General features: G+C 38.3%; 3 protein-coding genes across 3 annotated transcripts; 2 read left to right on the top strand and 1 right to left on the bottom strand.

Annotated features, from left to right (window-relative positions):
- Positions 1-31,386: 31,386 nt before the first annotated feature.
- blw (ATP synthase subunit alpha blw, mitochondrial) lies at positions 31,387-35,176 on the top strand. The gene is made up of 4 exons (XM_067774815.1): positions 31,387-31,599; positions 32,255-32,835; positions 33,480-34,281; positions 34,343-35,176. The coding sequence occupies exons 1-4, from the start codon at positions 31,534-31,536 to the stop codon at positions 34,550-34,552; spliced, it is 1,659 nt and encodes a 552-aa protein (XP_067630916.1). The 5' UTR covers positions 31,387-31,533; the 3' UTR covers positions 34,553-35,176.
- Positions 35,177-39,283: 4,107 nt separating this feature from the next.
- On the bottom strand, positions 39,284-45,505 carry CycB (Cyclin B). Its single transcript, XM_067774816.1, has 5 exons — positions 45,175-45,505; positions 42,025-42,164; positions 41,624-41,892; positions 40,589-41,454; positions 39,284-40,524 (listed from the first exon to the last, which is right to left on the bottom strand). Exons 1-5 carry the CDS (start codon positions 45,205-45,207, stop codon positions 40,234-40,236), a joined length of 1,599 nt encoding a protein of 532 aa, XP_067630917.1. The 5' UTR covers positions 45,208-45,505; the 3' UTR covers positions 39,284-40,233.
- Positions 45,506-55,730: 10,225 nt separating this feature from the next.
- Positions 55,731-58,092, top strand: imd (immune deficiency). Its single transcript, XM_067774817.1, has 2 exons — positions 55,731-56,735; positions 56,822-58,092. The coding sequence occupies exons 1-2, from the start codon at positions 55,947-55,949 to the stop codon at positions 56,984-56,986; spliced, it is 954 nt and encodes a 317-aa protein (XP_067630918.1). The 5' UTR covers positions 55,731-55,946; the 3' UTR covers positions 56,987-58,092.
- The last annotated feature ends 13,997 nt before the right edge of the window (positions 58,093-72,089 follow it).

A 72,089-nucleotide genomic window follows, 5' to 3' on the forward strand; every position in this document is an offset into this window, starting at 1 on the left:
AAAATACTCATTTACACTTTTCATTTGATACCCATATCGTACAAACAAATTCTAGAGTCACCCCTGGCCCACCTTTATGGCGATATCTCGAAAAGGCGTCGACCTATTGAACTAAGGCCCACACCCTTTTAAAATACTCATTAACACTTCATTTGATACCCATATCGTACAAACAAATTCTAAAGTCACCCCTGGCCCAGCTTTATGACGATATCTCGAAAAGGCGTCCACCTACTGATCTAAGGCCCACGCCCTTTTAAAATACTCATTAACACTTTTCATTTGATACCCATATCGTACAAACAAATTCTAGAGTCACCCCTGATCCACCATTATGGCGATATCTCGAAAAGGCGTCCACCTATAGAACTAAGGCCCACTGCCTTTTAAAATACTCATTAACACTTTTCATTTGATACCCATATCGCACAAACAAATTCTAGAGCCATCCCTGGCTCACCTTTATGGCGATATCTCGAAAAGGCGTCCACCTATAGAACTAAGGCCCACGCCCTTTTAAAATACTCATTAACACTTTTCATATGAAACCCATATCGTACACACAAATTCTAGAGTCACCCCTGATCCACCTTTATTATTATTATTATTATTAAAAAGACTTTGTCTTACAGATACAACCACTATGTCAAATAAATAAATAAATAAATCTCGAAAGGCGTTCACATATAGAACTAAGGCCCACACCCTTTTAAAATACTCATTAACACCTTTCATTTGATACCCATATCGTACAAACAAATTCTAGAGTCATCCCTGGCTCACCTTTATGGCGATATCTCGAAAAGGCGTCCACCTATAGAACTAAGGCCCACTGTCTTTTGAAATACTCATTAACGCTTTTCATTTGATACCCATATCGCACAAACAAATTCTAGAGTCATCCCTGGCTCACCTTTATAGCGATTTTTAAACAAATTCTAGAGTCACCCCTGGTCCACCTTTATGGCGATATCCCGAAAAGCGTCCACCTATAGAACTAAGGCCCACTGCCTTTTAAAATACTCATTAACACTTTTCATTTGATACCCATATCGCACAAACAAATTCTAGAGTCATCCCTGGCTCACCTTTATGGAGATATCTTGAAAAGGCGTCCACCTATAGAACTAAGGCCCACGCCCTTTTAAAATACTCATTAACACTTTTCATTCGATACCCATATAGCACAAACAAATTCTAGAGTCACCCCTATTCTACCTTTATGGCGATATCCCGAAAAGCGTCCACCTATAAAACTAAGGCCCACTGCCTTTTAAAATACTCATTAACACTTTTCATTTGATACCCATATCGCACAAACAAATTCTAGAGTCATCCCTGGCTCACCTTTATAGCGATTTTTAAACAAATTCTAGAGTCACCCCTGGTCCACCTTTATGGCGATATCCCGAAAAGCGTCCACCTATAGAACTAAGGCCCACTGCCTTTTAAAATACTCATTAACACTTTTCATTTGATACCCATATCGCACAAACAAATTCTAGAGTCATCCCTGGCTCACCTTTATGGAGATATCTTGAAAAGGCGTCCACCTATAGAACTAAGGCCCACGCCCTTTTAAAATACTCATTAACACTTTTCATTTGATACCCATATCGTACAAACAAATTCTAGAGTCACGCTGGTCCACCTTTATGGCGATATCTCGAAAAGGCGTCCACCTATAGAACTAAGGCCCACTGTCTTTTAAAATACTCATTAACACTTTTCATTTGATACCCATATCGCACAAACAAATTCTAGAGCCATCCCTGACTCACCTTTATGGCGATAACTCGAAAAATCGTCCACCTATAGAACTAAGGCCCACGCTCTTTTAAAATACTCATTAACACTTTTCATTTGATACCCATATCGCACAAACAAATTCTAGAGTCACCCCTGGCCCACCTTTATGGCGATATCCCGAAAAGCGTCCACCTATAGAACTAAGGCCCACTGCCTTTTAAAATACTCATTAACACTTTTCATTTGATACCCATATCGCACAAACAAATTCTAGAGCCCTCCCTGGCTCACCTTTATGGCGATATCTCGAAAAGGCGTCCACCTATAGAACTAAGGCCCACGCCCTTTTAAAATACTCATTAACACTTTTCATTTGATACCCATATCGCACAAACAAATTCTAGAGTCACCCCTGGTCCACCTTTATGGCGATATCCCGAAAAGCGTCCACCTATAAAATTAAGGCCCACTGCCTTTTAAAATACTCATTAACACTTTTCATTTGATACCCATATCGCACAAACAAATTCTAGAGTCATCCCTGGCTCACCTTTATGGCGATATCTCGAAAAGGCGTCCACCTATAGAACTAAGGCCCACGCCCTTTTAAAATACTCATTAACACTTTTCATTTGATACCCATATCGCACAAACAAATTCTAGAGTCACCCCTGGTCCACCTTTATGGCGATATCCCAAAAAGCGTCCACCTATAGAACTAAGCCCACTGCCTTTTAAAATACTCATTAACACTTTTCATTTGATACCCATATCGTACAAACAAATTCTAGAGTCACCCTCTGGCCCACCTTTATGGCGATATCTCGAAAAGGCGTCCACCTATAGAACTAAGGCCCACGCCCTTTTAAAATACTCATTAACACTTTTCATTTGATACCCATATCGTACAAACAAATTCTAGAGTCACGCTGGTCCACCTTTATGGCGATATCTCGAAAAGGCGTCCACCTATAGAACTAAGGCCCACTGCCTTTTAAAATACTCATTAACACTTTTCATTTGATCCCCATATCGCACAAACAAATTCTAGAGTCATCCCTGGCTCACCTTTATGGCGATATCTCGAAAAGGCGTCCACCTATAGAACTAAGGCCCACGCCCTTTTAAAATACTCATTAACACTTTTCATTTGATACCCATATCGTACAAACAAATTCTAGAGTCACCCCTGGCCCACCTTTATGGCGATATCTCGAAAAGGCGTCCACCTATAGAACTAAGGCCCACGCCCTTTTAAAATACTCATTAACACTTTTCATTTGATGCCCATATCGTACAAACAAATTCTAGAGTCACCCCTGGCTCACCTTTATGGTGATATCTCGAAAAGGTGTCCACCTATAGAACTAAGGCCCACGCCCTTTTAAAATACTCATTAACACTTTTCATTTGATACCCATATCGTACAAACAAATTCTAGAGTCACGCTGGTCCACCTTTATGGCGATATCTCGAAAAGGCGTCCACCTATAGAACTAAGGCCCACTGCCTTTTAAAATACTCTCGCTTCCCAAGTCGGTTCTATGTATCGGAGCGACTCGGGATTTTTCCCGACCAAGGACTGTCATTTCAGTGTGACCCCATTTAATTTGTTTCGTCCCTCCCACAAATTGTCATCCTCCCAGCAGCTCCTTGCAGCAGGACTGCTACATATTCTCTTACTCCGGGAAGGTATCGAACCCAATCCGGCTCCGTCTCCTGACCCCGGTCCTGAGAAATGGTTTTGCTGCATTTGCCAGAAAAGAATCTTTTTAGGACGGTCATACTCTGTTCAGTGTGTCTCGTGCAGGGGATGGTTGCATCGGACAGGTTGTTCTGGGCTTGATCCCAAAACCCGACGTCCACGTAACTTTTATAAATCTTTTGTGGCTCCTTGCTGCTCCCGCCCAAGGGCGTCCCGTAGTCTACGCCTAAGCGTATCCCCACTACCTTCCAGCAGCTTCGCTGCTCAACAAGCCACAACAAGTACCCGCTGCTGCTCGCGCCCCACGGCGCCAACAACTCAAACAGCTGATACCACTCATAACTACTACCTTCGTAGTAGAGCTGGTAGCAATGCTGAGCATCAGCCCCTGCCCCCGTCTTCTTCTCCCCCCCTCTTTTCTGGCAGCAATCGTGCAGGTCCGGGAAACAGACTCTTAGTCCCTGCCTCCGTTTGCACCGCCTGCCAGCACAGAATATATAGGTTTGCGACATCCGCTCAATGCAGCTCCTGCCTTGGGTGGTGCCACTTTCCTAGATGTTCTGGTCTCCGCGACAGCAACCCCTCTACGGGTTTCATCGCGCCATGTTGCCAGGTCGCAAACCCAAATCATCCGGGTACCCCAATGCTTGCCCAAGGGCGCCCAGTCCCAAGGCCACAACAGCAATTGCGTCCTGGCCTTCCACAACCTAGGCGTAGTCACCCCTCACTTACCCCTAGTGTGGCAGCGTCACCCCTCATGCACTTCAGAATTCTGCAGTTCAACTGTAATGGACTAACTGGGAAGATTACGGAGATAGTCGATTTCATGAAGCGGCACAACATCCGCATTGCTGCGATTCAAGAGACTAAACTCACAGCAAGATCTGCATTGCAGACCTGCTCTGGTTATAATGTCCACAGGAAAGACCGCGAGAGCGGAAATGGAGGCGGCCTCGCGTTTATTATACACCACTCTGTGCAATATCATATATTTGATCCTGGCATCGACCGCAGTGACAATGTCTTAGAACGTCAAGGCCTATCTGTCCGGTCAGGCGATGCAAATCTAGAAATCATCAAAATCTACATCCCTCCTGTCACCTGTTGCCCCAGTGGATACCGCCCTAATATCGAGGCCTTACTCACTGGCAACAATCGCATTATCTTAGGCGATTTCAATGCCCATCACGACCTATGGCATTCAAACTTGCGGGCGGACAGTAGGGGTGAGATGTTGGCGGATCAAATAGACGAAACGACGTTCTGCACAATAAACGGAGACGCCCCCACACGTATGGTAGGAAGCTGTCATAGCTCGCCAGATATCTCAATCGTGAGCGCAGAACTCGTAAACTGCGTCAACTGGCAGCCGATGGTAACATTGGCATCCGACCACCTGCCCATACTTATTTCGTTCGAGCGTACCGCCGACTTCATCGTCACCGAAAAACGCACTTTCATAAACTTCAAAAAAGGAAAGTGGGAAGAATATAAATCTGCAACAGACAGCAGCTTTGCTGCCCTCCCTATCCCGACTGATGCCCACCAAGGGGAGCGTGCCTTCCGTAAGGTCATTGAATCCGCCTCGGCACATTTCATTCCCGCCGGGAGAATTCCCGAAATCCGGCCCCACTTCCCGGCGGAGGCCGCGAGCTTAGCGAGGGAACGCGACCTTATAAGACAGCTTGATCCAGGCGACCCCCAAATAAGGGATATAAACCAACGCATCAGATTGCTTGTGGACGAACACAAGCGGTCGAAATGGGAAGAGCACCTAAGAGGTTGTAACCTCTCTACCGGTGTAGGTAAACTTTGGTCCACCGTAAAGTCCCTATCGAATCCGACTAAGCACAAAGACAAAGTTTCCATCGCCTTTGACGATAAGGTGCTATCGGATGCGAAAAAATGCGCGAGCGCTTTCTGCCGACAATATATAATGCATCCTACGGTCGACAAAGATAGACGGAGAGCCAATAGACACGCACATAAACACAAACTCAGCGCGTCACCAATTATCATCACCGCTAGAGAGGTTGAGGACGCCATTGGTCGCGCTAAACCATCCAAAGCAGTGGGCCCAGACGGCATAGCCATGCCGATGCTTAAAAACCTAGGGAAAGAGGATTTCAAATATTTAGCGCATGTCTTCAACCTGTCTCTTTCCACCTTTGTCATACCCGAGAAATGGAAAATGGCCAAGGTGGTCCCGCTACTAAAGCCTGGGAAACCAGCTAACGTAGGTGAGTCATATCGTCCGATATCTCTCCTATCGCCAGTGGCAAAGACGCTTGAAGCCATTTTGCTCCCTTATTTCCAAGCACATTTGCAGCTAGCCCCTCATCAGCATTTCAGAAAACTTCATAGCACTACCTCCGCGCTAAATGTCATTAGCACCCAGATAAATTGCGGTTTGAATCAATATCCCCACCATAGAACAGTACTCGTAGCGTTAGACCTATCAAAAGCTTTTGATACGGTCAACCATGGCTCGTTACTGCAAGATCTGGAAGGGTCTACCCTTCCCCCATGTCTTAAAAGGTGGACCGCAAATTATCTGGGTGGTCGGCAGGCATCGGTGCAATTCAGAAACGAAACATCAAAACAAAGGAGAATTAAACAAGGGGTGCCACAGGGTGGTGTCCTATCCTCGCTTTTGTTTAATTTCTACATATCTAAGCTACCTTCACCACCGGAAGGAGTCACAATCGTTTCCTACGCCGATGACTGCACAATAATGGCCACAGGCCCAGGCCCAAAGATCGATGATCTATGCAATAAAATAAACGGCTATCTCCCTGATCTCTCCAGTTTTTTCGCCTCGCGAAACCTGGCATTGTCACCGACTAAATCTTCCGCGACCTTATTTACAACATGGACGCCCCAAATGTCGACCATATTGAACATCCACGTCGATGGCACTACGCTACCGACTGTCCTACACACCAAAATCTTGGGTGTGACGTTTGATCAGGATCTACATTTTGGTGCGCACGCAACCGCAATTGTTCCAAGAATTCAGAGCCGTAATAAAATCCTCAAATCCCTTGCTGGCAGTACCTGGGGAAAAGATAAAGAAACGCTCTTGACCACATACAAAGCAATTAGCCAGCCGATTACGTGCTACGCGTCACCCATATGGTCGCCAAGCCTAAAAACCACCCACTGGAAGAAAATACAGGCCTGCCAAAATACTGCTCTCAGAATCGCCACGGGCTGTCTTCTTATGTCCCCAGAACACCATCTGCATAATGAGGCGAGAATACTCCCCATCAGGGAGAGAAATGAGATGCTGACCAAACAGTTTCTGTTGAATACCCAGAAACCTGGGCATCCCAACAGACATCTGATTGACGAACCAGCACCGCCTAGGGGCCTAAGGAGTCATCTCCGTAAGCATTTTGATGAAATACGGCACCTGAGAACCCAGCCGTATGAAGCGGAAAAACACAAGCAGGTCCTTGGTGAACTCCATAGACAGGCATCGGACCTTTATGTCGGGAATTGCCCGGTGAATCCAGTACTTGAAGAAAAATATCCAGAACTCGCAGAAGAGGAACGTATACTCCCCAGGGAAACGCGTGTCACTCTTGCTCAACTTCGTTCTGGATACTGTAACAGGTTAAACTCTTACCTATCCAGAATCAACCCCGACATACAAAATGTATGCCCTGCTTGCAATGTGTCCCCACATGACACCAACCATCTCTTTAATTGTAATGTGGAACCAACGCCTCTAACACCCCTTTCCTTATGGTCCACCCCTGTTGAAACGGCAAGTTTCCTTGGACTCCCGTCAGAGGATATTGATGACAATTTGTGATCGGTCGCGGCTATTAGGTGGGGCGAGCATTGCTACAACAACAACAACAACATACTCATTAACACTTTTCATTTGATACCCATATCGTACAAACAAATTCTAGAGTCACGCTGGTCCACCTTTATGGCGATATCTCGAAAAGGCGTTCACCTATAGAACTAAGGCCCACTGCCTTTTAAAATACTCATTAACACTTCATTTGATACCCATATCGCACAAACAAATTCTAGAGCCATCCCTGCCTCACCTTTATGGCGATATCTCGAAAAGGCGTCCACCTATAGAACTAAGGCCAACGCCCTTTTAAAATACTCATTAACACTTTTCATTTGATACCCATAACGCACAAACAAATTCTAGAGTCACGCTGGTCGACCTTTATGGCGATATCTCGAAAAGGCATCCACCTATAGAACTAAGGCCCACTGCCTTTTAAAATACTCATTAACACTTTTCATTTGATACCGATATCGCACAAACAAATTCTAGAGTCATCCCTGGCTCACCTTTATGGCGATATCTCGAAAAGGCGTCCACCTTTAGAACTAAAGCCCACGCCCTTTTAAAATAATCATTAACACTTTTCATTTGATACCCATATCGCACATACAAATTCTAGAGTCACCCCTGGCCCACCTTTATGGCGATATCCCGAAAAGCGTCCACCTATAGAACTAAGGCCCACTGCCTTTTAAAATACTCATTAACACTTTTCATTTGATACCCATATCGCACAAACAAATTCTAGAGTCATCCCTGGCTCACCTTTTTGGCGATATCTCGAAAAGGCGTCCACCTATAGGTCTAAGGCCCACGCCCTTTTAAAATACTCATTAACACTTTTCATTTGATTCCCATATCGCACAAACAAATTCTAGAGTCATCCCTGGCTCACCTTTATGGCGATATCTCGAAAAGGCGTCCACCTATAGAACTAAGGCCCACGACTTTTAAAATACTCATTAACACTTTTCATTTGATACTCATATCGCACAAACAAATTCTAGAGTCATCCCTGGCTCACCTTTATGGCGATATCTCGAAAAGGCGTCCACCTATAGAACTAAGGCCCACGACTTTTAAAATACTCATTAACACTTATCATTTGATACCCATATCGTACAAACAAATTTTAGAGTCACCCCTGATCCACCTTTATGGCGATATCCCGAAAAGGCGTCCACGACGCCCTTTTAAAATACTCATTAACACTTTTCATTTGATACCCATATCGCACAAACAAATTCTAGAGTCACCCCTGGTCCACCTTTATGGCGATATCCTGAAAAGCGTCCACCTATAGAACTAAGGCCCACTGCCTTTTAAAATACTCATTAACACTTTTCATTTGATACCCATATCGCACAAACAAATTCTAGAGTCATCCCTGGCTCACCTTTATGGCGATATCTCGAAAAGGCGTCCACCTATAGAACTAAGGCCCACGCCCTTTTAAAATACACATTAACACTTTTCATTTGATACCCATATCGTACAAACAAATTCTAGAGTCACGCTGGTCCACCTTTATGGCGATATCTCGAAAAGGCGTCCACCTATAGAACTAAGGCCCACTGCCTTTTAAAATACTCATTAACACTTTTCATTTGATCCCCATATCGCACAAACAAATTCTAGAGTCACGCTGGTCCACCTTTATGGCGATATCTCGAAAAGGCGTCCACCTATAGAACTAAGGCCCACTGCCTTTTAAAATACTCATTAACACTTTTCATTTGATCCCCATATCGCACAAACAAATTCTAGAGTCATCCCTGGCTCACCTTTATGGCGATATCTCGAAAAGGCGTCCACCTATAGAACTAAGGCCCACGACTTTTAAAATACTCATTAACACTTATCATTTGATACCCATATCGTACAAACAAATTTTAGAGTCACCCCTGATCCACCTTTATGGCGATATCCCGAAAAGGCGTCCACGACGCCCTTTTAAAATACTCATTAACACTTTTCATTTGATACCCATATCGCACAAACAAATTCTAGAGTCACCCCTGGTCCACCTTTATGGCGATATCCCGAAAAGCGTCCACCTATAGAACTAAAGCCCACTGCCTTTTAAAATACTCATTAACACTTTTCATTTGATACCCATATCGTACAAACAAATTCTAGAGTCACCCCTGGCCCACCTTTATGGCGATATCTCGAAAAGGCGTCCACCTATAGAACTAAGGCCCACGCCCTTTTAAAATACTCATTAACACTTTTCATTTGATACCCATATCGTACAAACAAATTATAGAGTCACGCTGGTCCACCTTTATGGCGATATCTCGAAAAGGCGTCCACCTATAGAACTAAGGCCCACTGCCTTTTAAAATACTCATTAACACTTTTCATTTGATCCCCATATCGCACAAACAAATTCTAGAGTCATCCCTGGCTCACCTTTATGGCGATATCTCGAAAAGGCGTCCACCTATAGAACTAAGGCCCACGCCCTTTTAAAATACTCATTAACACTTTTCATTTGATACCCATATCGTACAAACAAATTCTAGAGTCACGCTGGTCCACCTTTATGGCGATATCTCGAAAAGGCGTCCACCTATAGAACTAAGGCCCACAACCCTTTAAAATGCTCATTAACACTTTTCATTTGATACCCATATCGTACAAACAAATTCTAGAGTCACCCCTGGCTCACCTTTATGGCAATATCTCGAAAAGGCGTCCACCTATAGAACTAAGGCCCACGCCCTTTTAAAATACTCATTAACACTTTTCATTTGATACCCATATCGCACAAACAAATTCTAGAGTCATCCCTGGCTCACCTTTATGGCGATATCTCGAAAAGGCGTCCACCTATAGAAATAAGGTCCACGCCCTTTTAAAATACTCATTAACACTTTTCTTTTGATACCCATATCGTACAAACAAATTCTAGAGTCACGCTGGTCCACCTTTATGGCGATATCTCGAAAAGGCGTCCACCTATAGAACTAAGGCCCACTGCCTTTTAAAATACTCATTAACACTTTTCATTTGATACCCATATCGCACAAACAAATTCTAGAGGCATCCCTGGCTCACCTTTATGGAGATATCTCGAAAAGGCGTCCACCTATAGAACTAAGGCCCACGCCCTTTTAAAATACTCATTAACACTTTTCATTTGATACCCATATCGTACAAACAAATTCTAGAGTCACCCCTGGCTCACCTTTATGGCGATATCTCGAAAAGGCGTCCACCTATAGAACTAAGGCCCACGCCCTTTTAAAATACTCATTAACACTTTTCATTTGATACCCATATCGTACAAACAAATTCTAGAGTCACGCTGGTCCACCTTTATGGCGATATCTCGAAAAGGCGTCCACCTATAGAACTAAGGCCCACTGCCTTTTAAAATACTCATTAACACTTTTCATTTGATACCCATATCGTACAAACAAATTCTAGAGTCACGCTGGTCCACCTTTATGGCGATATCTCGAAAAGGCATCCACCTATAGAACTAAGGCCCACTGCCTTTTAAAATACTCATTAACACTTTTCGTTTGATACCCATATCGCACAAACAAATTCTAGAGTCACCCCTGGTCCACCTTTATGGCGATATCCGGAAAAGCGTCCACCTATAGAACTAAGGCCCACTGCCTTTTAAAATACTCATTAACACTTTTCATTTGATACCCATATCGCACAAACAAATTCTAGAGTCATCCCTGGCTCACCTTTATGGCGATATCTCGAAAAGGCGTCCACCTATAGGTCTAAGGCCCACGCCCTTTTAAAATACTCATTAACACTTTTCATTTGATACCCATATCGTACAAACAAATTCTAGAGTCCCCCCTGGCCCACCTTTATGGCGATATCTCGAAAAGGCGTCCACCTATAGAACTAAGGCCCACGCCCTTTTAAAATACTCATTAACACTTTTCATTTGATACCCATATCGTACAAACAAATTCTAGAGTCACCCCTGGCTCACCTTTATGGCGATATCTCGAAAAGGCGTCCACCTATAGAACTAAGGCCCACGCCCTTTTAAAATACTCATTAACACTTTTCATTTGATACCCATATCGTACAACCAAATTCTAGAGTCACGCTGGTCCACCTTTATGGCGATATCTCGAAAAGGCGTCCACCTATAGAACTAAGGCACACTGCCTTTTAAAATACTCATTAACACTTTTCATTTGATCCCCATATCGCACAAACAAATTCTAGAGTCATCCCTGGCTCACCTTTATGGCGATATCTCGAAAAGGCGTCCACCTATAGAACTAAGGCCCACGACTTTTAAAATACTCATTAACACTTTTCATTTGATACCCATATCGTACAAACAAATTTTAGAGTCACCCCTGATCCACCTTTATGGCGATATCCCGAAAAGGCGTCCACCACGCCCTCTTAAAATACTCATTAACACTTTTCATTTGATACCCATATCGCACAAACAAATTCTAGAGTCATCCCTGGCTCACCTTTATGGAGATATCTCGAAAAGGAGTCCACCTATAGAACTAAGGCCCACGCCCTTTTAAAATACTCATTAACACTTTTCATTTGATACCCATATCGTACAAACAAATTCCAGAGTCACCCCTGGCTCACCTTTATGGCGATATCTCGAAAAGGCGTCCACCTATAGAACTAAGGCCCACGCCCTTTTAAAATACTCATTAACACTTTTCATTTGATACCCATATCGTACAAACAAATTCTAGAGTCACCCCTGGCTCACCTTTATGGCGATATCTCGAAAAGGCGTCCACCTATAGAACTAAGGCCCACGACTTTTAAAATACTCATTAACACTTTTCATTTCATACTCATATCGCACAAACAAATTCTAGAGTCATCCCTGGCTCACCTTTATGGCGATATCTCGAAAAGGCGTCCTCCTATAGAACTAAGGCCCACTGCCTTTTAAAATACTCATTAACACTTTTCATTTGATACTCATATCGCACAAACAAATTCTAGAGTCATCCCTGGCTCACCTTTATGGCGATATCTCGAAAAGGCGTCCACCTATAGAACTAAGGCCCACGACTTTTAAAATACTCATTAACACTTTTCATTTGATACCCATATCGTACAAACAAATTTTAGAGTCACCCCTGATCCACCTTTATGGCGATATCCCGAAAAGGCGTCCACCACGCCCTCTTAAAATACTCATTAACACTTTTCATTTGATACCCATATCGCACAAACAAATTCTAGAGTCATCCCTGGCTCACCTTTATGGAGATATCTCGAAAAGGAGTCCACCTATAGAACTAAGGCCCACGCCCTTTTAAAATACTCATTAACACTTTTCATTTGATACCCATATCGTACAAACAAATTCCAGAGTCACCCCTGGCTCACCTTTATGGCGATATCTCGAAAAGGCGTCCACCTATAGAACTAAGGCCCACGCCCTTTTAAAATACTCATTAACACTTTTCATTTGATACTCATATCGTACAAACAAATTCTAGAGTCACGCTGGTCCACCTTTATGGCGATATCTCGAAAAGGCGTCCACCTATAGAACTAAGGCCCACGCCCTTTTAAAATACTCATTAACACTTTTCGTTTGATACCCATATCGCACAAACAAATTCTAGAGTCACCCCTGGTCCACCTTTATGGCGATATCCCGAAAAGCGTCCACCTATAGAACTAAAGCCCACTGCCTTTTAAAGTACTCATTAACACTTTTCATTTGATACCCATATCGCACAAACAAATTCTAGAGTCATCCCTGGCTCACCTTTATGGCGATATCTCGAAAAGGCGTCCACCTATAGAACTAAGGCCCACGCCCTTTTAAAATACTCATTAACACTTTTCATTCGATACCCATATCGCACAAACAAATTCTAGAGTCACCCCTGGTCCACCTTTATGGCGATATCCCGAAAAGCGTCCACCTATAGAACTAAAGCCCACTGCCTTTTAAAATACTCATTAACACTTTTCATTTGATACCCATATCGTACAAACAAATTCTAGAGTCCCCCTGGCCCACCTTTATGGCGATATCTCGAAAAGGCGTCCACCTATAGAACTAAGGCCCACGCCCTTTTAAAATACTCATTAACACTTTTCATTTGATACCCATATCGTACAAACAAATTCTAGAGTCACCCCTGGCTCACCTTTATGGCGATATCTCGAAAAGGCGTCCACCTATAGAACTAAGGCCCACGCCCTTTTAAAATACTCATTAACACTTTTCATTTGATACCCATATCGTACAACCAAATTCTAGAGTCACGCTGGTCCACCTTTATGGCGATATCTCGAAAAGGCGTCCACCTATAGAACTAAGGCACACTGCCTTTTAAAATACTCATTAACACTTTTCATTTGATCCCCATATCGCACAAACAAATTCTAGAGTCATCCCTGGCTCACCTTTATGGCGATATCTCGAAAAGGCGTCCACCTATAGAAATAAGGTCCACGCCCTTTCAAAATACTCATTAACACTTTTCTTTTGATACCCATATCGTACAAACAAATTCTAGAGTCACGCTGGTCCACCTTTATGGCGATATCTCGAAAAGGCGTCCACCTATAGAACTAAGGCCCACGCCCTTTTAAAATACTCATTAACACTTTTCATTTGATACCCATATCGCACAAACAAATTCTAGAGCCATCCCTGGCTCACCTTTATGGCGATATCTCGAAAAGGCGTCCACCTATAGAACTAAGGCCCACGCCCTTTTAAAATACTCATTAACACTTTTCATTTGATACCCATAACGCACAAACAAATTCTAGAGTCACGCTGGTCCACCTTTATGGCGATATCTCGAAAAGGCATCCACCTATAGAACTAAGGCCCACTGCCTTTTAAAATACTCATTAACACTTTTCATTTGATACCCATATCGCACAAACAAATTCTAGAGTCATCCCTGGCTCACCTTTATGGCGATATCTCGAAAAGGCGTCCACCTTTAGAACTAAAGCCCACGCCCTTTTAAAATAATCATTAACACTTTTCATTTGATACCCATATCGCACATACAAATTCTAGAGTCACCCCTGGTCCACCTTCATGGCGATATCCCGAAAAGCGTCCACCTATAGAACTAAGGCCCACTGCCTTTTAAAATACTCATTAACACTTTTCATTTCATACCCATATCGCACAAACAAATTCTAGAGTCATCCCTGGCTCACCTTTATGGCGATATCTCGAAAAGGAGTCCACCTATAGAACTAAGGCCCACGACTTTTAGAATACTCATTAACACTTTTCATTTATATAATAATAATTTATTTATTTACGGTCTTTAAGACCTAGTTCAAGGTAAAAAAAAAAAAATATATATATATATATATAAATAAATTGTATACATTACATGCTTAATGACTTACAGTATAAAAATAATTTTGCTTTAAACTTATTAATATTTTCACAGTCTTTTGTCGCATTTGGTAATTCATTGTACATTTTATAACCTATATATTCTAAAGTCTTCTTCGCGAACTCCGTTCTTACTCTAGGCAGTCTTATATTTCCGCTGCTTCTAGTTCCATAGTTATGTATTTCATGATTAAAATGTATTCTCACGTTGAGATAATTCGGTGTTATTCCTAATTTCATATGATGTATAAATTTCAATGTGAAATAATATATCGACTGTTTTACACTGAGCCAGTTTAACATATTTAGCATTGTAGTTTTTGGTGTTCTAAGCGAACATTTTAAAATTAATCGCATTGCCTTGTTTTGTTGTATCTGCAGTTTTTTTATTTGTGTGTCATTTGCTAATAGCAGGATTGTTGGACAATAGATAAAGTGCGGTTCAATAATTGATCGATACACTAATAATTTGTGTCGTTGACTAATATATTTACAAGTTCTGTACATAAAACCAATTTTTTTTGCAATTTTGTTTTCTAAATAACTTATGTGTTCTCCAAATCTAAGGTTTTTGTCGATCCAGACTCCTAGGTATTTGATCTTGTCTACTTGCTGAATTTCAACATTTCTTATCTTCAGAGTAATATTGCTAAGGTTATTGGCACCCATAATGCTTTGATTTTTGCAAAATATCATACTTTTGATTTTATCCACGTTCACTTTCAACTTTCTATGGCATAGCCATTTGTAGAGGGAGTCTAAGTCTTCTTGCATTTTCGATACCGCAAAGCCCGCACTTCTTTCACTAATGGTTATCAATGCATCATCCGCAAATAGTCGAATATTGCAATATTTCAAGCATTCTTTAATATCGTTAATATATATTGTAAACAATAGCGGTGCCAATACTGAACCTTGCGGTAGCCCAATATGTACATCAGCAACCGGTGAAACTGCACTTCCAATTATCGTCTTCTGTTTTCTATTACTCAAATAGCTTCTGAACCATTCCAAGGATTTTCCTCTTATCCCATTATTAAACATAACATTCAGCAGTTCCTCTCTATCCACAGTTTCAAAAGCACGTTTTAAGTCTAAAAAGACTGAGATCACAACTTTCTTATCAGTTATATCCTCTTTCCATTCCGCAATAACCATATTCAGTGCGGTCTCGCAAGAATGGCTTTTCCTAAACCCAGATTGTTCAGGTATAATAATTTGGTATTTATCTAGAAATGCCACTAATTGATTTTTAACCACCGTTTCCATAATTTTTTCATCTGCAGGTAGCGTATTAATTGGGCGCAGTTCCTCTGGCCTTACTGTATTTTTGACTTTTTCCGCAGGTACTATAGTTGATACTTTCCAGCAATTTGGAACAATGCTACTGTTTATTGATTCATTTATTATATCTTTGTAGAAGTGAGCAATGTAAATCATGGCATCTTTAAATACCCCCTCCGACAAAAGCTTTTTTCCACCATATTTGTTTCTAAAAGATTTAGTAATGTTCATTATATCATCTAACTCTACGTCGGTGAATTGAAAAGTTTCAATTGCATTATTTACACTTGTTTCTGCCGCAATTGGAATTATTTCAATGCTATCATTAATTTCAGCTATGCTCTGTACAAAAAATGTATTTAGGGCATTGGCTATATCGTATTCCTTCTCGAGGCATTCACCGTTAATTACTATTTTGCTAACGACCTTTCTGTCATCGGTGAGCTCAGCAAGATGTTTTAAAGACTTCCACATCCGCTTCATGTCACCTGCACTATCGAGCACTTTATCTTCCATATATTTCTTCTTTTTATACATAACAGTTTTTTTATATATTTTTTTTATGCCATTATAATCCACCCAGTTGCCAGTATTTCTAGCAGTATTATAGAATTCAAATTTTCTTTTGTGCAGTTCCTTTAGCTCACGGTCATACCACTTATTCCTCAGTTGTATTTGGATCCTATTCTCATACGTCAATGCTTGCATAGCTTCAGTTAAAATATTGTTCAGGATCTCAGTTCTACGTTCTATGCCTACATGAGACACAGAGCTAAAGTCGCACGTTCGCAGCAGATTTAAAAGATTTTCTGCGCTATAGTACTCCCAGTTGGTGACAGTAGCAACTTTTCTCATTTTGCAATATTTAGCTGTTGGTACTTTGAAATGAATTGTTTCATGATCGGAAATTTTATATCCACTTACATGTTCAGTTTTAACTTGCTCATTATTGCTGAAGAGTAAGTCTATTTTCGTAGAGGAGTGCTCAGTTATTCTTGTGTTGAAATTTATTCTTTGTACCATAGCCATTTGTGCAAATAAACTTATAAGCTGGTTTGAGTATGTTGATGATATATTCATATTAATGTTAAAATCTCCAACTATTATAATGTTGTCAGATTCCCTGAGGTGTTCATTGATGACATTGTTTAAGTATGTCATGAAGTCAGCATCACTGCTATTTGGTGAGTGATAGAGTACACCAATTTGCCATTTTAACGCATATTTTTTAAGTTTTATGACAATGCACCACACATTCCTGTCAATAGCTTTATTACACACTATGCTATATTGTAAATTTTCATGTACATACATTAGAACACCACCTGTATGTCTACTGTGGGAATCGCAGCGGATGAATTTATATGTGGAAATGCATAGCTCAGAATCCATGATTTTATCTGTTGTACATGTTTCCGCGCATAAAACAATACTGGGTTTTTTTATTTCTATAAGATGTTCCAGCTCTAGCTTATTTGCTGTAATACTATTAATATTAAGATATATACAGTCCAAGTTGAGCTCTTTGTTACGCAGGTTTGTTTTAGTTTTTGACTTGTGCTTTGTGGTTACAGATTCCCTCGTTGGTTGCTAATAGCCAATCTTCCTCTTCCTTGCTATGAGCTTTTGTTGATACACAGGACACATTCTGTCCATGGAATCGTGATTTTCGTCCAGTCCCAAATTTAATTCTTTATTTGCCCTGATGCAGTTGATGCATTTATTTATTGCTTCTTTATTGCATACCACATATTTATGCTCACCCAAGCATTTTGTGCATACTTCTTTTTCTTTGCAGTCACTGGCTTTGTGATTGAAGCCTTTGCATTTGAAACAACATAGTACTTGCACTGCATCATATACTCTGCACCGCTCCCAGCCTACATTGAGCCTTTCTCCGGCTAGTATATTCATAAAAGCTTCAACCTCCACTTCAATTACGGCATTATAGTAAATTTTCTCATTTTTTTTAACTTCATACTGCTTGACAATTTTTATATCTGTTTCGGATAGACAATTATTCTGACGTTTAATTCTCTGGGTAAGCTCATCATTATCATACTTGAAATTTATACCAGTTACAATAACGGTTGGTTTCACTTTCATAGGAATCTTCACATTGTAGTTATTCCCGAGGCTGTTCTCAATAGCATTTTTTATTTTCTCACGATCATGGTCATTTGCACTCTCTACAATCACTACACCGCTTTGTCTTGCTACTATATTTGTAATTTGTAGCTCCTTTGGATCGACATTCAAGTTTAGATCATTTTTGGTTTTTTCAGCACCTTGCTTTGTATTTGGCTTAACTATTAAGGGAACAACTTTTCTAATCTCTGGCAACGCTTTTGTTACAGCTGCATACGATGCCTTGGCTTCAACATTGCCGTTTCTCTTTATTTCTGTGCATATTTTTTTATTTTCATTACTAATTGTTTCAATCATTTTCTTATTGTCATTTTTATTGCTTTTTAACTCTTCGCATACTTGCTCACTGCTTCGCTTGAACCCTTCTGCTATTTCACGGATTTTGTTTACTTCTTTCACACTTATTTCGCAAGACTCTTGAGCTTTTTGCATTGCTTTGATTCTTTCACTAAATGCAACTTCCACTGCTTTAAGTACTTGTTTAATCTCTCGCTCATTTTTCTTTAGTGAATTATCAAACTCACTTCTATACTCTGCTAATTGTTGTCCATTCTGCTTTACCACCATTTGCATATCTTTAAGGATGTCATCAACGTTATGTACATACTGCACACAGTCAGTACACATAAACCTAAGCATCTCACATTCTTCAAGTTTGGTGACGCTGTATTGATCCAAGCCTGAGCATTTTGTTGTTAGGTGGTAATATTTACCACACACCCCTTCACACCGAATTTTTGCCGCTTCTCCTCGTATATTACTTTTGCATTTGTCACATTTTTTCTCCATTCTTCTTTACACATATACAAAATTTATTATAAAAGTAGTTTACAATGTTTTTGCATCAAATAACTGCAGAACATTTATGTCCGCTAATTGTAGTTGAATTTTAGAGTTTTTATGTATATTTTTCACAAATATTTAGTGCGTATAACTAATTTAAAAAGATTTTAGAATATATAACGTTTAACGCATTAGAACGCATTGATACTCATATCGCACAAACAAATTCTAGAGTCATCCCTGGCTCACCTTTATGGCGATATCTCGAAAAGGCGTCCACCTATAGAACTAAGGCCCACGCCCTTTTAAAATACTCATTAACACTTTTCAATTGATACCCATATCGCACAAACAAATTCTAGAGTCATCCCTGCCTCACCTTTATGGCGATATCTCGAAAAGGCGTCCACCTATAGAACTAAGGCCCACGACTTTTAAAATACTCATTAACACTTTTCATTTGATACTCATATCGCACAAACAAATTCTAGAGTCATCCCTGGCTCACCTTTATGGCGATATCTCGAAAAGGCGTCCACCTATAGAACTAAGGCCCACACCCTTTTAAAATACTCATTAACACTTTTCATTTGATACCCATATCGTACAAACAAATTTTAGAGTCATCCCTGGCTCACCTTTATGGCGATATCTCGAAAAGGCGTCCACCTATAGAACTAAGGCCCACGCCCTTTTAAAATACTCATTAACACTTTTCGTTTGATACCCATATCGCACAAACACATTCTAGAGTCACCCCTGGTCCACCTTTATGGCGATATCCCGAAAAGCGTCCACCTATAGAACTAAAGCCCACTGCCTTTTAAAATACTCATTAACACTTTTCATTTGATTCCCATATCGCACAAACAAATTCTAGAGTCACCCCTGGTCCACCTTTATGGCGATATCCTGAAAAGCGTCCACCTATAGAACTAAGGCCCACACCCTTTTAAAATACTCATTAACACTTTTCATTTGATACCCATATCGTGCAAACAAATTCTAGAGTCACCCCTGATCCACCTTTATGGCGATATCCCGAAAAGGTGTCCACCACGCCCTTTTAAAATACTCATTAACACTTTTCATTTGATACCCATATCGCACAAACAAATTCTAGAGTCACCCCTGGTCCACCTTTATGGCGATATCCTGAAAAGCGTCCACCTATAGAACTAAGGCCCACTGCCTTTTAAAATACTCATTAACACTTTTCATTTGATACCCATATCGCACAAACAAATTCTAGAGTCATCCCTGGCTCACCTTTATGGCGATATCTCGAAAAGGCGTCCACCTATAGAACTAAGGCCCACGCCCTTTTAAAATACTCATTAACACTTTTCGTTTGATACCCATATCCCACAAACAAATTCTAGAGTCACCCCTGGTCCACCTTTATGGCGATATCCTGAAAAGCGTCCACGTATAGAACTCAGGCCCACGCCCTTTTAAAGTACTCATTAACACTTTTCATTTGATTCCCATATCGCACAAACAAATTCTAGAGTCATCCCTGGCTCACCTTTATGGCGATATCTCGAAAAGGCGTCCACCTATAGAACTAAGGCCCACGACTTTTAAAATACTCATTAACACTTTTCATTTGATACTCATATCGCACAAACAAATTCTAGAGTCATCCCTGGCTCACCTTTATGGCGATATCTCGAAAAGGCGTCCACCTATAGAACTAAGGCCCACACCCTTTTAAAATACTCATTAACACTTTTCATTTGATACCCATATCGTACAAACAAATTTTAGAGTCACCCCTGATCCACCTTTATGGCGATATCCCGAAAAGGCGTCCACCACGGCCTTTTAAAATACTCATTAACACTTTTCATTTGATACCCATATCGCACAAACAAATTCTAGAGTCACCCCTGGTCCACCGTTATGGCGATATCCTGAAAAGCGTCCACTATAAAACTAAGGCCCACTGCCTTTTAAAATACTCATTAACACTTTTCATTTGATACCCATATCGCACAAACAAATTCTAGAGTCATCCCTGGCTCACCTTTATGGCGATATCTCGAAAAGGCGTCCACCTATAGAACTAACGCCCACGCCCTTTTAAAATACTCATTAACACTTTTCGTTAGATACCCATATCGCACAAACAAATTCTAGAGTCACCCCTGGTCCACCTTTATGGCGGTATCCCGAAAAGCGTCCACCTATAGAACTAAAGCCCACTGCCTTTTAAAATATTCATTAACACTTTTCATTTGATACCCATATCGCACAAACAAATTCTAGAGTCATCCCTGGCTCACCTTTATGGCGATATCTCGAAAAGGCGTCCACCTATAGAACTAAGGCCCAAGCCCTTTTAAAATACTCATTAACACTTTTCATTTGATACCCATATCGCACAAACAAATTCTAGAGTCATCCCTGGCTCACCTTTATGGCGATATCTCGAAAAGGCGTCCACCTATAGAACTAAGGCCCACGCCCTTTTAAAATATTCACTAACACTTTTCATTTGATACCCATATCGTACAAACAAATTCTAGAGTCACGCTGGTCCACCTTTATGGCGATATCTCGAAAAGGCGTCCACTTATAGAACTAAGGCCCGCTGCCTTTTAAAATACTCATTAACACTTTTCATTTGATACCCATATCGCACAAACAAATTCTAGAGTCATCCCTGGCTCACCTTTATGGCGATATCTCGAAAAGGCGTCCACCTATAGAACTAAAGCCCACGCCCTTTTAAAATAATCATTAACAGTTTTCATTTGATACCCATATCGCACAAACAAATTCTAGAGTCACCACTGGTCCACCTTTATGGCGATATCCCGAAAAGCGTCCACCTATAGAACTAAAGCCCACTGCCTTTTAAAATACTCATTAACACTTTTCATTTGATACCCATATCGCACAAACGAATTCTAGAGTCATCCCTGGCTCACCTTTATGGCGATATCTCGAAAAGGCGTCCACCTATAGAACTAAGGCCCACGCCCTTTTAAAATACTCATTAACACTTTTCATTTGATACCCATATCGTACAAACAAATTCTAGAGTCACGCTGGTCCACCTTTATTGCGATATCTCGAAAAGGCGTCCACCTATAGAACTAAGGCCCACTTCCTTTTAAAATACTCATTAACACTTTTCATTTGATACCCATATCGCACAAACAAATTCTAGAGTCATCCCTGGCTCACCTTTATGGCGATATCTCGAAAAGGCGTCCACCTATAGAACTAAGGCCCACGCCCTTTTAAAATACTCATTAACACTTTTCATTTGATACCCATATCGCACAAACAAATTCTAGAGTCACCCCTGGTCCACCTTTATGGCGATATCCCGAAAAGCGTCCACCTATAGAACTAAAGCCCACTGCCTTTTAAAATACTCATTAACACTTTTCATTTGATACCCATATCGTACAAACAAATTCTAGAGTCACCCCTGGCCCACCTTTATGGCGATATCTCGAAAAGGCGTCCACCTATAGAACTAAGACCCGCGCCCTTTTAAAATACTCATTAACACTTTTCATTTGATACCCATATCGTACAAACAAATTCTAGAGTCACGCTGGTCCACCTTTATGGCGATATCTCGAAAAGGCGTCCACCTATAGAACTAAGGCCCACTGCCTTTTAAAATACTCATTAACACTTTCCATTTGATCCCCATATCGCACAAACAAATTCTACAGTCAACCCTGGCTCACCTTTATGGCGATATCTCGAAAAGGCGTCCACCTATAGAACTAAGGCCCACGCCCTTTTAAAATACTCATTAACACTTTTCGTTTGATACCCATATCGTACAAACGAATTCTAGAGTCACCCCTGGCTCACCTTTATGGCGATATCTCGAAAAGGCGTCCACCTATAGAACTAAGGCCCACGCCCTTTTAAAATACTCATTAACACTTTTCATTTGATACCCATATCGTACAAACAAATTCTAGAGTCACACTGGTCCACCTTTATGGCGATATCTCGAAAAGGCGTCCACCTATAGAACTAAGGCCCACTACCTTTTAAAATACTCATTAACACTTTTCATTTGATCCCCATATCGCACAAACAAATTCTAGAGTCATCCCTGGCTCACCTTTATGGCGACATCTCGAAAAGGCGTCCACCTATAGAACTAAGGCCCACGCCCTTTTAAAATACTCCTTTACACCTTACTTTTGATACCCATATCGTACGACAAATTCTAAAGTCACCCCTTGCCCACCTTTATGGCGATATCTCGAAAAGTCCTATTGTACTAAGGCCCCCTCCCTTTTAAGATACTCATTAACACTTTTCATTTGATACCCATATCGTACAAACAAATTCTAGAGTCACCCCTGATCCACCTTTATTATTATTATTATTATTATTAAAAAGACTTTGTCTTACAGATACAACCACTATGTCAAATAAATAAATAAATAAATCTCGAAAAGGCGTTCACATATAGAACTAAGGCCCACACCCTTTTAAAATACTCATTAACACCTTCCATTTGATACCCATATCGTACAAAAAAATTCTAGAGTCACGCTGGTCCACCTTTATGGCGATATCTCGAAAAGGCGTCCCCCTATAGAACTAAGGCCCACACCCTTTTAAAATACTCATTTACACTTTACTTTTGATAACCATATCGTACGACAAATTCTAGAGTCACCCCTTGCCCACCTTTATGGTGATATCTCGAAAAGGCGTCCACCTATTGTACTAAGGCCCCCTCCCTTTTAAAATACTCATTAACACTTTTCATTTGATACCCATATCGTACAAACAAATTCTAGAGTCACCCCTAATCCACCTTTATTATTATTATTATTATTAAAAAGACTTTGTCTTACAGATACAACCACTATGTCAAATAAATAAATAAATAAATCTCGAAAGGCGTTCACATATAGAACTAAGGCCCACACCCTTTTAAAATACTCATTAACACCTTTCATTTGATACCCATATCGTACAAACAAATTCTAGAGTCACGCTGGTCCACCTTTATGGCGATATCTCGAAAAGGCGTCCCCCTATAGAACTAAGGCCCACACCCTTTCAAAATACTCATTTACACCTTACTTTTGATACCCATATCGTACGACAAATGCTAAAGTCACCCCTGGTCCACCTTTATGGCGATATCTCGAAAAGGCGTCCACCTATTGTACTAAGGCCCCCTCCCTTTTAAAATGCTCATTAACACTTTTCATTTGATACCCATATCGTAAAAACAAATTCTAGAGTCAACCCTGGCCCACCCTTATGGCGATATCTCGAAAAGGCGTCCACCTATAGAACTAAGGCCCACGCTCTTTTAAAATACTCATTAACACTTTTCATTTGATACCCATATCGTACAAACAAATTCTAGAGTCACGCTGGTCCACCTTTATGGCGATATCGCGAAAAGGCGTCCCCCTACAGAACTAAGGTCCACACCCTTTTAAAATACTCATTTACACCTTACTTTTAATACCCATATCGTACGACAAATTCTAGAGTCACCCCTTGCCCATCTATACGGCGATATCTCGAAAAGGCGTCAACCTATTGTACTAAGGCCCCCTCCCTTTTAAAATACTCATAAACACTTTTCATTTGATACCCATATCACACAAACAAATTCTAGAGTCACCCCTGGCCCACCTTTATGGCGATATCTCGAAAAGGCGTCCACATATTGAACTAAGGCCCACGCCCTTTTAAAATACTCATTAACACTTTTCATTTGATACCCATATCGTACAAACAAATTCTAGAGTCCCCCCTGATCCACCTTTATTATTATTATTATTATTAAAAAGACTTTGTCTTACAGATACAACCACTATGTCAAATAAATAAATAAATAAATCTCGAAAAGGCGTTCACATATAGAACTAAGGCCCCCTCCCTTTTAAAATACTCATTTACACTTTACTTTTGATAACCATATCGTACGACAAATTCTAGAGTCACCCCTTGCCCACCTTTATGGCGATATCTCGAAAAGGCGTCCACCTATTGTACTAAGGCCCCCTCCCTTTTAAAATACTCATTAACACCTTACTTTTGATACCCATATCGTACGACAAATGCTAAAGTCACCCCTGGTCCACCTTTATGGCGATATCTCGAAAAGGCGTCCACCTATTGTACTAAGGCCCCCTCCCTTTTAAAATACTCATTAACACTTTTCATTTGATACCCATATCGTAAAAACAAATTCTAGAGTCACCCCTGGCCCACCTTTATGGCGATATCTCGAAAAGGCGTCCACCTATTGAACTAAGGCCCACGCTCTTTTAAAATACTCATTAACACTTTTCATTTGATACCCATATCGTACAAACAAATTCTAGAGTCACCCCTTGCCCACCTATACGGCGATATCTCGAAAAGGCGTCCACCTATTGTACTAAGGCCCCCTCCCTTTTAAAATACTCATAAACACTTTTCATTTGATACCCATATCACACAAACAAATTCTAGAGTCACCCCTGGCCCACCTTTATGGCGATATCTCGAAAAGGCGTCCACCTATTGAACTAAGGCCCCCTCCCTTTTAAAATACTCATTAACACTTTTCATTTGATACCCATATCGTACAAACAAATTCTAGAGTCACCCCTGATCCACCTTTATTATTATTATTATTATTAAAAAGACTTTGTCTTACAGATACAACCACTATGTCAAATAAATAAATAAATAAATCTCGAAAAGGCGTTCACATATAGAACTAAGGCCCCCTCCCTTTTAAAATACTCATTTACACTTTACTTTTGATAACCATATCGTACGACAAATTCTACAGTCACCCCTTGCCCACCTTTATGGCGATATCTCGAAAAGGCGTCCACCTATTGTACTAAGGCCCCCTCCCTTTTAAAATACTCATTAACACTTTTCATTTGATACCCATATCGTAAAAACAAATTCTAGAGTCAACCCTGGCCCACCTTTATGGCGATATCTCGAAAAGGCGTCCACCTATTGAAATAAGGCCCACGCTCTTTTAAAATACTCATTAACACTTTTCATTTGATACCCATATCGTACAAACAAATTCTAGAGTCACGCTGGTCCACCTTTATGGCGATATCTCGAAAAGGCGTCCCCCTATAGAACTAAGGCCCACACCCTTTTAAAATACTCACTTACACCTTACTTTTGATACCCATATCGTACGACAAATTCTAGAGTCACCCCTGGCCCACCTTTGTGGCGATATCTCAAAAAGGCGTTCACCTATTGAACTAAGGCCCACGCCCTTTTAAAATACTCATTAACACTTTTCATTTGATACCAATATCGTACAAACAAATTCTAGAGTCACCCCTGATCCACCTTTATTATTATTAAAAAGACTTTGTCTTACAGATACAACCACTATGTCAAATAAATAAATAAATAAATCTCGAAAAGGCGTTCACATATAGAACTAAGGCCCACACCCTTTTAAAATACTCATTAACACCTTTCATTTGATACCCATATCGTACAAACAAATTTTAGAGTCACGCTGGTCCACCTTTATGGCGATATCTCGAAAAGGCGTCCCCCTATAGAACTAAGGCCCACACCCTTTTAAAATACTCATTTACACCTTACTTTTGATACCCATATCGTACGACAAATGCTAAAGTCACCCCTGGTCCACCTTTATGGCGATATCTCGAAAAGGCGTCTACCTATTGAACTAAGGCCCACTGCCTTTTAAAATACTCATTAACACTTTTCATTTGATATCCATATCGTACAAACAAATTCTAGAGTCACCCCTGATCCACCTTTATTATTATTATTATTATTTTTATTAAAAAGGCTTTGTCTTACAGATACGACCACTATGTCAAATAAATAAATTAATAAATCTCGAAAAGGCGTTCACATATAGAACTAAGGCCCACACCCTTTTAAAATACTCATTAACACCTTTCATTTGATACCCATATCGTACAAACAAATTCTAGAGTCACGCTGGTCCACCTTTATGGCGATATCTCGAAAAGGCGTCCACCTATAGAACTAAGGCCCACACCCTTTTAATATACTCATTTACACTTTTCATTTGATACCCATATCGTACAAACAAATTCTAGAGTCACGCTGGTCCACCTTTATGGCGATATCTCGAAAAGGCGTCCACCTATAGAACTAAGGCCCGCACTCTTTTAAAATACTAATTTACACTTTTCATTTGATACCCATATCGTACAAACAAATTCTAGAGTCACCCTTGGCCCACCTTTATGGCGATATCTCGAAAAGGCGTCCACCTATTGAACTAAGGCCCACACCATTTTGAAATACTCATTAACACTTTTCATTTGATACCCATATCGTACAAACAAATTCTAGAGTCACCCCTGGCCCACCTTTATGGCGATATCTCGAAAAGGCGTCTACCTATAGAACTAAGGCCCACACCCTTTTAAAATACTCATTTACACTTTTCATTTGATACCCATATCGTACAAACAAATTCTAGAGTCACCCCTGGCCCACCTTTATGGCGATATCTCGAAAAGGCGTCCACCAATAGAACTAAGGCCCACACCCTTTTAAAATACTCATTTACACTTTTCATTTGATACACATATCGTACAAACAAATTCTAGAGCCACGCTGGTCCACCTTTATGGCGATATCTCGAAAAGGCGTCCACCTATAGAACTAAGGCCCGCACTCTTTTAAAATACTAATTTACACTTTTCATTTGATACCCATATCGTACAAACAAATTCTAGAGTCACCCCTGGCCCACCTTTATGGCGATATCTCGAAAAGGCGTCCACCTATTGAACTAAGGCCCACACCCTTTTAAAATACTCATTAACACTTTTCATTTGATACCCATATCGTACAAACAAATTCTAGAGTCACCCCTGGCCCACCTTTATGGCGATATCTCGAAAAGGCGTCCACCTATAGAACTAAGGCCCACGCCCTTTTAAAATACTCATTAACACTTCATTTGATACCCATATCGCACAAACAAATTCTAGAGTCACCCCTGGCCCACCTTTATGGCGATATCTCGAAAAGGCGTCCACCTAAAGAACTAAGGCCCACTCCCTTTTAAAATACTCATTATCACTTTTCATTTGATACCCATATCGTACAAACAAATTCTAGAGTCACCCCTGGTCCACCTTTATGGCGATATCCCTAAAAGGCGTCCACCTATAGAACTTAGGCCCACTCCCTTTTAAAATACTCATTAACACTTTTCATTTGATACCCATATCGTACAAACAAGTTCTAGAGTCACCCCTGGCCCGTCTTTATGGCGATATCTCGAAAAGGCGTCCACCTATAGAACTAAGGCCACACCCTTTTAAAATACTCATTAACACTTTTCATTTGATACCCATATCGCACAAACAAATTCTAGAGTCACCCCTGGTCCACCTTTATGGTGGATATCCCGAAAAGGCGTCCACCTATAGAACTAAGGCCCACACCCTTTTAAAATACTCATTTACACCTTACTTTTGATACCCATATCGTACGACAAATTCTAGAGTCACCCCTTGCCCACCTATATGGCGATATCTCGAAAAGGCGTCCACCTATTGTACTAAGGCCCCCTGCCTTTTAAAATACTCATTAACACCTTTCATTTGATACCCATATCGTACAAACAAATTCTAGAGTCACGCTGGTCCACCTTTATGGCGATATCTCGAAAAGGCGTCCACCTATAGAACTAAGGCCCACACCCTTTTAAAATACTCATTTACACTTTTCATTTGATACCCATATCGTACAAACAAATTCTAGAGTCACGCTGGTCCACCTTTATGGCGATATCTCGAAAAGGCGTCCACCTATAGAACTAAGGCCCCCACTCTTTTAAAATACTAATTTACACTTTTCATTTGCTACCCATATCGTACAAACAAATTCTAGAGTCACCCCTGGCCCACCTTTATGGCGATATCTCGAAAAGGCGTCCACCTATTGAACTAAGGCCCACGCCCTTTTAAAATACTCATTAACACTTTTCATTTGATACCCATATCGTACAAACAAATTCTAGAGTCACCCCTGGCCCACCTTTATGGCGATATCTCGAAAAGGCGTCCACCTATAGAACTAAGGCCCACAACCTTTTAAAATACTCATTAACACTTTTCATTTGATACCCATATCGTACAAACAAATTCTAGAGTCATCCCTGGCTCACCTTTATGGCGATATCTCGAAAAGGCATCCACCTATAGAACTAAGGCCCACGCCCTTTTAAAATACTCATTAACACTTTTCATTTGATACCCATATCGTACAAACAAATTCTAGAGTCACCCCTGGCTCACCTTTATGGCGATATCTCGAAAAGGCGTCCACCTATAGAACTAAGGCCCACGCCCTTTTAAAATACTCATTAACACCTTTAATTTAATACCCATATCGTACAAACAAATTCTAGAGTCTGCCCTGGTCCACCTTTATGGCGATATCCCTAAATGGCGTCCATCTATAGAACTATGGACCACTCCCTCTTAAAATACTCTTTAATACCTTCCATTTGATATACATGTCATACAAACACATCCCAGGGTTACCCTAGGTTCATTTTCCTACATGGTGACTCTCCCTTATTTTGTCTCCATAGCTCTCAATTAAGTATGTAATGTTCGGTTACGCCCGAACTTAGCCTTCCTTACTTGTTATTACTAAAATAAGTTTTTTATTGGCGGCCAAAGCAACATCAAAATTTTAGAAATCAGGTTTTTCCATTAGAAGACAATTTTTCTAAGCGGGGTCGCCCCTCGGCAGTGTTTGGCAAACGCTCCGAGTGTATTTCTGCATGAAAAGCGCTGAGTGAAAACTCATCTGCCTTGCAGATGCCGTTGGGAGTCGGCATAAAACATGTAGGTCCCGTCCGGGCAATTTATTGGGAAAATCAAGAGGAGCACGACGCAAATTGGAAGAGAAGCTCGGCCTTAGATCTCTTCGGAGGTTAACGCGCTTTAGATTTATTTATTGTTTTTTGTTAAGTTTTTTATTACTAGTTCTCATGGCTGGGATACCCAGGTACCACTAGTAGTTCTCACGTATGAACTGCCTTGTGGTACCCGTGTACCCAGCCATGCGAACTAAGAAGAAAAATTATTCATGAACAGAACGGCTAATAGTGTTCAAAATTAATATGTGCAACCTGGTTTGAAAGCTGCTAGTATTCTTGATATTGCAAACGTTCATCCAAAAACTTAACGAAATTCCTAACACCATTGTGACGTTCCAATGAAGCGTGATCCAGATACGGTTAGAAATTTTACATGCAAATGCAACATAAAATTAGCTATCATCCGGTGGCAAAATCCTGAGCCAGATAAATAATTTTGAATGTAAATGCAACAAAAACGATTTGAGCCAGATAAATCCAGATGGAGGTCTGGTTCAATTTGTGAGCCAGATAATTTGTTAATTACTTATTTTTAGTTAGGCAACGCTGCCTTTGATAAACATACTTTTTCAAAAATAGATGTCGCTGCACATGCCTCAATCTACATTAAATCGTCAATAGAAAATTTACGTGTTTACACATGTTCCATCCCTAGAAACCTTGCGACACCAGCGACATACTCCAAAATTTGCAACTGGCAACCTCCGATTTATAGTTGGCCATTACTCGTTACCAGTGTTGCCAGGTGATGCAAAAAAAAGAAGCTAGATTGGCAAAAAAAAAGGTTAGAAAAGGCTAAATTTAGAAAAAAAGAAGCTAAAAAAAGGCCAGGAATTTTTTAGTTAATTCATTAAATTTTTTTTATATTCTTGACTTGAAGAATAACTATACTTCTTTTTTTCAAAGTAAGAAAATACATCTGGCTTAGAAATTTTCAACGAACTTTCAGCAGAAAAAGAATTAATCTTTTGTAAAGAACTCATATTATTAGGTATTAGGTGTTCACAGGAACTATTGAAATTATTTTATTTTAGAAATTTTTAAAAATACATTCGGGGTAAAAAAGGCTAGAAAAAAGTCCCGAAGCTAAACAAAAAATTTCGAAGCTAAAGGCAAAAAAGGCTAAAGGGCGAATTAATGGTGACTTATAACCATAAAGCCATAACCAGATAAATCAGCTGATCGAACCTACCTTATGGAAAGGAATGTAATCGATTAATGGTGCCATACCATAACGCTAACGCCATAGCCAATCAATTGGTTTTTGGTTTCTCGCCATATCCATAACCTAAAAATATTTGAGTTGGTGAATTTAATAACTTTTTTTAGATTTTCTTCATTGTTTTGGATACGTTATGACTAAGATACTTATTTTTTGTGGAATATGTTTGTAATTTTTTGCGTTTTCATCATTTTTATTCATTTTTATGAAATTTTCACGATTTTTAGGTTAAGGCACCATTAATCGATCACATTGAGATGGTTATGGATATGGGTATGGTTACGACTATGGCGTTAGGGTTAAGGAAGTTTAATTTGGCTTTAACTCTAGCCTCGAAAAGGCGAACCTGGCAACACTGCTCGTTACTTTGTCAAATGCTTTCATCCAAACTTAACGAAGCAATGAACGTCGGGAAATCGTGCTACTTTGCGAATAGATTGAACGTGAAATAGACAGCCGTCAACTATCCATCTTGTAAAAAATAGTAGAGGGAATTGTGGTTGGGTGCAAAAGAATTTTAATTTAACTTGGTGGAGAAATTAGAGAAAACTAAAGTAAAATGTCTATGATTTCTGCACGTTTAGCCTCATCTGTGGCGCGTGGTTTGCCAAAAGCAGCTACACAGGTAATTTGTCGGTACAAAAATAACTGAACATGCGAAAATATTTTCAGACGTATCATCCATAAGAAATAGTGCATATTGCTACATTTAATTGGCAAAGCATATGCCTTGGAATTTGTTTATTATTCATTAAGTTGAATATTTAATAAGGGAATAAAAAGTGTTCGAATTGGAAAAGTTACGCAACGTATAGGTGTCATTGTGTGTTTCTATCGGTAAAGGGACTGGAATGAAGAGTTACATAATACGTGACAGGTACTGAAGAATATCCCGGCTATCCGCAAAGGATACCTAAGTTTTTGGAAACTAAAAATATAATTTACTTCAATTACATAATGACCTTTATGGTGAACACCCCCAATCCTCCGAGTACCGCACAACCCTTCGTTGCTGGAATCTGAACGAAAGCAGAACGAGCGATTTTGAGGTTATGATTAGAGTTCATTAAATGATTTGAGAAAAAGCCTGATTAATTCAATTTTCAGAACAATTGTCAAATTTGTTGGACCAGGACCATAAACAATAAGTTAGGGCGTGTATAAACCCATAATCATCCTTTGTTGTATAGAAGTCTGATGTATTCTTTACCATTACATAAGGACCGACACATAGTATACAAAAATTAAGATTTCAATGTTTTCCGTGTTTTCATTTTCAGGTCGCCTGCAAGGCCGCATACCCAGCTGCTTCATTAGCTGCACGTAAACTTCATGTCGCGTCCACTCAACGCAGTGCTGAGATCTCTTCCATATTGGAGGAACGCATCTTGGGCGTTGCACCTAAAGCGGATTTGGAGGAAACCGGTCGCGTGTTGAGCATTGGTGATGGTATTGCTCGCGTCTATGGTTTAAACAATATTCAAGCCGATGAGATGGTGGAATTTTCTTCCGGCTTAAAGGGTATGGCCTTGAATTTGGAACCCGATAACGTCGGTGTTGTAGTATTTGGTAATGATAAGTTGATCAAGCAAGGTGATATTGTCAAGCGTACCGGCGCTATTGTAGATGTGCCAGTAGGAGATGAAATTCTAGGACGTGTTGTCGATGCTTTGGGTAATGCCATTGATGGTAAGGGACCAATCAACACAAAGGACCGCTTCCGTGTTGGTATTAAGGCCCCTGGTATCATTCCACGTGTATCTGTGCGCGAACCTATGCAGACTGGTATCAAGGCCGTAGATTCCTTGGTACCAATTGGGCGTGGTCAACGTGAATTGATCATCGGTGACAGACAGACTGGGTAAGTACAGCTAGAAACTTTAACGCAACATCTAGAAACACAGTACTGTGAATGGGTAGACTATACAGTAATCACTAATTAATTCACGGTGGGTACCTCCCTGAGAGCGTATATGCAAAATTTCAAAGGTCAAATCTGTTTGGTAAGAAAGAAATATGTAGAAAGAAACATTTTTTGTAGATAACTTCTATTATTACTTATTTAACAATATGAGTTTTTAGTGTACATCTGGAAAAACTTTACTTGATTGGTTTTTGAAGCTTTTTACATTTTTATAGTTTTCGCAGGCATATTTTTAATAAAAAAAGTTTCTTGCCTTTATTAAAGAAATTTATAGCAAAGAAATATATTGTATGAAACAAAAAACTAACTAACCTACACTTGCACTGCATTAGTCAGATTGATACCTCGAGTAAAAAATACAAAGGAGTTTTGTTCCGCGAACTATTCAGTTGTCCCTGCAACGTAGTCTTTGGAATGCAACAAAAAATAATTTTTATACATGAAGCAATAAATCGTAAAAGGATGCAATGGGTCATAAATTGTAATTATTAAAAGAATTTACAAACGTAATTTTGGAAAAAACTTACTCAATCTACCTTTTTCATCCGTTTAGTTAATTTTTTTTTTTTCAAATCTTGCAGTAAAACCGCTTTGGCCATTGACACCATCATCAACCAGAAGCGATTCAACGATGGCCAAGATGAAAGCAAGAAATTGTACTGTATCTACGTTGCTATTGGTCAGAAGAGATCAACTGTCGCTCAGATCGTGAAACGTTTAACCGATTCGGGTGCTATGGGATACTCCATCATTGTATCAGCCACTGCCTCTGATGCTGCACCTCTACAGTATTTGGCTCCCTACTCTGGCTGTGCCATGGGTGAATATTTCCGTGACAAGGGCAAGCACGCTTTAATCATCTATGATGATTTGTCAAAACAGGCTGTTGCCTACCGTCAAATGTCTCTGTTATTGCGTCGTCCACCAGGTCGTGAAGCCTACCCTGGTGATGTGTTTTACTTGCACTCGCGTCTATTGGAGCGTGCTGCTAAGATGTCGCCTGCTATGGGTGGTGGGTCGTTGACCGCCCTGCCCGTCATTGAGACACAGGCTGGTGATGTGTCTGCCTACATTCCAACCAATGTCATATCCATCACTGACGGTCAGATCTTCTTGGAGACCGAGTTGTTCTACAAGGGTATTCGTCCAGCCATTAACGTCGGTTTGTCTGTATCGCGTGTCGGTTCAGCTGCCCAGACAAAGGCTATGAAACAAGTGGCTGGTTCCATGAAATTGGAATTGGCTCAATATCGTGAGGTAGCTGCATTCGCTCAATTCGGTTCTGATTTGGATGCTGCTACTCAACAATTGTTGAATCGTGGTGTACGTTTGACTGAATTGTTAAAACAAGGTCAATATGTGCCCATGTCCATTGAAGATCAGGTAGGTTAAAAAATAGCAGACCAAGTGTTGTCCAAATATATATAATTTTCAACTTTCACAGGTTGCTGTCATCTACTGCGGTGTACGCGGTCATTTGGACAAAATGGATCCCGCTAAGATCACCAAGTTCGAAAAAGAATTCTTGCAACACGTTAAGACCAACGAACAAGCACTGCTCGACCAAATTGCGAAAGATGGTCAAATCTCTGAAGCCTCTGACGCCAAATTGAAGGATATTGTCAGCAAATTCTTGTCGACTTTCCAGGGTTAAGTTAATTTTAACGATACATGGCTAAGCTCTACACTATTCATAGCTAGAAACGCGAAAAAATATTAACTTAATAAAGAGATCGCGTCACAACTTACCATAAATTATATCCACTATTAACATAAAGATAAAGTAAACAAGAAAATGCAAAGGAAAAAATCGAAATTAAATAATTATAAAAATAGTAAAAACCTACCATTCATCTTTCCTTTCTATATAAACATGCAATCATGAACTCCTAGTATATAAATTTAATTAGAGAGACTCAATTCAAAAAGTGAAGGCGTAGAATGTCGTTCGTCTGTAGGACTCTATATACGGTGTAGCAAAATTCGAAAGCTTAGTGCTGAATATGTGCACATTTAATACATTTATCGAGAGCGCCCAAAAAAGTTGGTGTTTTATATGCTGCACAAATTCAGCGCAAGGCTGTGTTTTAATGCTTTTTTGGATTTTCGACTACTATTGAAGTAATAAATAACAAATATTGTACTAAAAATATTAAATTAGGTAATGCAGTGACTAAACACGTTATTATGAAACGAAGAAATAATAAATTAAGGTGAGATTAAAAATGTAGATTTTAATTTAAAAAAATAAATGAATAGGTGGTACTCAAAAGTACAATTTGATTCCGGCTATTTAACAACACTGATGGATGTCTGCAAGTTACCAATTATTAACAGGTACAACGTTGGTCTGTTTTGACCCAATTAATATGGAAAGTTGGATGCAATCAACCATCGAGTTGCACATCACTGTCCTTTGCGGCGCTATGCTTTATTTGTCGCCAGTGGAGACTCTGATTTAGTACCAGCCAAGGACTTACTTCACCAATCTCCAAACATCTGGCGAAAACGTTTGCAGTTTTAATAGAAAACAGACTCAACAACCTCATTGAAGATTTAATATGTTCATATAAATCGTTCCCGAGATGGTCGGGCTAGTACCTTAATGGTGCTTTGTTACCGGAACGTACCGGATGTATATCCGGCAAAGGACCATCAACATCGATAACACTCCCCTTCGCCTTCGACGAGTGTCTTTATCGTTAATACAACAACATAGACAAGAAGTCTTAACGAATTTCAGGAGGTCCAGCTCTATGCCTCCCAGACCCTAAAAGAAGAGTACGTACATCAAGATTGGAACCGACCTATAGAATACAAGCGTAGTTATTTCTGACGAGAGAATCATGCCTAGGGCAACAAATAAAAGCCATTAATTGCTTTGGCATTTCAAAGTTTTTGTGGCGCAGCGCATTTGTAAAGTTTTTGGGAGTAATGCTCTTTTGGCAGTCTCTTGCTAATACGTAGAGCTACCAGGAAGACTTGAACACCCTATACAGGTGGCTTTGTAACAATAAGCTTAAACTTAATGTTAATAAAACCCATTTTATGGTCATATCTAGAGCGATGAATAAGGAATCTTGTAATATCGAGCTAAAAATAATGAACTCAAACCAAAGAGGATAAATACAATAAGAGGCGTCACTCGTTATATTTTTGGCATTTACTCGATGTATACTGAGAGGTAGTCGCTACTTTTTTTTTGGGCGAGATGTTTATAAATGTCTTCTATACATTTTCGTGGGGTATTTGTGTTTATTTTTCAACTGTATTTAATTAATTTATTTAATTCTCTTTCGAAAAATCACAGTTGCACAAGGGGCCTACACGGCATGGATAAATGCGAGCCAATTAAAAATGTCCCTCTCAGAAAACATTCGGCATCGATTTTTTCAATTTCCAGCGAGATACTCGCCACAAAATAACGAGTGACGGCTCTTATTGTATTCATCCTCTTTGCTCAAACATTAACGAAGTTAAAACTTTCAAGTACTTAGGGGTTCAGATTGATAGTAAATTAAAATTTAATGATCATATTGAATATATAGTTGCCAAAATAGGCAAGAAAATTGGTTTTTGGAAAAGGTCATGCAAATTTATCAGTAGAAAATACAAATTGAAAGTGTATAAATCCATCATAGAGCCGCATTTCATATATTGTCCCACAATATTCTTTATGGCCAATGTAACTCAGGTAGACAAGGCACAAGTTATGCAAAATAAAGCTATGAGATTTATATTAAACATGAGGTATGATACTCCCATTAATAACATGATAGAAGCACTAAACTGGTTGAGTATAAAACAGCTCATATTCTACCACAGTATGAAATTTGTATTTAATATTAAGCACGGTAAATTACCAACATACCTCAGCGAAAAGCTTAGATATGTAAATGATGTACATTCATACTTAATCAGAGAAAACAATAATTTTAGATTACCTCTTTTCAAAACAGAAGTGGACAAGCAAAATATATTTTATAAGGGCCTGAAATATTTCAATGAACTTCCTAATCACATAAAAAGTAGTAATAACTTCAATACCTTTAAAAAAAGTTTATTGGAGCATTGTAAAACCCTTCCAATAAGATAGTTTTTTTTTCTTTTATTTTTTACATGACATACCGATACTGGAGCGCGAAAAGGGAATGGTAATACTGGTAGCAGCAAAATACAATGCACCCGGCCCTAAGGAAAAGAAAATCAGTCGCCACCTGTAACTCCAGACAGTTCCAACAACAAATTTCGCTGGAACTCGGTATTTTCAGCCTATATTTACTGTTGCTGATCGGGATCACTCGCATTCCGACAGCATTAATATAACAATAAAATTATATGATGTGTAACCAAAATAAGGTCAAACAAAAGTTGGAGCAGGGGGGATTGGAAACACGTCCTTTTCAACCTCCCAATATATTTTGAGATGTGCTGATCGGAATCTTCATGCGTTCCGACAGCGTCTTTACTAAACAAAGTTGAGGGGTGATTGCGAACACTTCAATTTCCAACATCCAAAGACATGTTTAGCTGTGTTGATCGGAGACCAATACATTCCGACAGCTTAAAATACAAATATAATTGAAAAATATAAGTTCCAAATTTTGTTGCCTTAAGCTGGGAGCCCTGGAGGATTGGAAACGCGTCCTTTCCAACCTTCCTTAAATGACTGGCTCCTAGACTCGTCCGTTTGTTACGCCAGTAAATATGCTGATCGGAATCACATGGCATTCCAACAGCATATTCAATAGAAATAAATGATATAATAATGAATTGTACTTAGTAGTTTAAGTTTTAGGCCTAAACAGCCGTAATAATAAATAAATTAAATTAAACCAGTCAGAATATAAGTAAACAAAAAGGAATTACAAAAATGTTGACTGCTTACAGCTGTTAAGGGTATGTTGCTTCATCTGCTAATGTTGTGAAACATGTTGCGATGTTTATTTGCAACGCAAAATGACACTTCCTGCAATTTGCTGTGCGCCTATTCGAAATCCGAGTTTGACGGCTTTATTTTTTTGACACTACGACCGCCAATCGAAACAGCTACCCTGCAAAAATCCCGAGTACTCCATGCATGCATGTATGGAGTACTCGCTATGGACCAACCGAGTACTCCAAAATTAACCACAATTCATACAAAAAATATGGTCCAATTAACATTGCGATGTCCTAGGACCGGACCATATACTCCAGCTCCGCATTTTTTTTTTTTTTTTTTTTTTTTTAATGGACGTTGTGGCAGCGCGCTGCCCTCAAGTGGCCCAATGAAACCAGGCTAATCCTGTTCACGCGATCGATTTATATATATATATAATAACTTTTTTTTTTTTTTTATTTTGCCGAGTCTTTGATGGGCAGCGGTTTGTCAAGCGTCACGATCTGAGACTGCTCAGCTACAGAAGAAATTTCATCAGCCAAGCGTAATACTTAAAGAGAACAGAAGCAAACGTATTATACATTAATTTAGAGAGGTGAGAACAAACTTTTTTATAGAAAAAAGGGAGTCCGAGCTATCAAATGTGTTTGAGTGAGAGTTATAATCTTGGCATAAACGCCGAAAAGGTTCATTTTTTTCGAAATTCGTTCTACATTGTTTCAGCAGAAGAGGTTTGAAGTGTCTCGATGTCCGAGAGGGAACGCAAAAGTTCACTTCATTCAGAAGGAATGGGCTCGAAATTGATCCATTTAAAAGTTTTGTCATAAATATCACACCAAGCATTTCCCTTCGACTAGCAAGAGTTGGAAGATTGATAAGCTTTAATCGATTACATCAGAGTAATCCATGCAATCGTTAAAAACGAGCATTGATCGGTTTACAATATGTTCGTGTCCAAACATGAGTTGGTCCATTGCTGCATTACAGTGGAATACTTACCATTATACACCATATTTTTTGTATGAATTGTGGTTAATTTTGGAGAACTCAGTTGGTCCATAGCGAGTACTCCATACATGCATGCATGGAATACTCGGGATTTTTGCAGGGTGGTGGTATTTGTTTTATGCGGAAGCATAACAAATGGAAGTCTTAAAGCAAACAATTTTTGTGTGCAGCATATGTATACAACAACAAAATCAACTTTTATCAGCACAACAGTAAGTCGTTTCATTCGTCGCTAAGCACAAAAGGAAAACAGTCAATGCTCAACAGCAATATAGCTGAAAAAACAATTGTCAGCTGTGCTAGGAGCTCATACATTTTTGTTAGTGGCTAATGCCATCGTAACATTACGTGTCACAATTTTGCTACTGAGCGATGAGTGCGCAAGAGGAATGGCTTATTAATGGTACGTCCACACAAACATTCAAATATGTACAGAAAATTGTCGAAATTTTCTTGGCAAATGGACAAAGGTAACTTACCATTCACGTAGATATATTTTTATTTTTATTGCTTTTTATTGTTTCGAAAAAATTAAACTGTACTGATACTAAAATGAAAAGTTAACTCTAAATATTCAAATTACTTTCTAATTTTTAGTTGATTTCTTATATATTTCGTCAGTATCCTTTTCCTAATTTTAATTAAAATCAGCTCAATTTATGCTAATATACAAATGTTTTAATTAGACATGGAAATCACCTTCACATGCTTTATTGTAAGTTAATGAGTCTTAATGTACATACATGATTTCTTGCTGCAATCATTTGTACCTGCAGATTTAATTTTAAATAAATGTAGCACAACACATTCAGTTTGAGGCATACAAACGTTGTTTAAATTTAAGTTTTAGTTACATTTTTGAATATATAAATCTGCTAAATATTAAACATAAATAAAATAATAAAGCTGGTTAGAGCTTATGCCATTTTGCTGAATAAACACGAGCGATTGTCAAAGACGTACAATACTATTAAAATAATATAACTACAAGCCCCTTCCTCCTTACTTTTCAAACAGCTATAAAACATAAGGCATTTTAAATTTATTTTTAAATGAAGTACATTCAGACACTAATATACGTTATAAAGTCGGTATTTTTCGCATTTAATCAAAAATACATGCTATGTGAAACATTTAACAAATAAACTACATGCGCATATTATCCCATAAAAGAATAATAACTTAAAAGTAAATAGCGGTGCTGCTGAACATACACCCCTATGTGCTTGCATTGTTCACCTTGCCGTACCTTTGCTCTTGATTATGATTTCAACCCGCACATGGATAAATTTTAAAAATATATATATTTTTTTAAGCGTATGATAACAGATAAAATTAGAAGTTTTGTTATAAAAAATAAAAACAATTAAACTAAACGCCATAAACACAACTTAAAATCATGCAGTTTGCTTCTATCGCCCAAACTGTCTAATTACCACTTGCGTTCACTCGTTCGAATTAATTATTGAATCAATTAATTTATCATATAACTCTGAACGCATTGATATTTTATATAGTTTTGATGATTGATATTTTGTATAGACAGCCTTTAATTGAGCAACGTTTGCATGTCGCACTACATTTGCAATTTTTCTGGAAATTGGTCGTAAATGATCAGGAGTGTAGTGTGAATACCATTGCATTGTTGATGTCCAGTGTTTGTTGTTAAAACCAGTTGGTAATTTTGAATTATCTTTGAGCAAATGTAAAGCTAAAAATAGGGATGCAGCGGCAATCTGTAACACAAATAATTTACTAGGAGATAATATTTGTATAACTCTTCTTTATATATTTTACTACCTCTGATGGCTTATATGATGCTAAATCGTACTCTATCGATGTCAGTTCGAGGAAATATTTGGCCATTGCATGATGTATATCTTCCACTTTGGCTGCTTTGGAAAAACGCCGCAAGAAATGTATTGGCAGTGGACGCGACATATTGCAGTCGAGCGTTTTGAATATTTTTAATTCCATTTGTATAATTTGCTTAGCAGTATATGTATTGTCGGTTATGTACACAAAATCGTCAATTGATGGTGGCACTAATTCTTCATATTTTGCTGCAAGGAATAGTGCAGTAACGCCAACTAATTGCAAATTCGTACGTTTTGTATCTCTGACTGCTTGTAGGTAGCGATCTATTATAGCCACTGACATTTGGAAAGTTTCTGGTGTTAAATGAAATTGGAAGTGCACTTCGTTTATCCAATCAATGAGTACAGCGCGCATTTTAGGATTAACTTCCAATTGATCATCCAAATAATGTTCGCGGACATATTGTTCTTCTTCCAAGTGGAATAGATAATTGTAAATATCATTTACATATTCCGATACCAACAACAGTTGATCGGAATCGCCTGCGTCAATATCCTCAACATCGTCAAAGACTTCTGGTGACTTTACTTTCACATTTACAATTTTTAATTCTGCCCTCTTGTTTGATTTTATTTCATCCTTTTCAGAAGACGACCTTAGCTTGGGTTTAACGCATTGGGCGGATTGTTTAGCTACTGTTGCCTTACTGCTATCACGAGACAAAGCAGCCTTTAACTTATTTAAGGATTTGAGTGATATGTTACTTTCCTCCCGCCGCAATGTAAGACGTTCTCCTGAAGAATTGGAACTGGTTGCCTTTTCCTCTTGTGCAGCTTTAATTTTTATAACTATAGTGATTAAACAGAGTTCATGCGCTATCATTCTTAGAAAAACAATATAAATATCGAAGTGAATAAACCAAGGGGGAAAGAATTTTATAACACAAAATAGAATAGGAATAGAGTAAGAAAATAAGTACATACTATAATCTCATTTAATGTAGGTTTGTATACTAACGTTTGGCATGTTGCAATTTGTTTTCAACTATTTTCGTAGTAAGCGTCTTGGGCTTATTAAGGCCCGCCACAGCATTGCGTTGTGATGCTACCGAGCCCGTAACATTATTCGCTCCACGCAACGAATTTGATCTTGTTGGAATCTTTTTTGGCTGATCAGCAGCTGCATTCGATTTGGTAGATACGGCTGCAGTGCCTGGCGCTTTTTTCCAGTGTGTGTCAACGCGCGGTTTTGTCTTTTGAATTGCATTTTTTTGTTTCACATCAAGTCTAAATAAGAAAAAAATTTTAATTAAACTGGTATTTGCCTATTTTGTATATATGTAACTAAACAGTTTCTATACAGTTCTTTGAAATATAAATATTGTGCAGAAAAAGCTAGATATTATGTCTATGACTTACTCCTTGTGGGCGGCTTCCTTTGCGTTGGCTCCCCTTACAACTGCCCTATTCTGGAGATCTCCCAAAGCTGCGCGCTTCGTGTTTTCAGTTGCGGTAGGAGCACCGAACTTCTTTACTTTATTAAAATTAGTGGCGTCATTCTAAAAAAAATGTTGAAAATCAAAAGTACAGAATTAGTATACACTTTAACAAACATTGGTTAGTTGGCTGTTAGTAATTTCCAATTAGCGATAACCAACTCTTAAGTGGGAGAGATCTTATGAGACGGAAGCTACAACAGTGTTGGCCGTAAAGCTGTTAATGGTTTGTTTCGCAGAGGAGTTGAAAATATTTTTGTAATACAGATATATTCCAAATGCACCGTATGCATTAAGTACGTCAGAATTAAAAATGGATTAGTAGTAGAAGTTTAAATAGCAACAATAGCGAGATATCTGCCGTGCAGGATTTCAGTGTGCTTTGCACATAGGATTTCAGTGTGCTTTGAACATGAAGCATTACTACGGAAACTATTTAACGGGAGTACCAGTTCGTGTTACAACCATTTCGGCCTTCGCCCACGAAAGGCAGTGGCTTTTAGGCGCACGGCAATGTAACTTTTTAGCTCGGAGTTAACCTTAAATGAGGGGTTAAACTATAATTTTTGAAACATTTCTAAAATTAACTCATTTACTCATTTTCGTGAAGTAAGAAACAGCACATTGATATAACAAATCAGAATAAGACTAAGTATGTTATGTTTATCGTAGCCGGTTAGAGGAATATTTTTAGAAAATTAGAATAAATAGATCGTCGACCGCTGAGCGATTATCTTTTTAATGTAGGTAAAAAAAAAGGTAATTCTTTACTTTAGAGTACAACTGCTAAAACTCGTCCAAAAATATCGGTAGGTGTCAAAAGACGCTCTTTGGACCCAGGATCACGAATCCGAAAGAAATCCGGAAATTGGAAATTTTATTTCTTTTCGATTTATTTGCAAACAAAATTGAAAATATTCATGTGGTTGTTGTGTTTTTAATGATTTTGTGGTACCAACAAGAAAAACTGTAGGTAAAAGTGTTTTGCGCGGATATAAATTTGGTCTCCAAACCGGTGTTGGACACCCCAGGGTAATTTTTTATAAGCACGGGCGATGGTCGCCAATGTAGAAAGGTGTTCTGCGCAAAAATACTATGGATCCCACCTCCGGTCTCGGAGCGCTCCGGCCAGTTTTTCGATTTTTTGGAAATATCTTTTCACATAAATAAAATTCTTAATTTCCGCTTTCGGATTCATGGTCCTGGGATGAAAACGCGTTTTTTGGTACCCCTCTCGACTTTTTAGTGAAATTTTAGCAGTTGTACCGTAAAGTAAAGAATTGCCCAAAAAAATGTACCTACAGTTTTTTGGATTAAGAAAAATGCTTATAATTGATAAAAGTTATGCGGTTACTTTGCACAATAGCAGAATCGAATGTAAATTATTCGACCAGCAGAAAGTGGTTTCTTTTGCAGCAACACTAGCTTAGGGAAGAAGCATTATTTTTGTGTATTTACACTTAACATACCGGGAATCAAATAGACTGACGTTGCGCCTCTATCTGCGTTGTAGCCAATCTGTGGGAAGCATTTGTGCGGTGAAATTTTTTGTGACAGTTGTTATGAAAATCTAAATTACAATTTTTTTTTTGGTTTTGGAATTAATAAGCAAGAACGAGAACCTATGGGAATATAAAATGTTGGCCTTTTAAGATTCATCTACCAATTTTTTTGTCTAAGCATGGCGCACTAATTTGGCCGAAACAGAACCTATATAAACAGTAAGTCAGTGCAGTGAGCATAACTTGGACGTCAGTCATTACATGTAGGTAGGTAGAAATACGTATATATGACCCGTTAGTTTAGACAAAATGGTATTTCAAGGATGTGCAGACCAACGTATTTTTAAAAGCTAAAGATGCACAAATAGATAAACAACAGGTTATGCAAAATAATGTCATGGGATTTATCCTAAAGTTGCGAAACGGCACTTCAATAAAAGACATGCTCGATACTCTTAATTAGCTCAGGATCACTTGCAGAACTGCAAGTAAACTTTTTAAGTCAGAGTTAACCAGACGAGGGGATGAACTCATACATTTTTGACAAATTTTTTTAAATAAACTCTGAACTAGAAAATTAACTTGCCGTTCTGCAAGTGAGCCTGTGTCAAAAAACTAATATTTTATAACAGTATAAATTTTATATTTAATATGAAGCTTGGTATACCACCAGACCATTTGATTGATAAACTTACCCATGTCAATGAAACACACTCATAAGGGAAAATAATAATTTTCGACTACCTTTCTTTAAAACGGACAAGTAAAATATAATTTCATAAAGGCTTAAAATGTTTTAATGAACTTATGTCATATAAAAAATAGCAACGATTTGAAAGCATTAAAAAAATGTTTTCTGGACCATGTAAAACCCTCCCACTAAGATAAATCTTTTATTTCTTATTTTCATGTTCATGACACCATACCGGAGCGTGTAAAACTAAAACTAAAGCTAGCTCCTATTTATCATTAGATAAAGTTAAGTTTTAGGCTTAAAAGGCCATACAATTTCAAAAAAAAAAAAAAAAGTACAGGCGGCCGCCTATTAGACCAAGCTTTGGGCAAAGCAACATCTAAAATTTAGAAACAAATTTTTTGTAATTAGAAAAGTTCTTCTAATCGGCTGTGATTTGGCACGCTTTCCGAGTGTATTTCATCCATGAAAAGCTTTTCAGTGGAAACCCATCTGCTTTACAGATTCCGTTCGGCGTCGGCGCAAAACATGTAGTCTAGTTCCGCCAATTTGTAGGAAAAATGGAAAGGAGCACAACGCATATTGGAAGAGAAGCTTGGCCTAAAAACTCTTCGAAGATTACCGCGCCTTGCAATTAATTTTTTTATAGAAATATATGTGCATATGTATATTCACAGGCGGTACATTAGCCGGCCTCCTTTTTTTCTTCTCTTAGAAACTATATACATACATAAATAAATCAGCAATGGGTGGCAAAATAGTGCATCATAACTAAATCAACCTAATTGCATTCGCTGCATACATATGTATCTTAATTTGCGGCTCTGCTGCCAGCACTCCATTTATTTCTAAACATATTTCTTATTATATCACTTACCTCATCAATGCGAATTTTTGTTGCGCCCACCATTTTGCTCACAATCTTTCTTATTAATACTCTATATATAAATTATAAGTTCCGCTATTTGCTGATCCTTGGTAAGTGGCTTTTCTTACTTGATAATTTTTCTAGTTATTCAATTGCAGTGCTTGCTTGTTTTGGAAAAAAGTTGCCAATCTCTTTCCCAAATACAAATTTATCTATTTACTGAGTTTTTCTGCATTAAATTTCTTAAATTCCTTTCTGGCAATGGAAAAATTATATATTTTCACGAACCGTTGCAAATACTGTTTGAAGCGCCCTTTTAAAAGTCCCGCACACCAGCCGAAGTTGTACATACACGAAGAATGCTTCGTTAAATTGCAATTTAACGAAACTCAACGAAGCTTAACGAGCAAAGGTGCCACTATTTTCAATTTGAGTTTATTTTAATTTCAGTGTAAATGACCGTTTACATCTTCAGCCATTATTTGGGGGTGATTTGAGCTAAAGTTGCTTGACACCAAGATTCCAAAGGCTTTGATGTGTTTTTTGTAACTTGTATCCAATATATTATAATAATTCAGCTTCACGTGTGATGCAATTTTGTATTTATTCATCTCCTGTTGTCCAAGTATAGAATTGTCAATTTGCCTATAAGAAACCCATATCAACTGTCACTGATAGAAGGGTGCTCGGCTTGATTAAGAAAGATTTGCTTTTTAAACGGTATCATGTGACTATCATCTGATTGTCAGCAATGTCAACCTAACGATCAGCGCCTCATACAAACTTTCTATCTCAAACTTAAGGGGACTTGCGCAAATGTGATGTAAACAACTGTGTACGTGTGAGTTTTTGTCTCCTTCTTATACACCAACATGGCCTACTGATTAAGTATATAGCCGTACTGCTCACTCTCATTCATTTTCCTGGATCAGTGCTGACACTCTAACTATCAAAAAGTGTCATAAATGATAGTTTACTGTAGATATCAGGTTTGACTGCTAAACTATCATAAATGACCATTGTTATATTCCGCCAAAAATGAAACAATGCTTTTTGCTTTTTATTTACTTTATTTCATTACGTTTTTAATTTTGTACGTGATAAAAGCATACGTATTTCTTATTTGTTTAAAATAAATAGTTTTATAAGAATTCGAGTTCAAAATGTTCAATTTAAATTCAGAAAATAACAAAACAATAGAAGAGTGCTTTCCTCATGCGGAAACACATTTAAAAATGAATCACCACTAACCACTATTATTTTTCGCGTATCAATTTTTTGAGTGCGCCCCATACATTCCGCCAGCTTTTGGTATTTTTTAATATTATCTTCGATTTTTTTTTCTGTTAGCATGGAGCTTTGAAATGCTCTCTTTTTCATTTTTTAAACTTATTTTTATATGGTTTTCGTCGGTTGAAAATGGCGGAATTTAAAAAATAACAAAACAACCGTGATAATCATTTGATTGTCATATGACAGTCAGTAGTGACAACATGATTAAATCGGATAATCTGTTCTCGCATACATAAAATTCCGTTCAGAATTATGTATCTGTCTCACATGCATTATGGTATCTGCTGTATGTTCTTTTGTTCTGTACCACATGCGTGAGCGAACAAAGGAACATACATAAATTTGAGTATCAATGTTTACATCATCGCAGGATCAGCATTGTCAATTACAAGTGTGAGTGTATTAGTAAAACTATCAGCGTTTCTTGTAGGGTATAAGCGTGCATATGGCAACCCTACAAGACACCTGACTATCATATGACTATCATCTGATTGTCAGCAATGTCAACCTAACGATCAGCGCCTCATACCAACTTTCTATCACAAACTTAAGGGGACTTGCGCAAATGTGATGTAAACAACTGTGAACGTGTGAGTTTTTGTCTCCTTCTTATACACCAACATGTCCTACTGATTAAGTATATAGCCGTACTGCTCACTCTCATTCATTTTCCTGGATCAGTGCTGACACTCAAACTATCAAAAAGTGTCATAAATGATAGTTTACTGTAGATATCAGGTTTGACTGTTATACTATCATAAATGACCATTGTTATATTCCGCCAAAAATGAAACAATGCTTTTTGCTTTTTATTTACTTTATTTCATTACGTTTTTAATTTTGTACGTGATAAAAGCATACGTATTTCTTATTTGTTTAAAATAAATAGTTTTATAAGAATTCGAGTTCAAAATGTTCAATTTAAATTCAGAAAATAACAAAACAATAGAAGAGCGCTTTCCTCATGCGGAAACACATTTCAAAATGAATCACCACTAACCACTATTATTTTTCGCGTATCAATTTTTTGAGTGCGCCCCACACATTCCGACAGCTTTTGGTATTTTTTAATATACTTTTTGATTTTTTTTCTTTTAACATGGAGCTTTGAAATGCTCTTTTTCATTTTTTAAACTTATTTTTTATATGGTTTTCGTCGGCTGAAAATGGCGGAATTTAAAAAATAACAAAACAACCGTGATAATCATTTGATTGTCATATGACAGTCAGTAGTGACAACATGATTAAATCGGATAAAATGTTCACGCATACATAAAATTCCGTTGAGAATTATGTATCTGTCTCACATGCATAATGGTATCTGCTGTATGTTCTTTTGTTCTGTACCAGGTGTCCGAAGCTTTCCCAGTTTGAGTCCATTTTCATGATTATAGGCTGTCGTTGGGTACATGCGGACATGCGTGAGCGAACAAAGGAACATACATAAATTTGAGTATCAATGTTTACGTCATCGCAGGATCAGCATTGTCAATTACAAGTGTGAGTGTATTAGTAAAACTATCAGCGTTTCTTGTAGGGAAGGAAGGTTAGGAAGAATCTCTAATGGCTCTATCTGTGACGATGAAACACCTAAAATTTTAAGTAACATTTTTTAAGAGCATTGGGGACGTTTGTGACCATTTCTTTCCTTATCGAAGATATTACTGCTCTCACATGCAGGTCAAATGTACGAAAACTATTGAGCTGTTATGTTCATACAACTCTTCTGGAAACAAGGTGGGATTTTTTGTTGTTGGCCGACATTTTTGGTCACTGATTTATGCTGGGCTAATACTTCTACCTGGATGACACTACAGCGACTGGGTAGCCTGATGGAGAGTTATGCTGATCATACATCATCATGATCTGTGGACTTTAGACATGTAGTTTAGGTTTGACGCCTTGCTAAAGGCTGGTCACCATAGGACCATCCCATATAGCAGTATGGGTCCGATAATCGTGGTAGAAGCCATATACATACATATTTTGGGAGAATCCCCCATTTTTCGCTAATGGCTCTATTACACGTATATCCTGCAATATACGCTTTCTTGCGCTGAATAACGTCGTCTTCCATTATGCTAGGAATTTGGCCTTATTAATTAATAATAATTTCATATATTAAGGCGCATACCATTAATTCTGGTAAGATTAACGGTGGTATTTTGTACCGTTCAAAATATAACACGAGCTCAACTTTACCGGAATTAATGCTGAGTCTGCATCGGGAGGCCGATATGGAAACCTCTTAATATGCTACCTGCATCAGGTCGCACAAAGATTCAGGGAACTTTCTTCTGCTAGTAATAGCGAAGTCATCAGCATATGCAACAATCATTCCGCTACCCCATCTTGTATATCTTAACGAGTTTGTGCGCATCTGGTTCTTTCTTTTGAAAAGAAACATTGGAAGAGCACGAACAAGTAAGTCCTGAATTAATTCGATATAACCAATTTAAATGTAATTAATGAATCCTTTTTTATCAGATATAAAAACATTACAAATAGTATTTTAACAAATATTCTCGTGCGTTTTATTCCAAAGTCTTGCCGTATATAACATTCTTTTTATATTTGTTCATCGAGAATTGTACCGCATTCTATTTTATTTGCACTCGATGAAAAATTCATTACTAATAGAACAAAAAAGCTTCCGAAGATATAATCTGCGCAACTATAAAAAAACAATTATCGAAATGCCTAGTAGCAACGAAGTCAGTGACGACGAATCCAATCGCACAATTACACCATGCAAAATGCCGAAGAAGAGCTTCGACAGCACGTAAAGCAACTGCAATTGGCATTAGCCCCATCGGAGCAGGAAAAGATCAACCTGCAAAATATAATTAGTCGCCAACAAAATGAAAATGTCCACAATGTCAGTAATGGACAAAGCACGGAAGCTGCATTCGCCAACATACCCGTCGTCAGCACAGCAGCTTACATAACCTCAACAACTGCCTCTTATGCCACTAGCTCGAAAAGCTCAACAATTTATAACACAATCACTTCAACGAATAATGCTGCCAGCGCTTACGTCAACAGCGCCGCCAATGGTATGTATGCAAATCAATATTCAATTTATTCACACGCCACAATTTATTTAACTCGAATCCTCACTCAATAGCCACGCCATCAGTATACGCAGCTGGAACTCCTTACGTTTCCAGTCACGTTTCATCCATAAATCCAATTGTTAATTATAATCAGTTGCCAGCAAGCCTTGGAGTCCATCCACCCATACGCAAAGTACTCGATTTACCCGAATTCCATGGCTCGCCAGAAGAGTGGCCAATGTTTTCAGTAGCCTATAAGGAAACCACTAGGTTATATGCCTACACAGATTTGGAAAACTTGTTACGTCTACAGAAAGCGCTTAAAACTAAAGCGCGTCAACAAGTTGAATCACTTTTAATACATCCCGCGAATGTAAATACTGTAATAAGCACTTTGGAGCACCACTACGGGCGCCCAGAGTTACTCGTTCGTAGCCAGATTACAAAGGCACGTGCGTACCCTACCATCAATAGCATGAAGATATCTGACATTCTGAATTTTAGTACAATGATTTCAAATTTAGCGGCTTTCCTTGAAAGTTCCGGCGCCACCCCTCATTTAAACAATCCAATTTTATTGGATGAATTACTGAGCAAGCTACCGTTTAGCAAAAGAGAAGAGTGGACTCGCCACATACTAACTTTGCAGCGACCGTATCCATCTGTAAGAGATTTTGCGAACTGGCTTCAAACAGTTGCGTTGTATGTGTCAATGGCAATTGATGTTATGCCAGTGAAACAATCTTCTGCACATGAGCAATCGTTAACCAGAAATAAACTGCAAACAAGGCCAATACTGTCTATAAACAAAGATGATAAAAAGTGTTCAATGTGTGAAGAAAACCACAATTTGTTTAAATGTCAAAAGTTTAAAGATGCTGAGTATTCCTGTCGATGGAATGTTGTGAAGAAAAACAATTTGTGTTTCTCTTGTTTGCAACCAGGCCATAATTTATATAGTTGCACAAAACGACGACAATGTGGAGTGCAAGGCTGTGATAGATTCCACAACCGATTGTTGGACAAAGAAAATTCTAATAATAATACACATACAAATAATAAAGACGAACAAGATAGCAAGCCAGTGGCCACAGTCAGTGAATTTCAAACTTCGCTGCATTCAGTTTATAAATCAGCTGACACAAAACAAACACTTCTGAAATATTTGCCTGTAAAATTGAAAGGGCCAAAGGGCGAAGTCACTGTAATTGCATTCATCGACGAAGGGGCCAAAATCTCATTGATAGAAGAAAGTATCGCAAAAGCCATAGGAGTGAAGGGTAAAACTGACATGCTTCGCCTCAAGTGGATAGGCAATCAAACGACGAGTGAACCATCGAAGCGAGTTTCATTCGAGATCGGCGATATTTTTTCAGAATCCACAAAATACCAAATGAGCGGTGTACAAACAACAAAAAAATTGTACTTGCCCGAACAGTCTTTGCACTTAGGCGAATTTATACGTAAACACAAACAGCTTAGAGATAAATATATTTTTGGTTATTGCAATGCAGTTCCACAGTTATTGGTAGGCTTGCCACATACGCATTTAATTCGACCGACTAGCGTTTTAAATATTGATGAAAGTTTTGCGGCACATCAAACCAAATTAGGGTGGACAATTTTTGGATCAAATGAAGAAAGCGCTACTGATGTAATGGTGGGTCATGTAAACATTGAAGCAACAGATTTATATGAACTAAATCAGCAAATCGCTGAGTATTCGTTGCTGATAATTTCGAAGTGAAATCAGTACCAATAGTCCGATAAGATGCAGACATCCGAGCAGAAAAATTACTCAGGGATACTACAAAATTTATAAACAATAGATATGAAACTGGCTTACTGTGGCGCAGTGATAATGTTAGCTTTCCGCAAAGCTTTGACACAGCTGTAAAGCGATTACAACAAGTCGAATCAAAAATGAATGCAGATGCCGAATATCGTGATTGGTATATACAAAAAATTGATGATTACGTTTACAAGGGTTATGCAAAAAAGTTATCAGTGGCTGAGATTGACAACGTTGATGATCGTACATGGTACTTGCCACACTTTATAGCAACCAGCCCAAACAAAGGAAATAAACGGCAGAATAGCTATGAGTCTATACTCCTTGTTTTGCTTGGGGATTGGGATTACCTTGGCAACTTTCCAAAATTTGGGAAATACACAGGACGTCAGCACAGAGTTAACCAAATAGGTTAAGTGAGGAAAGATTTTAGGAAGAATTATTTTTAAAAATTTCGGACATATACCATCGAACCCCATAGCATTAGACTTTACTGAAAAAATGGCTTGAACGACATCACAATCATCGACACTAGCAAACTCAAGAGGACCAAAATCAACATTAGCGCGAATACAATAATTGTCAGCACATATATTGTCAGTTGAGATTGGCAGATTTACAAAATTTATATTTATCTTGTTACGGTCTGCTGTTATAGTCTACGGTTACGGTCCACTTGGGAGCTTTTTCGTGCGAACACACCTAATGACTAGGAATGGACCAAAAAGTTGCGATGCAATAGTATCGAAACAAGAAAAAAAGACCGGCGATCACTAGCGAAAAAAGCCATGAGTTTCCGGTCGTAGAAACACAAAGAAGGAGTAGAAAATTTTAGAACAGAAAAGAAAAAGATAGCCACGAGTTTTCCGGCCGGGAAAAACGCAAGAATTAGCTTTTTACTTGCGCAGTTAATCGGAAATTTTTATAAAACCAAAAAGGTTTATCGTAAAACTAGTCCTATAAGGCGTTATACCAACGAGAAGATTTGTGATTTGCTCCAGCCTAAATTTTGGCGGCCCTGCGACCATACCAAAAGGATCGTATAACATCTAGGACACAACTTCAACACCAAAGGCGTCAAGCTCAGAAACTGCTTCATTAGCACTATTGCTTACCTCAACTGCTCGTCCCCAACTATATTCAACTCATCGCAAAACACCCTCGCGTGCTGTGCACATTTTCAAGAGAGTATTGTTGAAGAACCAAAGGACTGCAACGAGGAACCGCAGGCCGATTCCTTAACCCAACTACCAAAGAATAACCCGGGAAATGCCCAGAAACTAGGAAGAGTCGATAGCGGAAGGTACCGACACAGTCCATTCCGACAAGCCTCGTTTTTACTCGTCTATTTCGGGGTGGTAATAAACCTTACAACGGTTGTGTGGTGGTGACACAAGCTCCACGTATAGAATATCCAGTTGAAGTAGGTCGGCGTTTCACAGTCACACCTAGTGAGAAAAGTACTAGTGATTCCGATTCGGATTCAGACGGCACTAAACTAATTGTGATGAGAACTCTTGTTATCCGCAAATAAACCCCTTTCTCTACGTCTACGAAGTACACTACTACCTTTGGAACAGCGTCCGGCACCATCTCCGCCTCCAGGGTCAGCAGTACGCTGCAGCGTAATACAACGAACGCCCAATTAGCACCAAGTCATACAGGTCGTAAAAGTCAACACGAAGTTTTATTGCCACCAGGTTCACTCGATCACCTCGGACCAGAGCGCAACAATCACCAACAGTACCAACACAGCGCGCCCAAGACCGCGCACCAAAACCAACAACAGCGTCAATTTCACCATGTATAAACTTCAAAATAATTACCCTACAAAAAAATTTTGGTCATAAAACTTACCCACACCCATGCAAATGTGACTAGGAATATAACCTATGACTGTATAATAGCTAGTCAAATGACGTGGAATGACGAGAGCGTTTTTGCAGGGTAGTTAAAGAAACTTCTAAGTGGTACTTAGAGGGTTTTATACACTCCGGTTGAAATTTTAACAAGGGTCGATTTTTCCCGTCAAATTTTATTATTGAATACTTGAAATTGTTAGCTTTACAACAAAGGGCATACATTTTTTATATCATTTTAATAATATATTTTGTTGCTTTAAAATGATTGAAGTTAGCTCTATAAATTTTATACATAATAAGCCGTCTTCATCACGTGAAACGTTTTAGCGATCCATTTTTGGAGCTCAACCATAAATTGTTAGAAAAAAAAAATTTGCGACCGCAGCCAATGGTCGATTATGCACGAATTGGCTAAAAGATTTAAATTTTTTCTTATATCATACAAATACGATATATATATATATACATATGAATCAATATTGCTAGCAATATCGTTCGAACAACCAGAAGAAAATAATATACGTGCATATAATACATAGTACTATCACAATTTGATCTTTATTGCTTTTATAACAAATTTTCTTAGTACATATTATATATTATTCTCATTATACTATGCCATTATACCAAATTGATATTTTGTGACACTCAAAAGTAAGTTCTACCACAACCACATAATAATTTTGTAAGAGAGCCCCCAAATATCGAAATTTGTATCCAAACTTTATAGTCTTAAAACATGTTTTGTGAATGTGAATGAAAAAGAAAAAAATTCAACCAAATTATTACTTTGTAGGTAGTATATTTACAATACATAAGTACATTTAATTACATATTTTTCTCAAACATAGCGTTTATAACGATTAAAAAAAAAGAGGAGACATAAATAATTGTATAATTTAAAATATTACGAGCAAAAGTAAGAGAAAAGAAAAGAACCCCCAACAGAACGAGCTTAGTCAGACTTAAGTATTCATATTAGATTTCGTTTCGATTTCGGCCCAATAAAGTGTGATCTGTTGGATCATTTTTTTTTTTCTCTCACTTTATACACCACACACATTTACCTACATTTTCATAGCGTAATTAGCTATTCGTATTTCAACAATGCTGTAGCCCCGGTTAAGAAACCTGCATTATCTTATTTTTTTTTTTTGTTGCTTACATACGTTAATAGAAATGAATTATAAATAAATTAGTATTTAAAATGGGAATGTTGGCGTCGCCATTTATTTAGAAGGCACGTAGGGTCTACAGGTAAGGGGCCACCAGAATTTTAGGTGCGCGGTTGCCATGGCTTTTGAGGGTGGGATAATGCACCGGGCGTCGCAACACCACCCGCGGCGCCCCTATGTATATTCGGCCTTTTTTTCCTTTTTATTTTTTAACCTTTTTTTTTTTTTTTTTTGATTTTCAGCGTTGGTAACCGGCCATGTCCGGTTCGGTAAATTTTTTTTGCGGTTATCTTTTTGGAATTTAAATCTTTGAATGTTAACGGTCTGTCCGTGACATCCGGTTCGGCCGGATGTTGTTTTATTTTGAATTATAAGCGTTTTGAGACGTCTCTGCGCTTCTGTCGGGTTGTTTTGAATCTGATAGCTGAGTTTTTGAATAGGCATGATATGACATTTTTTCTGATTATGGCGCAGGAACAGTAAGGTTGGCAAGGACCCGCCCCAGCCGACAATGACTAGCCACTGTGCACCACCACATCTTGCCGACCGCCTTCCTTACTGCTTCCATCGTAGATGCGAAACCATAACAATCTCGTTAATGTCTACATCAGGGACGACAGAAATATCGCATTTGGATTTTCCGATACCAATATTTTTAATCGACTTCCAGGTTTCCTTCGAACTCAAAGCAGCACTAAACTTGTTATTATAAAATTTCTGCTTAGCTGACCTAATGGCTTTGTTTGCAGCGATCCTAGCTGCTTTGAAGCAGTTGTGAGCCTCCAGGGTTTTGTATCTTTATTTTTTAATAAATGTCAATTTGTATGAAAAAATGTCAAAATTATATGGAAACAAACAAATGGCATTCAAAATGTAGACGTCACTTAGAACTTACATATCAAATCTAAATTCAACAGACTTCTGCAGGGCCCATTACTGATATTTAGCATAGACTTGACTTGACTTCAGAACTGTCACTTACAGTTCTGTTAAATGAACATTGCATGTTACTGGTTACTCAAAACTTAGCAACACTTAACTTGACTTAGAAGTCTGCTGAACTTTGACTTTCTATGTAAGTTCTAAGTGGCGCTTAAATTTTGAGATGCCATTTGTTTGTATCCATTTCATTTTGACATTTTGTCATACAAATTGACATTTATTGATTATGATACCAGATTGTATGCGCTAAGTGGAGTATAATCGTGGCTAAGTTGCCAGGTTTACGCCAAGTCAAGTCTATGCTAAGGATGAGTAATGGGCCCTTTATTGCTTTTAAAATGAACTTCGCCAAAAATATGGCAGCTATTATTTAACGAAAGTGATTTATCACCAGCAGCGCTTTCTTACAGAAATAATCTATAATCAAATTTTGACTTAATGGATGTCAAGTTGACAGATATCATATGTTTACAGAAATAACTTTATTGCTTTGTTTTCTTTGGAATTTGCATATAGTTCTTGCTTTCTAACATATAGCTATTGCACTTTACAATTAAACTAATTGGAATTAGAGTTTGGTTTGGAGACTTAGTTTATCTGCCATTGATTTAAAGTTAAAAAAAATAATCTCATAATCAGAAGAAAGTAACGAAAAGAAGGAATGTCCAAATTAAAAAAGCTTCTACCTGGTATTTTTGGCAATAATAAGGATAGCAAAATCCATACGAATAAGAATGATTTTGAAAATGATAACGAATGCACTCTGAAAAGAAGCGAGGGTAGATTGGAAACAGATGCTTTGCCTGTTGATGAACAAGTCGAAGACTTACCAAACAGCAACAATAATAATAACACACTAACAACATCGACTGAACTCACTGAATCTGTTGTGCGTGAACTTTCCGATCCCAATTACAATTCCATGGAAGTGGCCGCTCATGGTCATGATTTCAGAGCTGTAAACTCACTAAATGCAAATACTGGTGCAATTGCGACGCAAGCAAATGATGGTGCTTTATCTCCGACAACACCAGTTCTACTTGGAACCAGTGCCACAATGAATACCATGAATGTACACAATGCACAACAACAAATGGTAATGCAATTCTCTAATATTAATAAACTACATTTTGGTGCTGTTTATAATATTAATACGAATATAAGTGCAGTTGCTAGTAATAAAACACTAGAGCATAGCACAAGTGAAGAACCAATAACACCGGGATGTTCTACTGGTGGCTCAAATGCTGCGAAAAGGCAATATCCACGTAAAACTACTACAATTGTCACTATGATGCAGTCCCGCGAAGAGCCAAGTCATCGCATATTAGAAACTATATCTACACATTTGGGTGAAGGCTGGAAGCATGTAATGCGCGAATTGGGACTATCAGAAGGACAAATCGAACAAGCGCTAATTGATCATCAAATGCACGGCGGAATAAAAGAGGTATGTTTGCATATACCGAAATGTGTAGATATGTTCTAACTTTGCTATTAAATCTCCTATCCTTTGTTGAACCTCATACCATGCAGGTTATTTATCAACTATTACTTCAATGGCTTCGTGAAGCAGATGATGGAGTAGCTACATTAGGTCACATTGCTACATTACTTTGGGAATCAAATCATCGAGATTGTGTGCAACGCATGAAGTTAATTTATAAATCAAATGGCGACAGAAGAAAAAAATCATCCTAGCTTTCTAGTAATAGAAACATAAAAGGTGGTGTGGTAGTACCTTGTAGCGCTATGGGAAAAAATACCGCGGTCATTAAAAAACGTTGTTAGATCAGATTTACTATGAATCCTCCGACTTCCTTCGACTAATAAGCGCGTCGTATGTTAAAAATATAATATTTAGGTTATATTTTCCACATATTCTATGGAGCAAGATGCCTTATAAACAATCAGTCAAACTAACGCAAGTCAAGCACTGGCACACACCCCACTTAATTGTCGCTATACCATTCTTGACTGCTGAGTGGAATTTCCTCTATCTTGGCTGATGTTTCGAAAACTTTTTTATAACGCCCTATTTAAGAATTTGCAACCTGGATAGGCTGATATTCCACTCAGTAGGATATTGAGGTTATCTCCCAAAAACAAAGCTTGTTCGAAGGCGGATTTACATAGAAACTAAGGCTTTCATATATGAGTTCAATACATGCTTAGGTGCTAACTTTCTACACAGCAATTGTGGAATGGTACGGTATAGTAAAGCAACGCAAAAAATGTACAGTATTTAAGGAATGATGCGCATGTTAGCCAAAGACAAACTTTGAGTCCAAACGGATCCTTGTAAATGGTCGTTGAAGGTTGAAGGATTCATTGCTAATGGGCTCATCACATTTTTCTGCGTTATATGCTTTGTCTTTGCCAGATGATTTCTTGTTAAGTTTAATTGAGAACTTGATACCTTGATACGAAGAGTTTGTGTAACGTTAAACAGTTTAGAAATTTGTAATATAAGATAACGTTCTTAAGACCAAGTGTTCATTGGAAATGAGATCTAACATATGAATCACTTATGTACATAGAACGCTTTGACCAGTGCTCCATTTTCACAGATAACAGCCAAAGCCTTAAGCGGAGCTTTCTATGCAAGGATCTTAGTCCGGTTTGCTTTATAAAGTTTGTAAATTTAATATGTGCAATTTTTATTGTATAATTTTTTTTTTTGACTATCAATTCCAAGATTTTTAACAGCATAATTATAGAAAAAAGTTATCATATCTGTTATACCTACGTATATTTTGATTGTATAAGCATGCACATATTTAAGCTCTATACAATTTTTTACATAATTTTTAAAACTACAGGGTGATGAAATGCAGATTTTTACAATATTTTTTATAAAAAATAAAAACCATATTATATTGTGAATTTTTAGCAATAGTCCTGTTTACATGTTTTTTCAAGTGGCTATAAGTCAGAAACATTTTTTTTTAGAATGAAGCTGCATTATGTACATATATACACATATGGATATGTATATGAGGAGCTGCATATCGAAACGCAATTGTAGCACATACAATATTTTTCTGAATTTGATAAATTCATATTATCCTTTCCAATATCTTCAAGATAGCAACAAAAGTATAAGGACAGTTGGTCTAATCTATTTAAAATGCATAATAAAAAGTTGTATTTGTACTAAGACTTTGTTTACATATATAGATCATCTCCATTTTCGTACTTAACTCCTACCGTTGATTCAATAATTAGATCTCCCATATAAATTTTTGCTTTCAATAATCGGCAATTATAAATATATTTTAGAGATCTCGGTTTTTTTTATCATAGAAAAAGTTCCGCCTCTAGAGTGTGATTTCGTTAATTCTATACGACAGCATGACACTGTTAATACACGTCAAAAAATTTCGGGAGGAGCGTCAAAAGACACGTTTTGGTGGCAGCATTACGTTGAAAAGATATTAACGAAAAACCGAAAAATAACCCCGGGTTCCTCCGAATCCTGTGGTATGATCCATAGTATTTTTCCGCACCTTTCTGCGTTGGCGGCCCTCGCCACGCTTATAACAAATTACCCTGGCCGTTCCACCAACGGAGTGGGATCAAAATTAAATCCATGCAAAACCCCTTTGTATACAACATTTTTTCCTGTGTAGGTACAACAACATTACAACAACCACATGAAAAGTTGCAATTTCTTTAGCAAATGTCGCTGTATAATACACTTCCACCTTGCGCACTTGTGTGTATTGAGCTTAGTATGCAATTGAAAATATTTGGATTTTTCAAATACATAGTAGGCGAGGTGAAAAAATAATTTAGTTTGAGTTTTGGTAATTTGAATGGAAGGTGATCGAATGTGAAGTATCGTTGTTCATCTTATATGTAAATTAATAATCAAATTTTAAAAAAATACATTTTAATTATTAAATAAAATATTAATATAAATAATTATAAAATATACGTGTATGTGTGTTTTAATTAAAGCGTATTTGTGTGTAATGGTGCATAATTGCACGTAAGAAGACATTCCATTTATGGAGTCTTTATATGGCGACCGTGGGCCGGAGCCTTACAATAAGAAAAAACAAAACGAAAAGCGGAACGAAGAGAAATACTAATATTAATATATTAAGTGAACGAAAAAGGAACATAGAGAAATACTAATATTAATATATTAAGTGAACGAAAAGCGGAACTGAGAGAAATACTAATATTAACATATTAAGTGAACGAAAGAGGAACATAGAGAAATACTAATATTAATATATTAAGTGAACGAAAAGCAGAACTGAGAGAAATACTAATATTAACAATGGTATAAAAAGAATGGAACAAGTCAGCACTGAATATTAGCAATAATGAAACAATATATTACGAAACAATATATTACGAGCGGAAATCATACACTATTACAACAACAACAGCAACTAATAATGATTGCAGAATTGGGTATGGCGCACAGTGTACGAAACATGTAGTTTAGCAAATATAAAATAAATTTTTTTTTTTTCTTGAACTAAAATTTTCTTAATTTATATTATTTACACTTTTGCACATTTATTATAGTACCACCACACACATGTACTCATTACATATTTACATACAAACTATTACTAATATAATTTATCTAAATATTTAACAATAAAAAAAAAAATTTAAAAAAAAAAAGAAATAAAATTTAAATAATAATAATAATAATTAACATTTTACTAAACTTTATTTTAAATATATTAAAATATATTAACATATGTATGTACAAGTGTACATGTTAATGACAGTGGGCTGGTGTTGATGAAAATTTTAAAATATTTCTTTTTGTTTTTATTTGTTTTTGAAGACAAAATTAAAACAAAATAATTGAAATAAATAATTGAATTCAAATTATTTAATTTTTCTTTTTGAAAATTTACTTTTGCCCTACTGTCCTATATTCACATGTGGTAAAATTTACTTTAATTTAATACAAGTTTTTTTTATATAAGGCAGTGTGTGCGTAAAATGAATATGTTACTTTTGAAATAAAGCGATACAATTCTCAAAGATGTGGCTTGAAAGCGATGCGTCAGTAATATAAAAAAATTTATTTTTCCCAAATTTTGTAAGCTCAGCGGAAATTTCATTTTATTACGATAAATTACACGGTAATTCTTTTACTATTACATATTCAATATTCAATTTAGTTTGCTTTTGTTTTTTTTTTTTTTTATATGTGCGATTCTAATAGTCCACATACATTTTCAAATACTAGAATAGAATTTAGTGCAGATAGAGATTCATTATTTGAAGACTTTTTAGGGTTTGATAACACAAATCATTCTACGCAAACTTCATCTTCTAGTTCGATTTCTAATTTTGACCTAACTTCAAATTCTAATTCTTATTTTACTTCTGATACTATTTCAAATTTTAACGATTTAAACATGGCTACTCTTGAGCAAAAGAGGTCATTCATTAGTACTTGTGCCTCGATTATTCGAGAAAACTATAGCGGTGATCCGTTATCACTGGCCTCGTTTATAGATAAAATTGATTTAATAGAAGATTTAACTGATGTATCTTTAACTACTACATTTATATCATTTTTAAAGTCGAAACTCGAAGGCAAAGCTCGCGAAGCTCTACCAACGCAAATAGATTCTATTAGTCAGATTAAAGATGCTTTACGTAGCAGAATTAGGCCAGATAACTCGAAGGTTGTTGCGGGTAAAATTGCGGCCTTAAGGGTAAACAATAATAATTTTACTGATTTTTCAAAACAAGTAGAAGATCTTTCTGATTCGCTAGAACGCTCTTTGATCATCGAAGGTATGACACAGGCAAAAGCTCATGAGATGGCGGTTGAGCAAACTGTTACTGTTTGTAGGTTGAACAGTCGTTCAGATATGGTGAAGTCTATCCTTGCATCAACAACTTTTAAGGATTCAAAGGATGTTGTTGCTAAAATGATTATTGAGCGTGAACAGGAGGTAAAAGAGCGGCAGGTGTTAGCGTATCGCTCACGTCCGATAAGATCTAATAGTTTTCGCGGGAATTTTAGAGGTAATAATAATTTCGGATACAATAACAATTTTAGATTCAATGGTAATGCAATTAGACCTAACAATAATTTACATTTTCGAAATACTAATTACAATGGAGGTAACAATAGGTATAATAATTACAACAACAATTACAATAGAAATAACAATCGGTCTGTAAATAACAGTAATTCAAATAATCAACGTGTAAATAACAGGAATTCAGTCAATGTTCGTCCTTTAAATGCCGAAGCCCCTCAGGAGCGAACACTGAGGGAGCAGGTGCTATTGGGTTAAATTCTTTTAAATCAATATATTGTCTAAATTTAAATTATTCTGACTTCATCGAAGTCAACTGTAGTGATTCTTATAAAATATGTTCTTTTCTTGTAGATTCTCAGGCAGATATTTCACTTATAAAAATTTCTAGTTTAGCAAGTGACGTAATAGTAAATAACAGTAATGTAATAAATATAACAGGTGTAACAACAGACACAGTAACAACTTTAGGCACAGTTAGTACGAACATAGTAGTTTCAAATATATTATTTCCTCTGACTATTCATGTTGTTGATGACAACTTTAATATTCCTTCGGATGGTATAATAGGAAAAGACTTTTTAAAAGCAAACAAATGTATAATCAATTATTCGAATGATACAATAACGATAGGACTAGGGAGAGAAAGAGTTAATATTTCAATTTTGCATTGCACTTCAACAGATACTCTTGTAATTCCACCAAGATGTGAAGTTTTTCGTGTTTTTAGTTTGAATAAATCGGAAAATCCAGTTTTTGTCGATTCTCATGAACTTTGTAGTGGTGTTTTTACCGCAAAATGTGTCATTGATACGGAACATCCTATTTTAAAAATTATTAATACTACTGATGAAGTGAAGTATGTTAAAAACTTCAATATTCAAACTGAGGACATAGAAAATTTTGATATCTATCGCATAAATGAAACATCTGTTGATTCAAAACGCATAGAAGAGCTTAAGTCAGTTTTAGTAAAACAAATACCTTCGTATGCAAAAGATAAATTACTTGACTTATGTTTGAAATATTCAGATATTTTTGCTCTAAAAACAGACTTAATGACGATTAATAATTTTTACGAACAAAAATTAAGACTAACGGACAAGACACCAGTGTACATAAAAAATTATAGATTGCCATATTCACAGCGTGCTGAAATAAATAAACAGGTTGATAATTTGTTAAAAAATGATTTAATTGAAGGAAGTTGTTCAAATTATAACAGCCCATTGATTTTAGTACCGAAAAACGACCCAAATGGACAAAAAGCATATCGAATGTGTGTAGACTTTAGAGCAGTCAATAAAAAACTTGTTGCAGATAAATTTCCTTTGGCACGTGTTGATGATATTTTGGATAACCTTGGTCGAGCTAAATATTTTTCGACTTTGGATCTTTTTTCGGGTTTCCATCAAATTCCATTACATAAAGATTCGAGAGATATAACATCATTTAGTACAGATCGTGGATCTTTTCGTTGGAAAGTTTTACCATTTGGACTAAATGTTGCTCCTAACTCATTTTCAAGAATGATGTCAATAGCATTTTCCGGTATTGCACCTAATCAAGCCTTTATGTATATAGACGATATTATAGTCATTGGATGTAGTGAGACCCATCATTTAAAAAATTTGGAGAAAGTTTTTGAGACATGCAGAAAGTTTAATTTGCGGCTTAATCCTAATAAATGTAATTTTCTTAGATCTGAGGTAACATTTTTGGGGCATAAATGTTCAGCAAAGGGTTTGTTACCTGATGATTCAAAAATAGAGGCAATTAAAAAGTATCCTAAGCCGCGTGACAAAGACGCAGTTAGAAGATTTGTTGCATTTGCAAACTATTATAGGAGATTTATACCTAATTTTGCTTGTTTAGCGGCACCTTTGAATCGTTTGAGTCGGAAAAATGTTGAATTTAATTGGGATACCTCGTGCGAGCTGGCATTTGAGAAACTAAGAAAAAGTTTAATGTCTCCAAAACTTTTGCAATATCCAGATTTCACTAAAGAATTTCTAATAACAGTTGATGCTTCGAAAATTGGGTGTGGTGCGATATTGAGTCAAGATCATAATGGTAACGATTTACCAATTTGTTTCGCTTCAAAAGCATTTAGCAAGTCTGAACAAAATAAAGCAATTATCGAATTAGAACTTTTGGCAATATATTTTGCAGTTAAGCAGTTTCGGCCATACGTTTATGGTACACACTTTATAGTGAGATCAGATCATCGGCCGTTAGTTTATTTATTTAATATGAAAGATCCTACGTCAAAACTGTCTAGAATACGTTTAGAGTTATCTGAGTATAATTTTACTATAGAGTATATAAAAGGTAAAGCGAATGTAGGTGCAGATGCTCTTTCTCGTATAACTATAGATGAGTTAAAAAATTCGACTAAACATATATTGGCAGTACAAACAAGGTCAATGACAAAGCAAAAAGAGGAAATACAGATACAAAACGATAACCGACAAATACAGACAGAAACATTACAAGTTTACGACAAATTTGCTTATAATTTTTCAAATAAAATCCCGAGAATAAAGTCGAATATAAATTATGATAAGAATGGTGATATTAGTAATATAGAAATATGTGCGCACTTAAAACATAAAAAGCTCGAGCTACTTAATTTTGAGATTGTTAACAAAATAGTGAATTTAGATGAGCTACTTTTGAGGCTGGAACATAATGCCGGCAATCACAATATTAAGAATATTGAATGGCAGAAAGATGATAATATTTTTCATCATTTTACTATTGCAAATTTTAAAGAAACCGGGAATAAAATTTTAAAACATTTAATAATTATATTGACAGAGCCAGTAGAGACGGTAACTGATGAAGACACGAAATTAAAACTTATGACAGTTTATCATAATGATCCAATATCAGGTGGTCATTGTGGATATAAGAAGTTATACGCGAAAATACGTACAAAACATTTTTGGAAAAATATGACGCGCGATATTGCTAAATTTGTGAAAAATTGTGAAAAATGCCTGTTAAACAAAGTCAAGCCCAAAACAAAAGAAAATATGGTGCTTACACCAACACCTTGCAAGCCTTTTGATATAGTAGTTATAGACACGATAGGACCTTTGCCTGAGTCGAATAATGGGAATAAGTTCGCAGTTACCATTATGTGCGATTTGAGCAAATATTTAGTTACAATAGCTATTCCAGATAAGAGTGCAAAAACAGTTGCATCTGCAATTTTTGAAAGTTTTATTTTAATTTATGGAATAATGAAATCTATTAAATCAGATTTAGGTACAGAATTTAAAAATGAAATTTTTGCGGAATTGACTAAACTTTTGAAAATTGAGCATAATTTTTCAACACCTTATCATCATGAAACTGTTGGTACTATTGAAAGGAATCATCGTGTATTTAACGAATATTTAAGAGCTTACCTTGACGATTCATTTCCCGAATGGGACGTTTATTTAAAATATTTTACATTTTTGCATAATACAACAACAAGTACTGTTTTTGATAATCTATTTACACCTTTTGAATTAGTATTTGGTAGAAAAGTTACTTTGCCAAATGAGTTAAAGAAGGAAAATATAGATCCAATTTATAATGTTGAAAATTATGCAAAAGAGGTAAAATATCGTATGCAAAAGTCACATCTACTTGCAAAAGAATTAATTAATAAACATAAAATTAGAAATAAAAATGTTTACGATAAAACAACAAAACCTTTGACTATTAATATAAATGATCGAGTTCTAATAAAAAAAGAACCTAGAGATAAACATGCAAACATATATCAGGGCCCCTACACTATAACAAAAATTGATGGAGTTAATGTAACAATTTTTGATAACAAAATTAAAAAGAAAAAATTAGTACATAAAAATAGAATACATAAGATAAAATAAATATTCTTATATTTTAGTTTTAGCATAGACTAAAATTTAGTTGTTGGATTAATGAAAATTAAAAAAAAAAAATTCAAAAAAAAAAAATACTAAATGAATAAATTGTTTAATAATACAAATTGAATTTAATATTTGAATTATTAACATAATGTTTAGAATATAAGTTAGTAATTATTTGTAAATTACTTAATGTAGTATTAACCTAATATAGTATTAACATAGTAGTAATAATAATAATTAATAAATAAGTTAGTCTGGTTTTTTTTTTCTAAATAATGCATATTCGTTCATTCAAAACAATTAATCTTGCAGTTGAATAAGCAAGAAGGACGTGACAAAACTGATCAATTTGTCACATCCTTCTTTTCGAAAGGAGGGTGATATAATACACTTCCACCTTGCGCACTTGTGTGTATTGAGCTTAGTATGCAATTGAAAATATTTGGATTTTTCAAATACATAGTAGGCGAGGTGAAAAAAATAATTTAGTTTGAGTTTTGGTAATTTGAATGGAAGGTGATCGAATGTGAAGTATCGTTGTTCATCTTATATGTAAATTAATAATCAAATTTTAAAAAAATACATTTTAATTATTAAATAAAATATTAATATAAATAATTATAAAATATACGTGTATGTGTGTTTTAATTAAAGCGTATTTGTGTGTAATGGTGCATAATTGCACGTAAGAAGACATTCCATTTATGGAGTCTTTATAGCTGCACAGACGCAAAATTTTTTATTTCCGTTTTCGGATTCGTATAAACTAGTATAATAAAAAAAAAATAGCAAAAAAATAAATTTAATGAAATAAAAGATTCAGAAGTTTTAGTTCTGAATTATCCGAACTAATAGGGACAGTCTCTTTTATAAATGTGGTTTGCGCCGACTTTTCATAGGTATTTTTTTTTTACAAATTTTGATTTCAAATTTATTGTAAATATGCACTAAAAAATTTAGAATAAAACATTTTTCTAAGACATTTATTTCAGTGTAAATAATGTATGTAAATAGAAATTGCAATATCTATCAAATACATGTAAATAAGTATTTTTCAAGAAATGTGTTCCTCTTAACTTCTGCTCCAGCTCGGAATCAGTACCCTGGTCCACTTGCCTGCAGCACTGAAGCTCCATTGCTGTTGGCAGCGTCGGATAGATTCTTTTTGCGCCGGTACGGCAGCAATATCTCTGCGTACTTTTCCTCGGAGGTGATAAATTGATTTTCAGCGAGACCTGGAAGGGTCTACCCTTCCCCAAGTCTTAAAAGGTGAACCGCAAATTATCTGGGTGGCCGGCAGGCATCGGTGCAATTTAGAAACGCAACATCAAAAACCAAGAAGAATTAAACAAGGGGTGCCACAGGGTGGTGTCATATCCCCACTTTTATTTAATTTCTACATATCAAAGCTACCTTCGCCACCAGAAGAAGTTACTATCGTTTCCTACGCCGATGACTGCACAATAATGGCCACAGGCCCAAGCCCACAAATCGATTAGCTTTGCAACATAATTAACGGCTACCTCCCTGATCTCTCCAGTTTTTTCGCCGAGAAACCTGGCATTATAACCGACTAAATCCTCCGCGACCTTATTTACAACATGGACGTCCCAAATGTCGTCCATTTTGAACATCCACGTCGATGGCACTACGCTACCGATTGTCCTACATCCCAAAATCTTGGCTGTGACGTTTTATCAGGATCTACATTTTGGAACGCACACTTCGCGCGAAACGCGAGTCACTCTAGCTCAACTTCGATCTGGGTACTGTAACTCGTTAAACTCTTACCTATTTTGTATTGTGGAACCAACGCCTCTAACACCCCTCTCATTATGGTCCACCCCTGTTAAACAATAAGTTTCCTTGGACTCCCGTTAGAGGATATTGATGACAATTTGTGATCGGTCGCACCTATTGGATGGGGCGAAGCACTGCTACAACAACCACAACTGCGTCTGCGGATACCGTGCGGTAAGCTGAGGCATCTCGAGCATTGGACTGAGGTAAAAGCTGCTAGGTATTTTCGGAATTTCTTTGCATCCGCCAAAATGTCTGCACCGTACAAAAGTATAGAATCCGAAGCGGAAGCAAGCAGCTTTCTTATACATGGCTTTGGCCGTCCTATATTTGCCATTAACCGACTTGGGTACTCTATGGTATACGTTTTCTCCCAGGCTCCTTGAAACTGTTCCGAGAAGGTAAGCTTGCTATCTAGCTTCACCCCAAGTTATTTCGTGGAGCTGCGTGTTTGTACTTGCTGTTACCCAAACATCATATTGATTATGGTGGGAATTCGTCTCGTGAGGAACATGATCTCAGTTTTCGCTGTCGCAAGCTGAAGTACATAGTCCCTCATCCATGTATTTACACTGCGCATCACTTGGTTTAATTTAAGCTGCGCCAGCTCGCAGTTCCGTGCAGTAATTACTGCAGCCACATGTTGTTGTTGTTGTAGCGATAAGGTTGCTCCCCGAAGGCTTTTGGGAGTGTTATCGATGTGATGGTCCTTTTCCGGATACAGATCCGGTACGCTCCGGTACCATAGCACCATTAAGGTGCTAGCCCGACCATCTCGGGAACGATTTATGTGGCCACATTAAACCTTCATGCCATTCCCTCCCTCCCCACCCCCAAGTTCCATGAGGAGCTCGAGTGGATCTCTGGATCAAGGGCCAAGGGCCAATCTAGGCAGGAAAGGGCTGAAGGAAAATCCAGCCCGGGTATTCCAAAGGCCGGTACCTCTCGGGGAGGGGCCACCGACCGGGAGGCCTTTGGGGCGGCTGCCGCCCATCTCGTAGCCACCAGCACGGCTGCCACTCGGCGTCAAGCGTCTGGCGGTTTGGCTGCTGGGGGCTCCAGGGGTGTGGGGGTGGCCGGCTCTAGGGTCAGGGGAGTTAAAAAGCCCAGTCTACACGACAAGCGCTGGGCTGCCCGGATCCTGCGTAGGAATTCCTCCTCGCCGATAAGGGAGGGGGAAGTTTCTGCGGAGGACTGGGCGTAGGCGCAGCGTGACCTTGCTTGGGCGAAACAGATGTTGCCGGAGTTCAGGCTGGACTGGGTCGAGAGCGATGAAGCCTCGAAGCGCCAGCGGTCTATGGATGAATCCAACCGTACGGCACCGAAAAGGGCCAAGACGCAGGGAGGCTGGACGCGGTCTTTCGCCGAAATAGCCAAGTATCGGCAGATCATTGGTGTTATTGACGAGAGCAGCGAAGATGGCAGGATCCCGAAACAGCAGTGGAAGTGGATTGAGGCAGCGCTCGCTACTGTGGGCGTTAGGGTCAAAAAAGACAACCCTAGTCCGCCGCCTTCTTATACCGATGCGGGGTGGTTCCAGGGCAATGTTAAACTAATTGCATGTGACAACGCCAGGTCGGCGAAGCTTTAAAAAGCCGTCGTCTCGATTATAGGGGAGGTGTATCCGGGCGCGCGCCTCAAGTTAGTGGAGGCGTGTGATATCCCCTCACGACCAAGGGCGCGAGCCTGGGTTCCAGTGACGCCAACGAACCCCGCTGATATCCTGGAGCTGCTCCAGGAGTACAACCCGGGTCTACCGACCCAAAACTGGAAGGTTGTTAACGTGGAGAAGACTGAACGGGCCACGATGCAGATAGCCCTGCTGTTCGACAGCGCAAGCGTCGAAGCGTTGAAAAGGCAGGATTTCAGGGTAAGCTACGGCTTCAAGAATATAAGCCTTAAGGTTTATAAGGCTGACGTTGAAGCCTTGGTAAACCTTGCGTCTCGTACGCAGGTGGTTGAACTCCCCCCCAGTGAAGACGAGATGGAGGTAGACGAGGGCGAAGAAGCTGGTGGATACGCTTCGTCAGGCTCGAGCGGAAGCTTGGATCTCAGAGAGTTGTACTCTGAGGGTCAGCTTCTGGAGGATGGAGATTCTGACGCGACGCTCACGGAGGAGAGCGCAAACAAACAATGATTCGGGTCCTCCAAATAAACCTGCATCACTGCAAAGCAGTATCAGCTGCACTCCTACTGCACCTGTCTTCAGGTGCGGTATACATCGTACTAGTCCAGGAGCCGTGTATCGCTGGCAATAGGATCTGTGGCCTGCGGACACCAACGTATAAGCTTTATAGCGCTCAGGAAAAGGGTAAGCCTCGCACATGTATATTGGCTAAGTCTACTCTTAATGTTTTTCTTCTACCCAATTTTAGCGATGGGGATCTGACAGCGGTTAGCGTCGAGGTGCTAGGGAGGAGCTTTCAACTTGCTTCCTTCTACCTAGTGCACGATCACGAAGGCTCGTTACCACGGGATAATTTCAGGAATTTCGTGAGATCGGCAAATCCACGAAACGATTTCGGAGGCGACGCCAATGCTCATCACGCCCAATGGGGCAGCAGTGATACAAATGGCCGAGGTGAGTCTTTATTTAACTATCTTTTAGGCACTAATCTAATTATATGTAATAGGGGAAATAATCCCACTTTCATTACGAGGAACCGCGAAGAGGTCCTTGACATAACCCTGGTCACAGACTCTTTCAGTGACCTGATCGTTTCATGGAGAGTTCTAAAGGAGCACTCCTTTTCTGACCATAGATATATAAGCTTTTCTATATCACAGGCGCACACAAGTACTAAGTACATACAAAATATTAGAAGAACGAACTGGGGCTACTATAAGAAGATAATAAGTAAAAAGCTATCTGAATAGGTGCGAGCCCCAGAAAGCGAGAGGAGCTAGACGTGTTTGTAAATAATTTCAGTCAAAAATATAGGAATGCTTTAGATATGGAAACTCACAAACCACCATGGTGGTCGTCCGATCTTGATAAGCTTAGGAAGTCATGTAGGGCGGCCTTTAATAAAACAAAGCATGATGGACATGAATCCTCATGGGCTGCTTATAAAGCGAAAATAAATATATATAAAAAAGCAATCCGAAATGGAAAAGCGATTCTCCTGGAGGGATTTCTGCGGCAGGATTGAATCCACATCCGGCCTCCTGGTTAAGGAAGGTGCTATCGAAACCTCCAACTCAGCTAAGTTATGTCCAAAAGCCGAATGGGCACTGGACGGACTCCAGCGCTGAAACTACAAACTTGCTAAGGGATACGCACTTGCCAGCAAGTACGGGTGTGTCTTCAAGTATTGTCAGCGGAGGGTCACCTAATGATCAGCTGATAAGCGAAATCACAGATGATAAAAGGATAGATTGGGCTTTACAGACCTTCAAGCCTTAAAAATCGCCGGGCCGGATGGAATTTTTCCGGCTCAGCTACAGTACACTGCCGAACTTATAAGGCCCTGGATTAAAGGGATGTTTATAGGTTGCCTTAGGCTCAATTACGTACCAGTATCGTGGAGGGAAGTCAACGTGGTCTTTACCCCAAGGCAGCGAAACTCTCCCACTCTAAACCAAGGCCTATAAGCTTATCTTCTTTTCTGCTTAAAGCACTCGAAAGACTCCTAGAGGACTACATCAGGAGGAGGATTGAGCCGTCGCTTCTTTCGCAAGCTCAGCATGCCCATACTAAGGGCAGGTCAACTGACACGGCCTTGCGCTCACTGGTATCCGTTATCGAAAGGTCACTAGACCTCAAGGAATACACATTGGTGGCATTTTTAGATATAGCTGGTGCCTTCAACAACGTTCTCTCGGAGGCCATCACCTCGGCGCTTACCGATCTGGGGGTGGACGCGTGCCTGGCGGAGTTTATATGCAATCTGCTTACGCGTAGGCAGATTAAAACTGAGCTAGGTGGATGCGTGATCCGCAGACCGGTCGGCAGAGGCACTCCGCAGGGAGGTGTTCTCTCTCCGCTACTTTGGATGGTTACCGTGAACCAACTACTACGCCTCATGGAATCAGAAGGTCACCAAGTGATCGCGTATGCAGATAACATCTGCGGCACCATGCGGGGGAAATTTCCGCAAACTCTTTGCAACCTAATGGAAGGGGCACTATCCAAAATTTCGCACTGGGTCACAGCCACAGGTTTGGAAGTCAACCCGGATAAAACCGATTTTGTCCTCTTCACGAGGAGGTACAAAGTACCAAATCTAACACCGCCAAGAATTGGGTGTACGTTTTTAGCGTTTAGCGATCAAGTCAAGTATTTGGGAGTCATTCTGGATAGGAAGCTATTATGGAGTAACCATATAGTGGAGCGTTGCAAGAAGGCAGCAGCAGCGCTGTTCACCTGCAAGAGGGCAATTGGCACCTCCTGGGGATCTTCCCTAAGGTGACCTACTGGATTTATACAGCCATTGTGCGCCCGATTCTTCTTTATGGTGCCTTGGTCTGGTGGCCTGCACAAGCTAAAACTTCCTATCTTAAAACGCTTCAAAAGGTGCAACGGAGTTCGGAGCTCTGCATCACCGGGGCTATCGGCTCCACTGCATCTGAAGCACTCAACACAATGCCAAACCTTCCACCTCTTGACCTGGTGGCGAAGGAAACAGCGGTCATCGACGCTCTACGCATAAGGGAAACAGGTCTCTGGTCAAATGGATCTAGTGGACACGCAGCAATCCTGGGCACGAACGCCCCAGTCCCAATACCGGTGCGCACTGACTACTACACGCCAAAGAACGTCGTCGTTAAAAACTGTAGTATATATATACCATCGCGATAGGACTGGAATACCAGACAACATACGGTACCGGGTGCCATCAACATATTCACGGATGGTTCTAAGCTTGACGGGAAGGTGGGAGCAGCCTCTTTTCGCCGGATCTGGGCCTAGAGTTCTTTTTTCGCCTACCAGATCACTGTAGTGTTTACCAAGCGGAAATGCTGGCAATACACAGGGCTGTGAACCATCTCGGGTCTATGCATAAGGATGGTAAACGGGTGTTTATTTTCTCAGACAGCCAGGCCGCATTAAAGGCCCTGCACTCATTCGTCGACAAC

This window comes from Eurosta solidaginis, chromosome 3, assembly GCF_040869045.1.
Source record: "Eurosta solidaginis isolate ZX-2024a chromosome 3, ASM4086904v1, whole genome shotgun sequence".
In the NCBI taxonomy this organism is placed as follows: Eukaryota; Metazoa; Arthropoda; class Insecta; order Diptera; family Tephritidae; genus Eurosta; species Eurosta solidaginis.

Coding starts and splice junctions, on each gene's coding strand:
- CycB (XM_067774816.1), bottom strand. CDS start 45,207: ATGGTGGGCGCAACAAAAATTCGCATTGATGAG. Junction 42,165..45,174: donor CAAAAATTCGCATTGATGAG/GTAAGTGATATA, acceptor CATTTTTTTTAG/AATGACGCCACTAATTTTAA. Junction 41,893..42,024: donor AAGGAAGCCGCCCACAAGGA/GTAAGTCATAGA, acceptor TTTCTTATTTAG/ACTTGATGTGAAACAAAAAA.
- blw (XM_067774815.1), top strand. CDS start 31,534: ATGTCTATGATTTCTGCACGTTTAGCCTCATCTGTGGCGCGTGGTTTG. Junction 31,600..32,254: donor TGCCAAAAGCAGCTACACAG/GTAATTTGTCGG, acceptor TTTCATTTTCAG/GTCGCCTGCAAGGCCGCATA. Junction 34,282..34,342: donor CCATGTCCATTGAAGATCAG/GTAGGTTAAAAA, acceptor CAACTTTCACAG/GTTGCTGTCATCTACTGCGG.
- imd (XM_067774817.1), top strand. CDS start 55,947: ATGTCCAAATTAAAAAAGCTTCTACCTGGTATTTTTGGCAATAATAAG. Junction 56,736..56,821: donor TGCACGGCGGAATAAAAGAG/GTATGTTTGCAT, acceptor CATACCATGCAG/GTTATTTATCAACTATTACT.